The sequence below is a fragment of the Pinus tabuliformis genome, chromosome 3_1 (assembly GCF_031772625.1).
Source record: "Pinus tabuliformis cultivar Carrire ecotype Pingquan chromosome 3_1, CPIR1, whole genome shotgun sequence".
In the NCBI taxonomy this organism is placed as follows: Eukaryota; Viridiplantae; Streptophyta; class Pinopsida; order Pinales; family Pinaceae; genus Pinus; species Pinus tabuliformis.
In genome coordinates, this window is record NC_142301.1 from 807,729,045 (window position 1) to 807,801,133 (window position 72,089).

Consider the following 72,089-nt stretch of genomic DNA (forward strand, 5'->3'; position numbering starts at 1 on the left):
CACCATGTGCCACAAAACCGCTATTAGCAAAAATTGTGTGCTGAAAACTATAAAAAATGATGGAAAGAACACGTTTTTTGGTGGGTACTACCCCCAAACCCTTGCTGCACCTGGTGCAATGTATAACACATAAAGATAGTCGTGCACAAAATATAAAATTGTACACAACATGCAAGAACTTCTTCATTTGATACCCACACTTCCTCTTTAGCCTTCTCTATCTCATGATGGATTGCAAGGGGAGTTGGCTATGGTGGATATGTGCAAAGGTATTGATAGTCCTTTGTGCTTTGGACGTGGAGGGCCCTGACCCCTTCTTCTTTGTAGTTCTACGATAATGTCCTCCTCTTCCCGTCATCATTGTGATGGAGAAATGATAAGGGAGGGTCACAGATATCAAGTGATTGTCATAAGCAGTAAAAATTGCAAGAATTTTGCTATTGCTAATGAAATTGAACTGAAATCAAGAGACATCAACTTCTTCTACTATTTTACAGAAAGGAAAAAATGCGATAGAAGCATATGCAACCATCAAAACACAAGGAACACAATGATCTTACAAGGGAACCCAACTGGGAAAAACCCCTTTGTGTCTTTTCATTATTTAGATGAGAATGAGAAACTATATAATGTCTTGCTTCAACTCTGAAGCACACCGTACACTGTAAACTTGTTCTCTTGTTGACTGTCCTGCTCTGGCCAACATTTAGCCAATTCAAGCCTCCAACTTCCTCCTATTTCCTTATGCGATTAAGGAGAAATTGAGCTCCTAAATAATAGGGGAATTCCCTATTTTGTTGCGCAATTCCCAAGGAATTGATCACTTGCTTAGTGCAAAAGAATTATACACTCAACAATATATAATTATAAATACAAATGTGCCTTTTCCATCCAGTCAACTAGGTAATTTGAATTCCATGGATGACCATATTTATTTTTAGTTGATTGACTAGTTAACTAAGAGATCAGTGAGTTAACAACAGTCATAACTACTCAACTGGCCTTCAACTAACTCAACTAATGACTAGAGCTTAGTTAACTGAGTTCAACTAACAATAACTCAACTAGATTGCTAGATATTAGCAATCAACTCATGCACAACTCTACTTCTAGCCTAAAAACTCAAATTTACTGACTTAACTAGTAGACAAGGCCATGCCACTCTAGCTAATTGCAATCCAAGTCATCCTGCTAATGTGGAAAATTAAATTTCTCCATTTGGCTAAGGCACTAGTCAAATGAAGCCTTTTCTTGCTACAATTTCAACACCCCCTTTTAGCAAGAAAATGGTTCTGCATAACCCTAATCTTGCTCCCATCGGTATGTACTATAATAAGACTCCCTCTCACTATTGTTGTTGCTACTGCAATAACTGCAATTGAGAAGCATCTGAAATACTAAATCAACTGTCTCTGAGCTATAACTGTCTCATGAGTCTCTGACTGCTACTAGCCTGCAACTGTCGCCCAAGATATGACTGCATCAAATGACATTGGTCCTTCTTCTACTGAATATTGTGGGTCCCTATAACAAGGGTAATGATCCATGAGAAGAGTATACTACAACTATTACTCCTCTCCTATGGACCCAAGCCAAATCGTTGCAACTTCGGGACTAAGGCTCTACATCGCCCGACCTCACTCCTAGAGGTATAGTTGCATGCATGGCAAAATCTACCTCTAGCTTGTAGAGATTTTTCACTCTAACTCCAATCTATTTCACTTGTCTAGTAGCAACATGCTTCAGAAAAGCTTTTCCCTTATTGAACACCACATCATAACCTATGTCCTCCAATACAACTACAAAAATCAAATTTTTCTTCATCCTAGGCACATACATTACATTTTTCAAGTGAAGATGGGAGCCTGACTCCCTCTTAAAGGTGATAGTACCAATTCCTTTGGTACTATACCTCCCATCATCTCCAAATTCTATGTGCAATTTGAGATCCTTCTCCTCTTGGATACTGAATAATTCCTTGTTTCCTATCATAAGATATGAGGCACCAAAATCTAGGTACCACTCACTCCCTCTTATTGTAATTTCCATGCAAGTAAAGAGGGTGAAATATAACTCGAATTGAGATGCCAAAGCATCTCCTCCTGCTCCTGTTGTAGGCTCCTTATTGGATTTCTTATGTGGACACTTGGTTGCATAATGTCCATATTCATGGCAGTGAAAACATTTTATTTTGTTGAGGTCCTTCTTCTTGCCATTGTTCTGGCTAGACTTTGCCTCACCTTGGGCCTTCTTTCCCTTGGCATTCTTTTATTTACCAACTAGAGCACAATCTTCTTCCTCGTCTGCAATGGATGTGACACCATCTATAGTGTTTCTTTTGATCTCCTCTGCACCAAATCAAACCAAAGTCTCTCGCAATCTGGTAGCTTGTCTCTTCTATTAACTAAATCCTGATAGTTGCGCCAGGATTCAAAATGCCAAGGAGTGCTAAAGTAACAAGTTCAGATGATGACACATTTTCTCCTACTCCTTCAAGTTCATCTCAAACTTGAGTGAATCTGGAGAGGTATTGTGGAATGGTTTCATTTTTCTGCATTCGAATACTCTTGAGTTTATCTCTCAATGCCAATTTCCTGGCATCACTGCTACTCTAGAAGGGATCTGTGACAATTTTCCACATTTCAAAAGGAGTCTCCTTTCCATGCAAGTTCGAAACCACATGATCTCTGACACCCTTGAGAATAATCCTCCTAGCTCTTGTTGTGTCTTTCTTCCATTGAGCAAGTGCTTGTGCATTTGATGTTATTGGTTTTGGAATATCAATTTGTGTATATTCCCATACTCCATTATCATCGAGTACACATTCCATCGTATCCTTCCAAGCTATGAAATTTGAGGTTCCCTCCAGGGCATACTCCAATCTCAATCCGTTGAAAGAAATTTCCCCGCAAGGAAGAAAATTGCTTCACTGAATTTGCAAATCAAAAATTCTGAGGGAGAAGATCTATTGATTGGTTTCTATTGTGCTTTCAAGCTCTAATACCATGTAAAAATTGCAAGAAATTTACTACTGTTAATGAAATCAAACTGAAATCAAGAGACAAAAATTTCTTCTACTATTCTGCAGAAATGAAAACACACGATAAAAACACATGCAACTATCAAAACACAAGGAACACTATGATTTTACAGGGGAACCCAATTGGGAAAAACCCCTCTACTGATTTTCATTAATTAGATGAGAATGAGAAACTATTACAATGTCTTGCTTCAACTTTGAAGCACACCTTGCACTGTAAACCTGTTCTCCTGTTGATTGTCCTTCTTTAGCCAACACTTAGCCAATTCAAGCCTCCAACTTCCTCCTATTTCCTTGCACAATTCATGAGAAATTTAGCTCCTAAATAATAGGGGAATTCCTTATTTCCTTATGCAATTCCCAAGGAATTGAGCACATGCTTAGTGCAAAAGCACTGTACACTCAACAATATACAATTATAAATACAAATGTGCCTTTTCCATCCACTCAACAAGGCAATTCAAATTTCATGCATGACTGGGTCTATTTTTAGTTGATTGACTAATTAACTGAGAGATCAATGGGTTAACAACAATCATAACTACTCAACTGACCTTCAACTGACTCAACTAATGACTAGAGCTCATTTAACCAAATTCAACTAATAATAACTCAACTAGATTGCTAGATCTCATTAATCAACCCATGTACAACTCTACTTCTAGCCTACAAACTTGAATTTACTAACTTAACTAGGAGAAAAGATCATGTCACTCTAGCTAACTGCAATCCAAGTCATCACGTTGATATGGAAAATAGAATTTCTCCATTTGACTAAGATACTAGTCAAATGAAGCCTTTCTTACTACAATTTCAACAGAAGAAATGTACAATGTTGAGGATAAATCATAGCCTACAAGTATGCCAAGGGGAAAGAGTGGTTGGAAACTAATAGAGCCCCCTTTTTCAACAATGTCAGTTGAATATTGAAAGCCCTCAATGAAATAGAATCATTTTTAATAGGCTTGAGAGCCCCTTTCCGAGAAAATGTGTCTTAGACTAAAACCAAGTGTTAGGCTTTAAAGTATTTTTCCCATAATCGTAAAACTGTAAACCCTTTTTCCACCGCATCTTGAGAGCGCCAATGCGGACCCTGATAGTGTAGCTAATAAAGGTGATCCCAAGCCAAGAATCTAGCCAACAACATGAACTTGAAAGACTGGCCATACAAAAGGAATCATTTGTCCAAAAGACAAGACTAAGGTTCCAAACAAAGACACCATACTTCCCCTCCAACGACCCTCAACATTCAGGGAGTGAGGGTACAAGAGTATGTTCAGGCGAAGCAAAAAATTGGTAGTAGTGAAATATCTAAAATAGGAAACACACGTACAAAGTGGAAACAACCGAAGAGACAAGGATATAACCTATATTACGAGCCTAATACCTGACTGAGCTCCTACCTTCTGGAAGATTGTGTGCTACTAATGACTTGGCATGAACACTAAGTTGCTCGTCCTTGCATTTAGGTTTCTAACCTTTATTCTTTCATCCCCATTTGTCGCCATGATTATCCAGTCTTTCTCCACTGCAATTAAAATTTCAATTTGCACCCAATTTGACATTATCGAACGATCCTTGCAATTGATATGAAGTTCTAGGGTGGTGGAGTTAATGGAGTCCTTATTGCCTTGAATGTCCAACATTTCTAGTTTATGACAGGTGGAAGGCGCCATTCCTTCCCACCTCCTTCCCAATTTTCAAGGACTTTCCATCATCATGCTAGTGATGAGACACTTGTCGTGGGTGTTTTTAAATATAAATTTGTTTTTTTAATATTTTAGTTAAAAACTTGTATTTATACAAGAGTATTATTAAATTTTTGAATTTTATGTTCATAAGGTTTATCTCAAGTGGTTGGGAGGAATCATAGTTTTTAAAGTGATTTACATCTTCCTCCCATTCACAAGAATCAAGGAAAAGTTACATAGTCAACATAGTGAAGATAAACATTCCATAGACGTCTCCGAGTGGAGCATTACAAAGGCAGCTCCCAAAAGATCATCATGTCAATGATGACTTGAACCTGGTTAGAGGTTATCATTAAACCCTCCCAATCACCCAAGATACACTCAATTGATTATGAAGAAAAATCATTATTATTCTCCCCACCAAAATTTTATTATGTCAAATGATATAATACATTTTATTATAATGCCTTTAAACCTTATCATTATATTTAAACATTCATTCTAAACGCATATAATTTCATTTAAAATATAAAATTATTTCTATATATATATATATATATATATATATATATATATATATATATATTTAAAAATAAAATAATAATTATACAATAAACCATTTATATATATATATATAAACTTTTTACATCTGAAATTACATATATATAGTTAGCCTTTCCTTTTATTATAATCAAACTGTGAAAGTTTTTATAAACCAATTTTTCAAGTGGAAGTCCTTATAAATGAAGAAGTGTAAATCTTCCATTTTGATCCGTTTTTGTCTTTATATTGCTTTTCTAAGTTATAAGTTAAATCAAACTTTGAAGTGGAAGTTTTTATATCTTTGTGACTTAAAACCAAACTTTGAAGTGGAAGTCATTATAGGGAGGAGTATACATCTCCCATTTTTTCCGTTTTTGTGTATATGATTTTGCTAAGCTATAAATTGATGGAAAATGAAGTGGCATATATTTATTTTTAAAAATAAATATAATTTTATTAAATATTTTTTATATGCATTTATGAGTTTTAAATTGTAATTTTGAAAAAAAATATGATATAAATTAATATTGATAATAATTTCAATATTATGTTTTGAAAATTTGTTGATATAATTAATAATTTTTAGCATGTAGATTTTTATAGTTAGGAATATGATGATAATTTTTTTTGGAACATTATGTGATTTTGATGGGGTGTTCGACATTTTGGATTAACAATTTACCTATTTTCAATGACAAAAAGCTCACATGATGAAAAAAAAGAGTGCCAAACAAAGTATAAAGGAGGAATGAATGATTGTTGGAGGAGTAAAATGATTATGAACGTTAATGAAACTTTTTTTTTAACAAGAGTGAGTAAGATTTGTATTAAATATGTGCCGAGTCACAACGATTACACGAGAAAGTTTGCAATATAAGCATTCTCCTGCTAGTCCAAAGGGCTATTGATTGTTGGTAACATACTGACGAGACTACAGACTATATTAAAATACAAAGCATTCATAAAGCCATATATACAACAAAAACTTTCTAACATAAGATAAAATTTACATGGAAACATTCATAAGGTTCATTTATATCCCTCCCCTATTGTTGGCTTGTTGGTCCAGAAGTTGCTCATTTGGGTTCTTGGATGCATCATCACTTTCAGAAGGTTGTTTTGATCCTGGAGATCTAAGAGGTGGCTACGCAAGGCCTCCATTTCATCATCTTGCCTAGCCAACTGTTCTTTGAGGGATTGGTTTTCGTCCAACACTTGCACTGTGGACAATTTATAATCTTTTACCTTCAGATTTAGGACAAGCAAGTCAACTTGCAGGACATCTATTTTTTGCTTCGACTTGTAACTATGTATGGACTTCCACAATTAAACCCCTCATCTCGGTTACTTTTTTCCATACTTGCATGGCTCCTCCACATTCTGACTATGACTCTGTGTTAATGAAACTTAACATTTTTAAATATTAATTAATTAATTAATTTGGGGAATATGAAAGGTCAAAGTGAAATAAATTTATAAATTGCTTTGAGAATAAATTAACTTGATTGAGATGAAAGGATGGATTAAAAATAAAACTATTCGTATTAAGTTATACATGTTAAGGTATATTAAATTAGTAAAATTGAATCTAATATTAAAGAAATTATGGGATAGCTTTTACAAGAAAGATAAAAAAATGGAATTACTATTAATTAAAGAATCGAAATAAAGAATGGAGTTAAATATTTCTATTAGATATTAAATTGGTATTAAAATAGAATTAAAGGCTCCAATAAGATATGGTATTGAAAAGAATGAGAGGATGGGGATAATATGGATAAGGAGAGAAAAAATATGGGTATATTATCTAATAAGATTAAATTAGATAAGATTATGAATAGATTATATTATAGAGAAAATGTGGGGTTGATAAAACCAAAATCTTGGCCTCTGCCCACTTCCATTCTAATTGTGTCATAAGAGAAGTGTTGGAAATTGAAAAGCACCTAACAACTTTAATCGCGAAGATGGATATAAGTTAAGTCATTCTTGGAAATCCACTATCCATACCCCCCCGCTTGCCTTCTTCCCCTTCATCGTTTCCTTGATCTTCTTTATTCCTTGATCCCTTGTCTTCCCCCACATCCCCCCTCTTTTTCCTTTATTGCCCTCGAAACCTTTTTATCCTTTACTTTCCCTTATTTCCCCCTTCTCCCTTCTATCCTTTCCTCCCCTTCTTTGTTTCTTTACCACCCCCTCCCACCCCTCCTTTTTTTTAGTTTGTTTCATCCTTAATCCCTTATATTCCCCTATGCTTTTCTCTAATATTACTTACTTTATTCATAATCTTATCTAATCTAACCTTATAAGATAATACACCCATATTTTTTGCTCCTTATCCCTATTACCCTTGTCCCTCTCATTCTTTTTAATTAATAATAATTATATTTTCTCACTTTCTTATAAAATCTATTCCATAATTTCTTTAATGTTTTTTTTGGTGAACTGCAACATTTTGTATTACTTAAAAGAGGGAATACATGGCGATTATGTCCATAGCTAGAGCTTTTCGAAATCTGAAATCAAGGACAAAGAAACATAGATCACCTCCAAATAAAAGGAGATTTGGGCTCCTACTAACATGCATAATTTAGAAACTATACTCTAGAGGTCGAGACAAGTGAAGATACATCATCAAAACCCGAACATTAGGCATCCCATAAACAAAGAAAATTGTAAGACTATAGTGACAAAAGGATCATTAGGAATCCCCTAAGCAAAGAGAACTATAGGACTATAGTTGCAATAATGGTTCATCTAACAACCTAACAACCAATCACCAAAGGAAACGACAACAACAACAATAAAACTCCACAAATTTAAAACACGGTAGAAATCTTACAAGTTGCACCGACCACAGAAGAGTTCTTCTTATAAGTTTCATAGACCGTAAAAATCTTGTCCATCAAAGCATAAGGCCCGCCACTACGCCCAATTTATGAGGTTGAAACAATGGAAAAATCCATCTATGAGAAGGAACGGGGAGCTGATATGCCAAACCAATTGTTGGGAACTGTGAGCAACGAAAATAGTTGGGAGAAAGCACTTCAAAACCTTGTTCACACCAAAACAAGTGTGAAACCAAAAGAACCACTAAATTGACCCAATAACTCCACATATCCCTGTCGATGAGAGCAATAAAGAAGTTAGCAAAATTAAAACAATCTTAAGAAAAGAAGGCCAAAACTATCCTAAGTATTGTCAACTAATGGATCTATAGGATCTACAGGAGGGTCAATGAGATCCCCTGAGGTTAAATCTGTCACCAAATAGCTCTCTACATGACTTATGCGAGAGTCAATGTCATTAAGGCAATATCTGATATTCCATAAAATGCGCTTAACATCCTCCAAACCAGAAAATACATTATAATTGTCAACTTGCTTGTCCTTGAATACTAGGCGTAACAAAGTGTACATTTGTTGGTGCAAGGATAGAGAATGCATGAAATGTAATCTCCTCTTCCGAACTCTTCCCAGGTCATGGAACCATTTCAGACCATCTCCAACAATTTTAGAGTTAGAATGGTAAGGGCAATCCCCATACTCTTTTGACTCCAATAGTAAAATTTCCCTATGCACTTCAAGGGGGGCGAAATCAAAGAACGTTTCCACTGAGTCAAAGGCAAAATGTCAACCAAGTTTAACTCCAACATTACCAACACCACCTCTTCTACTCATCATTCTCTGACGAGGAGGCATAGTGGTTGATACAAGAGAACAATGCAAATAACCAGTGAGAGTACCACGACCAATAAAACAAGCAAAAGGATGAACCATCGCCCCTTCAATACTTGACCGAAATACAACCATGTCGTTATCCAAATCCACACCAGAGGCCCGAATTTGAGGAAGGATTGAAATTCACCACACTCTAAAGGCATAAAGCATAAATAACCCCACGACCATACCACCACTCGAAAACTGAGATTACCCAAATAGGCCACAAGACCAATTCCAACCCTAAGGAAAAATGACAACAAAAACAAGGTGATTCCAAACATAAATAAACAATTGAGGTCCATAATTGAGTGGGCAGTGCCCCAATTTCTAGATCAGGGAGCATCAAAGTCTTAAACCAAATAAATCTTAGCAAAACCCAAATTACATATCAAGCCTCAACTAATACAGTTAGAAAACCCCCCACTTTAAAACCACATAGAGAAATGACCTAGATACCAACAACCACAAACCAAAACAAGACAAGGATAAGAGAGACCTGTGAATGTGCATGCATTATAAGTTAAAATTAATATATATGAGTTAAGATTAATATATATATGTTTTTGTTCAATTATAAATTAATATAAATAAATAACTATTTTAAGTTATTACATTTGTTTATGTCGTTAATATTCCAAACTTATTATTATTCAATATATATATATATATATATATATATTTTAATATTCCAAACTTATTATTATTCAATATATATATATATATATATACATTATTATTATTTTTAGCAAACGGATATAAGTTGAGCCCATAAACCTTTAATATAAAGCTAACATCATATGTGACAATAATCAAAGTGTTTTTGGTGTATCAAACCAACCAATACTTTATATGATCTTAGGAATATGAATACTCCACTATTCATATGATCTTAATATATATTATTATTAGTAATTATTAGTATTTATAGCAAAGGGATATACACTGAGCCTAGAAACCTTTAATATAAAGCTAACATCATATCTGAATAGTGTTATACAATAATCAAAGTGTTTTTGGTGTATCAAACCAACGAATACTCTATATAATCTTAGGAATATGAATACTCTACTATTCGTATGATCTTAGGAATAACCCACGAGTCAATATCAATGAAGCATATTTTAATAATTAGTTTAATTTCAAAAGTTTTAGTGGTTTAGGATGTAAATGTTTTGTTTTGCAGTCATTAATAACTATTTATTTTTAGTATATTCAGTTTTATAAATTTTCCACAAATTTAAATTTCATTTAATAAATTGATGTTAACACAGTTTTAATAATAATATCATATTTTCATATATATATAATTTAAAACATTTTATTTTTTCAATTCTTAATAGATACCATATTTAAATAAATTTATGTTTAATAAAATCTGAATTACTATAATTATTGAATAATATCTATACTTCCATGATATAGTACATTACTTGTCATGATATAGAGAATTGAGACTTATTTCTATGTAAGATTATCGCTGATAACTTTGTGAAGATAGATTAATAAATAATTACCCTATTCTGAAGAGAAATTTTTTGATGGATTGGGCCATGCTTGTAGTTCTTTACATTTAATTTTTATTAAACAAGTCAACTAGTAGAACGACCCTTTTGATGGATTCGACAATGCTCATAGACTATCCAAATATTATTAAAGAATTCAACAACAAGAAAAGCAACTGACCAATAAAAACATTGAACACAAAAAACACATAACAATTTCAATAAATTTAATGGTACAATGGACTTAATCTTAAATTTTCTAGGTAGAAAATACTAATTTTACACACAATACTCAAGTGCTTTGCCTCATTATGCCTTTATTGTTTTTTGCTTTATTTTCTATATATTTAAATTAAGCGGGAAGGATTCGCTACTTATTTGACCTTGTTTCATCTAATGTTGATTTTAATGTATTATTTAAGTGTGACAAAAATATTAATTTATTTAATTTTAGATATTTTTATTTAATTATAAATTTTTATTTGATTAATTTTTGTTTTTTCAAATTCTTAATTAACAATTATGAATTACATTCATTATTAATAAATAGTAATATGTACTGAAAACTCAGTGTTAGATTCTAATGTTAATAAATAGTAATATGTAGTGAAAACTCACTGTTAGATTTTAATCTTACAAAATTATTCATTATATTAAAATATTCTTTATTAATAAATAATAATATCTAGTTAGACTTAATTACATTCATTATTAATAAATAGTAATATGTAGTGAAAACTCAGTGTTAGATTCTAATGTTAATAAATAGTATTATGTAGTGAAAACTCACTGTTAGATTTTAATCTTAAAAAATTATTCATTATATTAAAATATTCTTTATTAATAAATAATAATATCTAGTTATAACTAATTGTTATATTAATTAAAAATGTAATCAAAATTGTGTAATTCATAATAATGAAAAATATCTTTGAGAATAATCACATATAATTTAGTCAGTGTTAATGTTTCGAATCCTCTACCAAAGTTCATCATCAAAACAAATATAAAAAATATGATCTAATAATAAAAATAAATAATTTCGAAATGATATGGATTTTTTTTTTCAAAATTAAATATATCAAAATCCTTTTAATCAACTTAAAACTTTATAAGTCTAATTTATTTAACTTAATTTAATTAAACATCTTCCTTTTAAGTATATACAAAAACTCTACACTAATTATCCTAGTTTTGATGATCAGCTTAGGTTTGGATTCAAAACGCATGGACCCCAGTGATCAAATTTGAAGGGCAGGTCTTAATTTCATTTAGAAGGGCACATATTCAGGTCGCACTTCTATAATGAAAAGCATAAAAAAAAAGAGCAATTCAATTGACAACAGTAAATTATTTTCAAATTTCTTTTTATTTTTTCACAGGAAAATGGTGGAACAACAACCCCATGGATGTTGTATATAGGGCAGGTCTGATATGAGCCACAGGAAAATGGTGGAACAACAACCCCATGGATGTTGTATATAAGGCAGGTCTGATATGAGCCACAACTAATATATCGAATGCATTTACCATTAATGGATAAAAAGGAGACCTATATTCCTGCTCCAGTTTAGATAAGGATTAATTTTGTAGGAAATTTTTGTGACCAAAACGTTCAAGCCAATATACAAGTAGCTCAATCAAATTTAAGTTTATTGCATGAACAAAAAAATTTAGTAAAATTCTAAACAGGTTTAGGATTCAACAAACAAATGTACAAATGTGTATATGTTTTTGGTATCTCCTTTTTTAATATGAAAACATACCAGGAATTGGGAATCCGCAAACAAATCAAATCCAGTATGTTAGGAAGCTTGTTGAATGCGCTCCTCTCCAAGCATAAATCGTGCTTAAACCTTGCTTGAAAGTCGTTTGCTGAATGATGAATCTATGCTTCTCTCCAACTTAAATCGTCATCAAACCTTGCTTTAGGCAACCTTCAAGCACAACCCAGTGAAATTACAGACCTAATACATGGCCCATATTGACATCTAGTCGCTCTCAATTGAAACTACCAAATGTAATGGTATCAAGGGGTAGTTGTGACATAATAATTAATAAGAACTTCTATCATATGCACAATTAAAAAAAACAACTCGAAAAGAAACTGTTGTTTTTGAAATGGGAACAACTGCCAAATGTAATGGTATCAAAAGGTAATTGTGACATAATAATTAACTAGCATTTGCATCAGATGTTGCAAAGGAAACGCCGTAAGGCATAAATTGAAGAACACAAATACAACACAAGATTACTTTGATAAATAATAAAAATATATTGACCACTCAAATCAATGCCCCATTAACTGGAACCACTTAGTAGAAATATCTATCAACATTAGGATTATACACAATGATCAAGAAATTTCCCATATACAAACAACACCTTCCACAACAACCTTTTGTCACGTCCACATTTTAAAAAATGCCTTGGAACATGATTGGAATCTCCCATATTGTCTTTTTCATTATGCAGATAAATCTTCCCTATTGCTATTTTCATCATGAATATTGTTAGTTCATTGTTGTAAAGTGTTAGTGTGTTAAAATATACAAACAGCACGTTCCACAACAACCTTTTGTCACATCCACATTTTAAAAAATGCCTTGGAACGTGATTGGAATCTCCCATATTGCCTTTTTCATTACGCAGAAAATCCTTCGATCAAGTCTGGTATAATGTGCAAGACTAATCTTTGTGGGGAAGTCACAGTTGTACACTATGATCCTTTAGAGCCTTTCAGGATTTTAGACTCTCTTTCAAAATGTTGGTATTTATATCGGGGCCTACCTTCTAAAGAGTGGTTGTTACCGACGGAGTCACAGATGAGGCTTTATTTAATGAGCAAGGAATATTTTCCCTCGTACTCCAACTTTAGAGTACAAGACACTAAAAAAATTATGCAACTGAAAGTGATCCATCTTCAAGATATTTTTCCTGTCAGTTACGAACAAAATGTTTAAAACCTCAGTTCTGCGAAGAACTCTGTTAAGCTGGAATGTAAGAGTTTGCCTTGTATTTGACAAGAGCTTGAGAAAAACTTCGCAGAGGAAATCGTTCAATAGGAGGGTTTCCTTTTCCCTTTTTCAGTTATATCTGTGATCATGAGTTTCCATTAACCCACAAGTTTCTTCGGATCAAGGTCTGATCCGTGAATATTGAAAACTGTTTTCAGCACAAATTCACCTTAACATAAGCAGGTTTCAGTGTTTTAACATACATCTCATAAGTCCTGACTAATGAGACAACCGACTAGGCTAAACTGCTGAAACCTATGTGATTCCATTCTAACTAACTTGAATGCATGCTGAGACGAATTGATTCAAGGTAAAATATTTGCAAAAACAATAGTTCCCAGAAGAAAAGGTTTCAAACATGTTGAAGAAAATAAATATGAAGAGATCGAAAAAACATAACTAATTCATATTGAAACGCCTGTTTGCTTAAAGTATTGCTTGCAAAGAAAAACCGAAGATGATTCGTCCTTTTAACTAAAAAGGAAAAATTCCTCCATTTGCTCATACAATGCAAATGTACCTATATTGTTTGTTGAGAAATTGCTGCCATCCATGCTCTAAATGCCTTTAAAGAAGATAATCTTGGGGAGAAAATAAACAATAGCAGGGATATATGCCTTCAAGATTAAAATTGATGAACAGGAAGATTGCACCGAGAGTCTTATTCTTTCTGGTGAAACACATCAGAGTGAATCTATTCCATTCACTCAAGTCGACTGGAGGAGGCCATGCCCTTGGTTCGATTCTCACAACAGAGGAATCCACTTTAGGGCATGGCGTAAAATGCCTCTTGCTCACATCCATAAGGAGCTTGGTACTGGCCAGAAGATCCACATTGACAGCCAAGCGATTGAAAAGGGAATCACCAGGCTTTGCCACGAGGCGGTGGCCAAATTCCTTCTGAAGCATGAGGGTGGCACTTCGAAACTTGGGCATGGTGGACAAAAGCTTGAAGATGAGCGGAGATGATATCTGGTAAGGTATATTGGCTACACATATGTCAAAAGTTGGCAAGTTTGTTCGTAGTATGTCCCCTCGCACCAACTGTCCATAACAGAAAAGAAAAAGGAGATAGTCATATTAGAGAAGAGCAACTTTGATTTATCGTAATCCCAAAAATTAATAAGGTATCACCAAAGACAGCAATCACAAGGAACAAAAAAGGAATTGCAAGAGACAATTACGAAGACATCACAAGGGAACCTGCAAAGCACATAGCTTAGGCTAACCTTGCAGTAAACAGAATCTCTTTCCAGTGCATTTTCCTTGTAAATCTGGCAGAAATTTTGCCAGAATCTTGGAATTACAGGTTTGAATTGCATAAATTTAATACTGAGGTGCCCAATTGGACATAAGGGGGTAGGGAATCCATCTGCAACATCAAATTTGCAAAAAGAAGAAGTGTTTTATTGCCAAAATTGGCATTTTTCATTGCGAGACAGAAAGTGCAGTACGTTACAAGATTATGGCTTCCCAAAGCACACAGGTACTTCTAAGCATCATTAGATTGGAGAAAGGTAGTAACTGAAGAAAAGAAGGCTGCTATCACATAAGCATGAGGACTTCACCCCATAGCTAGTTTTCATCGCATAGGCATGAGAAATTCACCCTAAACCCAGTTTTCAGATTGGCAAAGATTTGAAAAAGTTTTAATGTATGTGGTATTTCACAAATAAACCTTCTTCAGTAGTGTTGTCAATGTAGGATTTTTTTTTGGTTGATGTTTCCAGTTTACAAATGTAGCAAGCGCACCCTTCTCCATTATGGGATTATCACGATGAACTGAAGTCAGGTCATGCAGAAAGCATGCCCATTTCCATTATGTGAATATCACAATGAACTATAGCAGGCTGACAACAGATATTCGAAAACATATGTCTCAGTGATTGTGGCAGAAGACCTACACCTTGCCCCATCCACATGGAGCCGGAGCCTGAGCCGCTGCTTACACAGGTGCATAGAAGCAACAACTCATGAAGGGAAAACATGTCTCTGAGGATTTGAAACTTGGGGTGGGCATGAAGAGTCACAATCCATGTGGAATTGACATATTGTTAATGAGGTAAATAAGGTGAATGAATGTAAAAACAAGATGCAAAGGAAATTGGAACTCACCTCTAATCTCTGAGCCATTTCGGTCCCCTTTATGCGTTTGTGAACTACTTCGATCATCCGGGGATCGATCTCGACTGCGATGACTCTGTGGGCGGCCTGCAGCAACTCTAGGGTTAGATTTCCAGTACCCGGGCCGATTTCCAGGACGGTATCGCTTTCTCTCATGTCCGCTTTCTCAACGATGGATTTGAGAACACCGGGATTTGTGAGAATGTGGGATTTGTGAGAATGTGCTGCCTGCTCAGTACAGCCTTGGGATCAATCAACTCCACCCACAGACAGTACAAGAAAAGCCCGCCAACAGGGTTAGTGGGACGCATGTAGCACTAGAGAGCCCGGTTCAGCTGCCCTGATGAAACTATTCGATCCGCCAAATGAAACGCCCAAACCGTTTGGGCAACCCTTTTGAATCAACGATCAACGACTGAAATTGTTGCAATCGTCTAACATATAATCGTGTGGCTTACACGATGACAGGTAAGCAGAGAGGGGAGTTGATTTCAGAGGGAAACGCCTTACGGCGTAATAATAAGAACTTGCATCATATGCACAATTAGAAAAAACAACTCAAAAGGAAACTGTTGTTTTTCAAATGGGAGTTTCTAAAATGGGACTTAAGTTTTTTGTTTTGTTTTTGTAAGCAAAGGCAAGATTCATCATTTCTATTACTGTAAAATAAGGATCATACATCGAAAACATACCACATATGGGCCGGTCTCAACCCGCCCCGAAGGGAAACCAGATATCTTGACCACCTGAGGTTCTTAATTCCCATCCAAAAATAGAATATCTTCAGTCTTTCTACCCATGCTATATAACCGATTATCCAAAAGTATAGACCCAACAGTCTTTTCTCCCATACTACATATCCTTCTACTTTACTTACTATAAAACAGGTTATGACTTTAAACATACAAAACAAGTATCTGTAAAGAAAAACTAAAATCCAAAAAACCTCTTTTTAGCTGCTCCATCTGTTGTTAATTATGGGCCTCCAGATTGGCCTCCTTCTCCGTTTTGACCCCCGGTCCCCTGGCTTGAAGATACTTCAGGATCACATCCATCTTCCTGTCTTGCATCATTAAGGTGACTTGGAGATTCTGCATCTCTTTCTTCATTGCTACCTGGGCCAATTCAACCATGTCCATGGCTACCTGTTCAAGTGCTTTAGCTAAGAGCCTTTTCATGCCCCAATAGACATGCAAAGATTGTTTATATAAGGTCAGCCTGCCTCTTGTATGTACTGGGTCAGGCAGATAGACCTCCCAATCCTCCATTTCTGACCCTGACTGTTCCTGCAATGCCTCCTCTTCGAAATGTTCAATGATCCTCCGAATATTAGGGTAAGTACGCTGATGATAAGCCTCTTCAGCCTCCTGTAATTTCTGTTTCATATCTCTCTTACCTCTTTTTTTCTCTCTGGCCTCACTACACATTTCCTCCTCATACTCAACATTTGCTGCTGTCCTACCTCCTCTGCCTCCTCTCCCTCTGCTGCACCCTCTGCCCCGCTGGCTGGTCCCTTCCTTCTTCAGCACACACCCTCCCCTACTTCGTCCTCGTCTGCCACCCCCATATCTGCCCGCCTCTTCCTCAAACTCCTGTTCGCCCATCCGAGCTTCGACCTCCTGCCTTTGAGCTTTGCCATGCTTATCCCCGCCTTCCTGTCTACGCCGGGGTTCATCATCCACCAAGTAGTCTCGAATGTCAAACTCCTCTTCAGAGTCATCTGAAATATTCAACATGATTTTCCGGAGGGCCTCCTCAACCTGGCCCTTACCCTTCGTATCCCGTTTGCTTTCCATGCTCCGCAACCAGCGACCTCCATCCCTGTCCTGACCCTCCGCCATATCCTCTATACCCTTTCTCACAAAAACCCTCTGTCTACTCCTCCCCGCTTGAGAATTCACAAATGATCCCGACCACCTATTCTGTCGCATGCATGCAAGCTTTAAAGCTTGTTCGGACCGCCACCTTAGGTTCCTTTGGCTGCAATGCCAGTTAAGACACTCATTAATCCTCACTCCAAATGTATTACCGTAAGTGGATTCACTTACCATCAGCCTGACGCTGCATCCTCTCATCCTCGGAAACCAGTCCCATCCGCTTCTTGAAATGATCAATTGGTTTATATGGTTATGACTCCAAGCGAGTTGAATATACATTCCATCCGCGCGATCCTGCCTGCTCTCCTCACCATCATACACCATAGTACATGTGTCCCGTCTTACCATAAGTGGAAAGTAATTATGAATTCCCCACTGATGCCGTCGCCTCATATAAATCATGGTTTAGAATGTCTGTTAGCATTGTCCACCGGGGATCATCCTTAACGGATCTCCAACTACCGTCTATCCGCCTATCCCCTCCGCCGCTGCCCCAATTTGCCATAAGGTCAGCCGCCCGATTGCCCTCACGTAAAACATGGGAGATAGTCGTATATTCGATCCTCCGTAACACCTCTTCTATGTCTTTAACTATGGTTGCAGTCCGCCAACTTTTTGCAACATGGTCCCAACACTGACCATCCCTTAACTTTCTCAGCATATCAATCACCAATCTCGAGTCACCCACAATCTCCAAATTCGAATAACCATTCCTAATTGCAATACATAATCCCTGGTAAACGGCCCACAACTCCGCCTCATTATTCGTCATATCCCCTCCAAAATCCGCATATATCCATCTTGTAGACCCACTGCTATCCCGAAAAATTCCACCAAAGCCTGCTTGGCCAGGGTTGCCTTTCAAGGCGCCATCAAAATTTAGTTTGATCCTTCCCTCTCCAGGCAAACTAAAATGCTTAGGACTCGGCACTCCACCTGGGGGTCGCTTCCTTGTATTCGGGTAGATCATTGAGATATCCAGGTTAAGTTTCGAGATTATCCGCTGCTCTGCTGGATTCAATTGCCAATCCTGATCATCCCAAACCTCTGATAAGACTGTTTCTTTAATTGACCTGCAAACTACCTCCCAAATACTCGTTTCATCCCTTCGTCTGTCTTGGAAGATTCGTCTATTACGCTCTTTCCAGGTTTCCCATACTATAAAACCCACAGCCAACGTCCATATCCTTCGAACCACCTTACTTTGAAAATTGCCCGTGCCCCACTGGAGCACTGTATTCCTATGATTCTCAGGATCCCTATTTGTCTGCCCAAATAATACCCTGATCTCCTCCCATAACCCTCGGATGAAAATACATTTGTTCATAATATGCTCCTGAGTCTCAACCTCCTTATTGCAAAGGTAGCATTTTGATGGCCCATTCATATCTCTCTTCTGAATATTATCCCATGTCAATACTCGTCCTCTACACAACAGCCAAACAAAATACGTTACTTTAGGCCACCAATTGTTTCGCCAAATCTTTTTCCACTCCACGAGATCCGCCACTCTTTCCTCCCTTGTCACCCAGTAATACGCTTCTTTAACTGTAAACATACCCTTCGTTTCCTTCCCCCATCTAAGAATATCGTGACCATCTCTTATTTTAACTTTTCTAGAGTCTAACTCCTTAATGAATAGCTGGCCAACCTCTTGAGGAATAGTGTTATCAAAATCTTCAGGTTTCTTCCAGACTCTCCATAAGTCATTTTCTGCTCCGAGAGTCCAATAATCTCTTACATACCTCAGGCCTGCTCTTTGTGCTCCTTGTTGAACTATATGCAACTGAGGGAGATCCTGCATGTGGTCCCGCTGTTGCCATCTTTCCTCCCAGAACCAGGCCAAACTGCCGTCCCGGATCTCCCAGAAAGCGAGACTCCTTACTAGCTCCCGGTTAGTACTGGCCAAATCCCACATTGCTGACCCTCTTGGAACTTCTTCAGTTCGTAGGCGTCCTTCAAAAGAAATTTTAACATGAAAAGAAATTTACAAATTCAACATTCCCAAAATTCTAATTTTTTCATTCCTAAAATTCTAATTTCAGGAAAAATGAAATTTAAAAAAAAATTGACAATTTGACAGCACTTCTTAAAAAATTTTAAGATATTATTCCAATTTTTTTTTTTAAATGACAAAAATCAATTTTAAAATTTTTTTTGACTGGTAAAATTTTCTTCTTACTTCTCTGACTTGCCAGAGACCCTTTAAAGGGCTCTGACGTGTTCAATTTTGATCCCTGATGAACCCTCTATATTAACAATATATCATAAATCACACAAACATAAAATCTGAGATATCTATAATATCTATCTATCTGTCCATTAATTAAAAAAATAATTTAAAAAAATTAAACCTATTCTTTAACATACATGCAATAATCCTAAATTAACGGTACTCTGAACAAATTCTATAAATGATGTTTGAAAATCGATTTTAATAAAAATTAAACACCTTCCAATATGATCTTATCCTTAACCCAAAATATAGCCTCTTCAAATCATCTATAATATTATTAAAAACAAAAGTTAACACTCAAACGAACCCACGTTCCTATATCCTCCACCAAAAACACCCTAAAATTTAGTTGCTTCAGACACATAGACGCTGCTAACTAAATTAAACCCACTTCCAAACCTGGAGGAATAAATTAATTGCTTGGTCGCTTAGCTTTCCCCTGTGCATAATCACCCGCCATTCTTTTCCGCATAAAGCAGGGCCTCGTCAATTCCCGGAAGTTCCACAAGCCCAAGCAACCTCGCCATTGCTACTTGGCTTCCTCGGGTGAAATACCATACAAACCCCCTTTCACACGGGACAACAAATACTGTAAGCAGCCCTACACGCCATAGAAATTCTAAGAAATCCCAATTGATCAAAACATGCCGTGTGGGAATTCATGGGGTTTTCTGTTAACTTTCGGCAGATTTCTTCCGGCCCATGTCAATGGATTGCTTATATAAATTCATTCGTTGAAACCCTTTTCTTCATTCTTCAGGAGGCGTTAAGGTACGAGAGTAAATCCTCGCAGTTTTGGATGACTAAGTGGTGCCATTAATGTGGTTTAATGATCTATGAGACTAAAGGGTTTTAACAGTTGTTGGATAGTGAATTCTGGATGGTTATATAGTTTTTTAACCGATCTTATGGGCTATTTGGGGTAATTTCAGGGTCCTGGGGTTCATCGCTTTCGAGGTTCTTTCTATGAATGGAGTGGCTTTATTTGCATGTGAATACCGTTTTGGGCAGTGGGATTTATGTTGTTATCATGGGTTTTTGGTTTTCTTGTTTTGTAATTGAATTCTGTTTTGTGCTTGGCAGATTGATTGGGGTTATCATATATTGTGAATTCTGGTAGAGGAGAATTGTCTGGCTAACATTAAGTACCGAGAGAAAATTGTTGGGAAAGCAGCATCTCAAATGGGGAGGTTATATTTGGTTCAGTTAAGCGGGCGGATTTACTGCTGCCGATCATGCCATAGCCATCTTGCAAATATTGATCAGATCCTGTCCAAGGTAGGTGCCGTGATCGTTTTTGTTGCAGTGTGACTGGGATGCTTTTTAGCTTGGTTTTCAGTTTTTGCCAGAGTTTTATGGTAGGGCAATGCCGGGCCTATCTGAAGTGCATGCTTGTGCTTTTGCTCCAGATTTTTATTGCTTTACAGTGTGCTGTGAGGAAGTAGTCCCATACATTATTCGGATTACCTATTTTGTGGTTTGTTGAAAAAGGACAGTAAAGAATGTTTGATACACAACACAATTTCACAATCAAATTTATGTCAAAACAGGGCATTATTGGTTCACTGATGATGTTGAGTTGTTGTGCCATCCACAAAAGGTCCATTATCACCGTGGTAGATGGCATGCGTTTGAAAACGATGAGGTTGGTTGCAAGTCATGGGTGATTATAGCGGAATATATCTCTGGTGATTATGGGTGATTGATCACAAGGAAGTGCACTCCTTTTTGTGCAGTTCCTGAAGCATGTTTCTTGAATCAGTTCCAAAAAGAGTGCAACATTATGTTAATATTCAATGCTCAGCTGAGTTGAAATTGGAGACTTGAGCTTTTGATGTTCCACATTATTCTGTCAAATGGCTATTTTCATCTACTTCCACCACAACTGAGTGATGACGAAACCAACATGTAAATGCAAGGCTGGCATGGATTCGGAGGCAAGACAAGTTAGACTATAGTCCACGGGACTATCGATAAACTGCTCTTGGTGAACAAGTCAAAATTTGACCAGCTTTCAAACTATTTATTTATTTATTTTCAATTTTCTGGATGAGTATGGTATGGCTGGAAAATTTACACTTTTTTCTCTGGACAAATCACTGCTCTTTGTGACTATGACACATGGACAATATTTGCTACAATCCCAATTTAGGGTTATGTGCATGATGATCTAGTGTCTTAATACCCTTGATTGTGCTTGCAATAACAGTGGAAACTTTAGGGTAAGTCTTTCATAAAATGTAGTGACTAGCAAGGGAATGCCGTTCTTGAAAGTCTTCACTTGTATGGGATGATGGTTTTGGGAGGGGTGTGGGTTGTAAGCATATTTAGAAATAATAGGGCCCAGATGGGAGGATGCGGTTGATGGTTTTTTGAGGGGGTGGGTTATAAGCATATTTGACATAAGAGAGTCCGGATTATCTTTAGGATGACAAAATAAGTTTCCCTTTTGATGCCATTTTTCTCAATGTTAATGGCAGTTGAAGGGTTGGTTGGGCAACCATTTGGGAATTAGGGGATGCCCCCATATCTCAGATTTCGGAGGATGCCCAGGACAATGACTTTCTTTCCAACTTGTTATATTAATATGGAAAGAATTACCAAAGATTACTTATTCCAGCTTAAGAACTATCATTCCATTCTTATTTCTTGCGGTGAAGGAGGATGAAATGAATTAATATGGTAACCAATTCCTTCAAGCCCTTTTCCCGGTAAAAAATAATTATATGATATGTTTTTGAAATAACACACAATGGAAACTGCTCTCCCAAGAGCATAAAAGTATAGATGAATGGCAAGTGGTCATGGAGTTCTTTGATATACATTGCTGATTTTCTACTCTCAGCTTGAAATCTGTCCCCCATTTTGGATGTAAGACCCAAAAAGAAACAGGTTTTCTTTGGGGTGCTTACATCTTTCATCTGTTGATCCTCTTCTTGTGAAGGAGTTGAAAGATCTTGTTATACTTCGGTAGCTTTTTGAGAAAGATTGACTTGGAATGTGTTGGCATGTGGCATCTAGCATTGCTATGTGCAGCTGCAAACTTTGACCCTTTGGTTTGAACTGCACCGGTGGTTGACCTGTGAGTCTCTTTCCCCCCTTCCAAGTTGCTTCCATGCAACTGAGCCTTTTGAGGTCTCTTTGGTTTCAGAACAGTTTGGGCTGTGTGGCCCACCAAGAGCTTTGTTTGCAGTAGTCTTTTTTGCTGGCTCCCTTAGAGCTTTTGAAGACTTATTCCTTCGTTCCTACCAATCTGAGGAAGCTGCTGCTTGTTTTTTAAGTTATGGATGATAATTTTTTTTTTCCATAAGTTTTGAGAATGCTGCCCAACAATTTATATTGATTTGGGCACATATGTGCCAAATGGTTTCCTACCTGTGAAAAAGTGTTGAAGCTCATGGTCCGCCATCCAGCAACCCCCTTTCAAACACTCTATCTCATTCTTTATCTCTAGGGTTCAGAGGAAAAACCAATATTAAGTGCCCTCTCAAGATAGTTGAATAAGCCATTTTGCACTTTCTAGTTTTGTTTATTCCATTTGCACATAGTCCCAAGTTTCAACCAATGGCTAAATGCCCATGAATAAATAGATTAAATCTGGACTTCGAAGATTGTTAGTAGGATATGTAAGACTGTAAGTGGCTATGGCTTTAATACAATCACCGGGGCTTTGTGCACATGAAGGCCCAATGCTTTTAGGTGCCGAGATAGCTTCCTTTTTTCTTCAGAGGCCACCAGGTATTCTATTTGAGAGGCCCCTGTGTTGGTTGTGGCCCTTTTAGCAACCATTTCAATCAACTGTTATTTCTCACTAAAAATGTAAATATGAAAAACTGAAAATGTTGCTGGAAACTGCTAAATATTATTGCTTTCTAAAGCCATACCTCCAAGATAACACTGCATATGAAACCTGAAATGTAAAATTCTTAATGTTGTATTATTGTACCCAAGCATGGGTTTGAGAGTGCAGGGAGATATTGAAAAGTGGCTAAACAAAGAATCCATGAATGTTCATGATTGAGACAGGGCATTGGTAATCCCAGCATTGTCCAATTTTACCATCTCAGCTATGAATTTCTTCAAGCCCTTACTTCGCACAATTACAACACATTATCTATTTTGATAGATTTCCCAAAAAAACATGGACTGACAATAAGTAGTTCAGTTGTTTTCATTTATTTCATGCAATTGGCCTTGAATTCAGATTTATTTAAGTCTTCAATGTTTTCATCATTCAATATGCTATTGTTGCCCAGTCACATGAATGAGATTGTTCCTTCTTTCAGTGATCACCCAAATCTGTAACTGCAGTAGTGCCATATTTTGGGAGAGGGTTCAGACACTTTAATATCAGACATGATAAATAAGCCAGTGGGATTGTTTATTCAAAGAGTAATAGAGTACAAGGATTGCTGGGCTTCCCCAACTTGATAGTCTGCATTCTCATGCATTGTCTCCTAAGGTTGCTTGACCTTTTTATCTCATGTATAAAAATATAGATTCTTTCCTGGAAGTACAGGTACTTTGCCTATCATTTTTTTTCCGAGGAAAGGAATCAGCTTCCCTCTTAGTCCAAGGGCTAGAGTGAGCTTGCTGGTACCTCTGGTACCAGGCCAGGCCATAGGTATACTCACTTAAGAGTTCACAAGGTTCGAAGCCAGTACAACAATATTCATAGGCACAAGTCCATTAGAACAACATTTATCAATCCATTATAGCTCATCATGTCACTAAGGGGGGAGATAATAGCCATTTCGCCCAACCACCCTAGATAACACAATTGACAGCTACTTTGCCTACCTATTACCAATATAATTACTAATAACGTATCACAAATTCACAACTTATTATCAATATTTGACCACTTAGAGTTTTTATGCCTACTATTCCCTCTGAAAGCTGCCATAGAAAGTCCTAATGTTCAAGTTGAATTTCTGAAAGCAGCAGGAAACCCTAGAAAGATCCTTGTATTAATTACTAGTTTAAATTGTTGATAGATTGTTTTTAACATTTTCGATGTCTTCCGTGCTTTTCTAGGCAAGGATGGAACGAGCCTTAGCAAGTGATCTGGCATTTTGTGAAGAAATAATTGTAACTAACATCAACGTATTGCTAAATCAACCTAAGATGCAGCGTTGCATATGCATTAAGATTTCAGCTAATACACATTGTTGTTTTATGTGGGTGTGATAATAAACATTTCAAGCTTGCGGATTACAATTTTGCCATACGTGAATTTTTTCCTGTTTTTGTCTGTAGTTTAAGACAAACTCACTATTTATTGTTTTTTATTTTGCCAGACATTTCACTGTAGGCATGGGAAGGCATATCTCTTTAATACTGTGTAAGTTCTCTTCTTTGGATAAGCTAGCCCTGTTTTTCTCTGCAACTGGTTATCAGTTTGTTCTACTAATTATTGAAACTGGTCGATGGGAAATTACTTACATCTATATCAGGTTAAGATGTATACAACTTCATATCAAAATTTATTGCTGACATCCCCATGAATAATGTTTTGAGTTGTTATTCAGAATTTCATGCTTATTACTCATGAGCTATGCCTAAAAATGTATCAGTTTACTAAGTACTGCAATAAAATAAAACAAAATCATTTAATGATTTTCTGGGGTGCTTATTAGTAGCCTTCATTACTTTACTAGAGTTCATTATTTTTTCAGTTAAGTGCTTTGAAAATCGACCAGATTGGCTCAAAAATAAGTGTCTACCTGTTAAGTTAAACTGTTTTGGAAGTAGAAACACACGTATGTGCATTTGTATTTCAAAAACAATGGGAATTAGGTGTAGAAAATCTATTCAAGTTGAATTTACATGACATCAATGTTTGATTTAGTTTTACTTAAATTGATCTCAAACACTGGTTATGTAGTATCTCCTTGACTACCAAACTAACAGAAAATATTAGATAGAATAGAATCTTAAGCAACCATCTCATTAGTAAGCTTCTCCCTTTTTTAAAGCAATTTTAGAGACGATGCTTTACTGTCGCTTGCATGTACTTGGTGGGTCTTGTTCTCTAATATAATATATGTCTAGCTCCTTTAAGTGATGAAAAGATCAGCAAGTTTTGTTTTCGAAGGTAGAGTGGTATCATGGGATGTTTGCCAGTGTTGGAGATATGGTGAAAGTTTGCAGACATTTGATGAGAACTTCTTGTAGCTCTTATTAGGCCCTTTTATACCAATGTCAAGCCATATTGTCATTTATGGGAGTGTGAACAGGGATGAGAGCAAAAATAACTAGTGCAATATTTTTCTGTAATCCATTTGATTAAGTAGGGTAGGTGAATTTGGTGGAGTAGGTATAAATATTTAATGTAAGGTCTTTTAAAAGCCTATAGACTTACATTTGATGCACATATATATTTAAGCATCAGATAGAATGGCAAGTTTCTGATATCTCTATCTAAATCACTGTCTCTGCTTCCTGATTATGCAATTCTATTGGTGGCATTTTCCGCCTACTTCTCTTCGTTTGTGGGGTATTTGCCATATAATACCCTTATCAACATTGTGTGGGTACTTTCCTCGTAACACCCTTATCAACATTGCAGTTATAACGAGATATGTTATGGCTTGGCTTGCTGAACAATTCTACTCTTCAATGCATTATGAAAATTGTCTTGAGAAGCATTACTTCTAACATCCATTGCACTGCCTTCAGTAACTATTTTGATCTATTTCTACAGATGTGTATCGTGGAGAACAATTTGGCAAGATTTTTAGTACCAATGATTTCATTTGGAACAGTGTCTGAGCAACACAGATTTGCCAGTTGCTTTATTCTTAGACGAAAATTTGAATTGTTGACATAATATATTATCATAAATGAATGGTCTCACAAGCAACACAGATTTGTCATTTGATTTATTTTGGAATGAAAATCTGAATTGTCGGTTTAGCATTTTTTTTTTCTCCCAAACAAACTGTCTTGTAAACATATATCAAAATCATGGTGTGGAAGTGATGCTAAAAGCTCAATGACATTACTGTATGACTGAATCTGAAGTCATCCAAATAAAATGTCATTTCGTGGAGTGAAGTGAGGTGCTCTACTGCTTGCGTGAGGGAAGATGCATCTTCGTGTGTGTAATCCTAAATTAAAACAATAAAAAACCAACGTCATATCTCTCTTAACACATTTAAACAATGACTATAAAACTAATGTAGATCCAGCTTAATCCCGAATTTATTCCTGAAAGGATCAAAAGAGACATACCTTGTGTTTTTAATCCTCCTTGGCAATTTATAGATCCGTGTTTAAGATGGATCATGCTTGCTTAAAATGTTTCTGGTTGGTATTGCTTCTAAAAGATCAAACAGAGGGTAAGTTGGGGTAACTCTGCAAACAATTTATTTGCTGTTCAATTTAAAGCATAAACTTTGTATTTTCATGCAACTATAATCTATGTCTGCAATAAATTTGCAATCATCATTCATAAAGGCTTTAGGTGTGTTTTGTCTTATGCTCTTTGCCTAGACAATGGAATGCCTAAGATAAAGCTCCAAGTTACCTACAAGGTGAAGAGGCTACTCTAGGACGACAAAGAGATGGCTTCCCAAAACTACTTACTTTGCATAGGTGCACTTAGTGTCAGGTTGTATTCAGTGGTTGCATTCATTAGGTCTTATAAAGCAATATTATTATCTTTTGACAGGTACTTTGAGTTTCTGGTGGGAGCAAACCACCAGTACCCACACACTAATGAGAACTGGAGGATTTTATTGATTTTCTTGTGGATTTTTTTGTTTATATTGTTGAGAAAGTGTGAGGTTCTTGCATAGGTGAGGTTTGAGATTGATGAATCATATTTCAGTGGTTATGGTTCTTTGATTGTTTGTGCCAGTAAAATATCCTTGGATAAAACTTTTGCAGGGTGAACGTGTCTGCTGGGCTGTTAGAGGACAGGATGATGACTACTGGATTGCACACTGTTTCCGACATCCACTGTAACTACTGCTATGCAAACGTTGGATGGAAATATGTAAGTTCTTTTTGGTTGCATTTTGTGTGTGAGTCATAAATCTAATACTTATATTAAGCTGAATTATGAACAATTAGTTTCTAGTCCTTCACCTTAATCTACGAGGGGACTAGGGGATAGGCACGCTCTCCTAAATGTTAGGAAACATAAAAAATATTAGTATGGGATTGGAGTCTGATGTTGACACATCCATTATTATTATACTATCCTAAGCTCTTAATGAGCACCAAGCAGTATTGAATAGGAAAACCAGCCATCTTGGCATCGCCAAAAGGTCAAAAGTTTTTCAGATTGGGCCATTTGGCATCCCTCTTATCCATAGTTCTGCTCTAATGACTCACAACAATTCATATGTTAGCCTTGCTAATCTCCCAGATGGGTACCAAGCTACTACCAACCTGGAGGATGTGGGTCAATCATCTATCTGTATTTTGGACCTCTGGTCTCCTAGTTGCTGATTGCCCACAAGCAGTTCGTGTCCTTTTTCTGTGCAAGGGGGACCTCGTTATTAGAATGTTTGCTCATGACCTAAGTTACATGACTTGAGGACATGGGACATGGAGGACACATAAATACGAGTATTCGGCACGAGACACGACGACCTTGGAAATAGGACACAAGGAACACGTTATATATATATATATATATATATATATATATATATATAATACTGAAATATAGTGCTTGATCCATATTTTTTAGAAATTAAAACATCTACAAATATGAATCAGGATGTTATCTATTTAGTAATTACTAATTTAGTATTTACAATTTTAGAACTAGTTAGTTTATTAATTTACTAGATCAATGATATAATGTTATATACCAACCAACCAATACAAAGTTGTTGAAAATGATAGCAAGAAAGGGTTCCTTGATTTGTTCTTAATCAAAGTGACCTCAATGAGTTCTTCCTTAGCATGCTCAAATTCTTGTAAGTTAGGAATCAATTCCTACAAGTTAGGAGCTAATTCCTATAAGTTAGGATGAATTCCTATGATTTAGGATGAGTCCCCACAAATTAGGTCAAGTTATGAAGTAGTTAACTAATGTGCAAAATTGGAAGGCTGAGTTCATTCTCTTCTAGTACAAGTTAATTTAGGAAAAGGACAAGATTGATTCTCAAGTTCTAGAGTTGAGATGAGATGAGTTGCATGAGTTAGTTAACTCAGTTAACTCATCAATCATAAAATCAATTCCTAAAATATAATTTGCTAGAGTTAGCCATTCGAATTGCTTATAAGGAAAATTGCTTATAAGGAAGAGCGAACGCACAACTGTAATCATAATTTGAGCACGAGTTTATGAGCTTGTGAGCTTGTGAGCTTGTGAAGGAAAGAATGTGCAAGAGGAGCTTGTGCGAGTATTGAAGAAGGAATAATTGCCTTGGGAATGTGTTAAAAAATAGGGGCTAATTCCTAAGAAATAGGAGCAACCCATGTGTTAGGAAATAGGGGCTTATTTCCTAGGATCTGCGCAAGGATTTTGGAGCTCATCCAGGGAAAGGCAAGAAGGCATAAGGATTAGGGGTCTTACAGGGGTTTCATGCTTAGTTCAACCAGGGAGATCATTGTATTCTTTATTCAAGCAATATTGTATTGTAAGAGATCTATTGCTCATTCTTCTTCAATAAGAGTCTCAATCAAGAAGAAGGTTTTCCCCGTTGGGTTCCCTAGAAAATTTGTGTTGTTGAATTGTGTGATTGTGTATTTATTTTTGTTTTTGTTCTATTGCAAAATTAGTAGAGAAATTATGTGTCTATATGAAAATAAATTAGTTTCAGATTGTTCATATTAGTAGTTGTAGAATTTTGTGGATTTTCTACAAAAGTTATATAACAACCAATGCTCAGAAAACCCTTCTTTATCATTCTGGTTAAGGTTCATGACTTCCCACATCAAATCTCATAAAAAACCCTTTCTTATTAAATTATTAATGTATAGTTAGATTCATAAACAAACAATGCTGACTCAGGTGCATAACTTCCCACATAATAAAAATTCAAATCTTATACAACCCCTTTCTTGTTGGGCTTAGTAATGCAGAGTCAAATCTCAGAGAACCCCTTCCTTATCATGTTGGTTCAGGTTCATAACTTCTCACATAGTACAAACTCTATATTTTTGGTTTCAATTCTTATTTTTTGTGCTTACACTCAAATGAGAAAGGAACAAGATCAGGGCATGCACGGATGGAAACTCAGGAGGTATTGTGCTCTTTGGTCTTGACTAGATGCATTCATACCAAGATTCATTTAACTTATAAATAAAATTATTACCTTTCCTGTTTGATTCGTGTTAGTCTGAGGTTGATTCGCACGAGTATGTGTGTATAAATTCCTTGTAGATTCAAACTGCAGATTGTAATATGCTAAAACAATTGACTTGAATCTACTCTACTCATTAGCGGAAACAATAAATGATCGATAAAATCACAAAGCATATAAGAGAGAGAATTTAATCACACATAACACAATGATTTTATGGGGAAAGCGACAACTAAAACCCTTGCTATATGTATATTGCATTAATCAGAAAATATGAGAAGATTACAATGCTTTGCTCAAGCCTGAGCAACCTCTGCACTATCTCTATCTATCTCACTGCTTCCTAGACAAGCTCAAGTCAATACTTAGCCAAATTCTTGCTTGCCCAAGTCCCTATTTCCTTGCATTGTTCCCTTGGGAATTAACCCCTATTTAATTGGGAAATTTCACAATTATGAATTGCGCAATCCTCATAGGTCTTCCTCTGATTACATGCACCATCATTAATTTAGATGATTTAACAACTGATACACTGTCCCTGAACTTCAATCTCAACTGGGTCTTTCTCTAATTTGACATGCATGAGTTAATTATGAGTGAATCTTTAGTGTAATGGTTGATCACTGCACAGGCAACACCACACTGCACTTCAGGCAACACCCACTGTTCGACAGGCAACACCACATTGTACATCAAGCAACACCACACTCGATAGCAGACAACACCCCACAACTATAAGCTGCACCCCACTACTGCACCTCCCACTAATTCCTTCATTAGTTGGAACTAGTTTAACTGACTTTAACTCAGTTAGATTGAATTAAATAATTACAACTGAAAATAAACTCAACAAGTGCTCCTAATTGTAGGAGACACTCTACATGACTCTAGTTAAACCCTCAACTCAAAATAACTGAGTTAAGTCAAATTAACTTAGTTAACTATTACATGTTGTCATGAGCTGTGGAATTACAATTTTATTCCCAATTTAATTAGGATTTTTCTTGATGCTATTTTTAACATTTCTTGTTGCTATTTTCAACAATGTGGCCTTCAGAAAAGACATAGCGAGTTTGATTAGCCACACGAGCAAAAGGTGAATAACGTTGTCTCAACTCCAACAAGATGTGAAAATGCAAACAACGAAATGGACTCCGGAATACCTCATGAACATAGACAAAAAACCAAGACGCGACATTTTAAACTAGGGATTTTGTTGGAGATGTGTCCTAAAATTGAAATATGCTAGGGCACGTTTTCGGCATGGTCCAAAAACGTGTCATGATTTTATGACAATGAAAATCGTGTTCGACACGTTTTATGGCTCGTGTCATGTTTGACATGAGAAATATGGGACACGAGATCCTAAGGGATGTGTCTTGTGACTTAGCTCACGACATTATTCCATTCTTTAATATGCAATAAAATATTTCCACCATTGGTAGTTTCTAGTTAGTATGGTAGGTGACTGGCCTGGGCCTTGTATTTGGTAATAATCTTGCCTACTTGTTTAATTGAGCATATTGAAGGGGCTTGACTAGAGGTAGAGTCCCGGGACAAGGTAGACTTGGCAAGGGGTTAGAACTTAACAAACTGTAGGTTTGTTTTGTTCTTTCAACAAATAGAGCAATGGAATACATCCATCCGTCTTGTTGAATTTGTCTCTAGTTGCAAGACCTTGATAATTCAAACACCACTGAAAGTTATTCTAGGTTCTGAAGGAGTTTTCCATACACCTTCAAGATCTTGTAGGCCATCGAGGAAGTGTCCATTTTATATTTTCGATAGGTCATAAACTAGATGGGCTCTCGAAATAAATGTAAATATGATTTGTTGAATGTGATCAAAAGGGTTTGAAAATTTTTCGCAGTCTAGTCTCTCGAATAGGTGTCACAATTTTTTTATTGCTAGTTGGGGAAATGTTTCCTTAGGTGAGAGCTCACAAGTCCTCTGGAAAATAACCGGACATCAGGTTTCATTTCTTTATAAGATCTTCCCATGGCATAAAGTCATTTATCTCAGCTCTGGTACATGTTTTCATTTGCTAGAGTGCAAAGGCCCTTGTTGCTAGAGTCTTTTATCTATGAGCAAAATTGAGTTGTGAAATATCTTAGCGTGGGTGCAAAACTTCTCTGAACAATAAAGGGTTCACATTCTTTCCCATTTTGTTAACATGCTGTCAAAAATTGAGGCTCCTCCAACATTGATATGAGATGTGGATGTGATTGCATTCATAAGGAAAGCTTCAGAGAGTCTTAGTGGTGATGTTATATTTTTACCTGCTGGCGTTGGATAGGTTTTTCGACATTAATGGTGCTACGACTCAATTGTCCTTGGTTATTGTGCATGGCACAAAGAGAGAGAGAGAGGAGGGCACATCTCTAATGGAATGGAGGCATACAATGGTTATATGTAGGGGAGAGATAGAGAGGGCACATGCATGTTGGACCTTTTACAGACTTAGAACCTATGTTCCAGCAAGACTCTGGGACGGGGGGATGCTGGCGTGGGGAGACACACATGGGGGATGTGTGGGAGTACCCTCAAATTTTAGGGAAATTTAGGGGGGATGTCAGGGTATACAATTTTTTTCAAATACATTGATCCATACATGATTGAATTAAATAGTGAAATACACTGATCCATGTTCATCAATAATATTGATACATACATCATTCATACTGATCATTCATCCAAACACCACAAGATTCAATAATGAAATACATTGATCCATATTCATCATTTATCATTCTAGAATCTACATTGATTTAAAAATTAAATTCATCACTCATCATTCTAGATTCTAAATTGATTTCAAATTTAAATTCATCATTCTAGAATCTAATTAGTACTAACCAAAATAGACTATAGTAGATACTAAAATATGAAGAATGGAATAGTAAATTGCTATATCTCAAACTCAAAAACAGTAAGGAGTGACCAATCAAAGAATCGATATGAGGTCATCAATATCTAGAGTAAAAATTGAAAAGTTGGAGTGCTGTGGGGGAGGAGAGGCAACAATTCACTGGTAAGTTAGATAGCACTGTGGGATAAGTCGATTAGAGCTAAGTTTGGTAAGTCGAATGAGTGAGTCAGGCATTGGAAATTAGTTTAGGTTTTGATATTTGTTATGTATTTTTCTTTCTAGCTTAAATTTTATTTTTTATGTTTTTGTTTTTGTTATTTTATTTTAAATTTACATTAACTCTTACAATTTTAAGGGTTATTAGACAAAATTAAGTGGGATGCACCCCCCTCAAAATGCCCCTTTTGAGGGGGGACGCCTAGAAGCATAGAGCATTTAGACATTTGAACTTCAACAAGAAGGTCTTTAGTTGACTTTAGGGCCTATAGGTGGAGCTTGGTGATGATGCCATATATCTAGTAGTAGGAGTGTGGTCCATATCATTTTGGATGCCCTTAATGTACTTGGATTGATTATATTTAATTCTTAGGATGTATTGCTAAGTTTGATGATCAACAAGTCATCATCCAAATGAGATGCCTAGATTTTGGTGGAGTTTTGGGTGGAGGTATTCAAGAGGGTACTCTGTATAGGTCTTGGAGGATCTAATGAGAGCCCTAGGGCACTATAGTGACAACTTGTATGAGTTTTGGCATAAGAAGTTGGGTTTATTTGCACTCATAGTCTCTTAGTGCATGTTCATATTTGAATTCAGCTGCAATGAAATTCGACAAACATTCATGACAAAGAAATCAATTTCGATGATGTTCGACAAAATATACTCTATGGATTATTAAAATGAAGTAGAATACTTCGGTAATAAACAGAAATAAGTAGATAATATTATTAATAGTTGAATGATGATTATTTACAGTGAGAGTCCCTGGCTTATATACCTCCATGGGCACCCTTTGGGGAAAGGGCATGATCTTATGATCGTGCCCTTTCGTCTAATTAACCTAAAATTAAATAAATTTTACATAACATTGCCTTCCTCTTGAAAGAATGCTTTGTTCTCAAAGCATATGTAACAACGGATGTTGTTGGAAAAATGATTCATTCTCCCAAGAAGCTTCTTCTTCGGGTAAGTCCTTCCACTTGATCAAATATTCCTTGATTGTACGATGTCGAAGCTTTCTTTCTCTAGTAGATAAAATACCTTCTGGTTCTAGAATGACCTTTCCCTCATCTTCCAGGGATGCAAGTGTTGTTTGTGCTGATTGATTGTCGCCTAGTGCCCTTTTAAGGCAGGAGACATGGAAGACGTTGTGAACACGACTTTTGTCTAGAAGGCTTAAACCATACGCAACTTGGCTGATCTTTTTGTTGATCTGATAAGGTCCGTAGAACTTTGCTGCCAATTTGTTTTTTCCTTTTTGTTTTAAGGACAATGGTTTGTATGGTTGGAGCTTGACAAACACCCATTCTCCGACTTCAAACTCTCTTTCGGTTTTATTTCGGTCTGCTTGTTGCTTCATACTATTCCTCGCATTATTCAAGTTTTCTTTCAGTGTTTGGATGATTTTTTTGGGTTTCTTTGAGTTGATTTTTAACATTAGGGAGATTTGTCTGGACAATAGCTAGATCCTTCCATTTTGGGGGTTCATATCCATACAAAGCTTGAAATGGAGTCATTTTTGTTGACGTATGATAAGTAGAATTATACCACCACTCAGCGAGATGTAACCATTGTGCCCACTTATTTTGTTTTTTTGTAGTGTAGCAACGTAGGCAGGCTTCCAAACATTTATTGACAACCTCTGTTTGTCCATTTGTTTGAGGATGATAAGCATAACTCATATTTAGGTAGGTTCCTATGTGGTGAACAACTACTTCCAGAAATTACCCTTGAATTTGGCATCTCTATCACTCACAATGAATTTCGGAAAACTGTGTAACTTATATATATTTTTGCAAAATATTTCAGTGATTTCCTTCGCTGAGTATGATTTCTTTATTGCCATAAAGTGAGCATATTTGGTGAGTCTGTCGGCCACTACGAAAATCTTGTCCTTGCCTTCAGATACTGGTAATCCTTCGATAAAGTCCATCGAAATTTCTTCCCATTTCTGATTTGGAATGTTTAAAGGGTGAAGTAATCCTGGTGGCGTAATATTTTCACTTTTTTTTCCTTTGACATGTGTCACACTCTGCTACATACTTCTGAATATCGCGACTCATTCCTTTCCAAAAGAAAGATTGACGTGCATTGTAGTAAGTCTTAAAGAATCCTACATGACCGGCTGACGGTGAATCATGTGACTCCTTAAGTATCTTAAATTTAAACTTGGAATTTGCATTTAGATAGATTCTTCCCTTGTACCATAGAATATCATTCTTCCACTCAAATTTTGAGTTGTTGGGAAGATTATTGATTATCGCTGTCATTTCTGGATCTTTGGCATACTCACTTCGAATCTCGTTAAGCCATTCAGGAACAACAACTGAGATTGCAAGTAGTGTTGGTTCTTCGTCTTTCCTGGATAGGGCATCTGCTACTACATTATCTTTTCCTTTTTTATGTAGTATTTCCATGTCAAAGGCGTCGATTTTTTCAATCCATTTTTGTTGTTCTTCGGAAAGTGTTTTTTGTTGAAGGAGGTGCTGGAGACTGTTATGGTCTGTTCGAATGGAGAACTTACTTCCCAAAAGATATTGCCTCCACTTAGCTAGTGCGTGCATGATAGTGAGCATTTCTTTGTTATATGTGGACTTGAGGCATTCTCTTTTATTGAGCTTCCTGCTTTCAAAAGCTATTGGATGCCCTTCTTGCATTAATACTGCACCTATACTGAATCCGGAAGCATCACATTCGATGATAAATGGTTTAGAAAAATCTGGTGTTGCCAAAACTGGGGAATTAGACATAACCTCTCTTAATTTTTCAAAACACCTCCCTGCTTCCTCATCCCATAGAAATGAATTTTTCTTTAAAAGGTTTGTTAGAGGTGCAATTATATGTGTGTAGTTTTTAATAAACCTTCGGTAGTACCTAGTCAAACCTAAGAACCCTCTTAACTTGGATACATTCGCTGGTTTGGTCCATTCCTTTATAGCTTTGATTTTATTAGGGTCCACTTTCACGCCTTCATGGGATATAATGTGTCCAAGGTATTCTACTTCTTCCTTTCCGAAGGTACATTTGGATTTTTTTGCATAGAATTGATGCTCTTTTAGTAGTGTAAGAACTTTATCCAAATGTTGTAAGTGTTCCTTCCAAGTTTTACTGAAAATTAAAATATCGTCAAAGAATACTAATACAAACTTCCTGAGATACGGACGGAATAATTCGTTCATAGTGGCTTGAAACGTTGCTGGTGCATTGGTTAACCCAAACGACATTACTTTAAATTCATAGTAACCTTCGTGTGTTCGGAATGTCGTTTTTGGTATGTCTTCCAACCTGATTCTGATTTGATAGTAGCCTGACCTTAGGTCCAGTTTTGAGAAGTATTTTGCGCCATGTAGCTTATCCAACATTTCGTCAATAAAGGGAATTGGGAATTTGTTTTTAATTGTTATCTTGTTTAATCCTCTATAATCAATGCATAGCCTGAATGAGCCATCCTTCTGCCTTACCAATACCACTGGAGCAGCATATGGACTTTTACTTTTCGAGATGATCCCACACTTTAAAAGGTCTTGGATTAATCTCTCAATTTCCGTCTTTTGGTGATGTGGATATCGGTGTGGCTTGATGTTGACAGGGTCTGACCTTGCTTTGACTTCTATTGTATGCTCAATTTCCCTGTTAGGAGGCATTTTCATAGGTAGGTCTTGAAATGCTTTTTCATGCTTCTGAATTAGATCTTGTATCTTTGGTAACTCTTCGCTGGTCATATTTGCAGCTAACATTTCCAATTGGTGACATTGTACTACAAAAGTGGGTGCTTCTTTTCGAATCATCATCATCTGAGATGATGATACAATTTGATTCTCTGGTGCTTGGAATCCATGTGATTTGTACTTCTGACCTCTCCATTTGAATTTTATGAATTGTACTTGATGGTTGGCGGCATAAGTACCTAAAGTTCATAGCCATTGGATACCTAAGACCACATCTACTCCTCCTAATGGTACAGTGAAGAATGAAGATTCTAAATTAAAGTCTTGAATCTGCAATTTGACCTTATGGCATTTCCCTACCTTTTCAATCTTCTTACCATCAACTACCATCACCTTCATGTTTGGTAAGGGAAATGAAAAGATGTTGAGTCTCTTTGCCATGGTCGCATCTAGAAAATTATGTGTGCTACCAGAATCAATGAGAACCACTACGTTGTTCTTCTTTATATGTCCTTTCAACTTTAAACTCTGAGGTTGTGATATCCCTGTCATAGCTGATAGTGACACTTGTGGAATACTTCCGTCATCTAATTCTGAGGAGAATTCCGGGGCATCTTCTGTTTCTTCTATGTTAGAATCTTCACTATTTGAGTCATTCGTTGCTTCACAATTATATAGGTTTTTTAGTTCTTTTCCTTTAGCACACCTATGTTTGGGGTCCCACTTCTCACCACAACGTTTACATTTGCCTTCTTTTATCCTTTGTATTTCCACATTAGATTTTTCACCTTCACGACGATGTGGTGGAACATATCTTGTATTGTTTGAGTCCACAGACTGGGGTACTCTTCGTCTTGAATATGCTTTTTCCGATTTTGACCAAAATATTTGTTCAAATTTCTTTTCAGTAGTTTTTTCTTTTCATCTTGCTACTTCTATTGATGTAATGTCATGCATCTCAAGTTCTACTTGTAAATGGGTTTTAAGTCCGGAGACGTATGATTGAATTAGACGAGACTCTGATAACCCAGGTACTTGTGTTACTAAGGTCTCCCATTCTTGAGTGTATTCGTCCACACTTCCTTTTTGTCGTAATTTGATGAGTGTTGAAAAGAACTCTTCTTCCTTTACACCTTGGAATCTTTTAAAGAATGCATCCTTAAATTTCCTCCAACTAATGGCGTGTCATCTTTTTCCACCACATATACCAATTATATGCTTCCCCTTCCATTTTCATGGATGCATGCCTAAGCCTTTCGTCATTATCGTTGATGTCATAAATCTCGAAGTATTCTTCTGCTTTATTTATCCATGCAACACTGTATTTTTCGTTTCCATCGAATTTAGGCATCTCGACTTTTGCCCTTTTCGTTTATATATATATATATATATATATGTATGTATGTAAAATATATATATTACATTATATATGTTTCTTAACCATATTTTATAAACATAGTAATCCCCTAAAATTTAAAACACAGAATAGTTAGAACATCAGAACATTAATCATATCCCTATCTTTATTGTATGTATAAGGTGAAGTACTAGAAAGGATAAGGCTCATCCCATGTTGTGTTAATGCCCTATAGGCCATTTCTAAAGAGTTTTGATGGAATTTATCAAGAGTTAGATTTGAAAGTGCCTTGCAGGTGTCCACTTCATGTCATTTCATGTGTTTTGATTGTTGTGATTTGAATGTAATGTGGCATCCCAAAAGTAGGTCAATTTCAATGAAACAGAGTCACCTATTGAAAGAGAGGTTTGCTTTACACATGGTTTGTGAGTTGTTTTGATTGTTAGTATTTTACACCCAAATATATTAATCCCTTAACCATGTCAAATCCTTATCGACTCGTTATCTTATTCAATGCTTAATTCATGTTTGCTAACTTAGCAATTCACTCGTAGGCTCTCTTCATCATTCACCCTTGACCTGTATACTGATTGGTGTCAATTCTCTTCACAAATCACCCTTGACTTGTACATTCATAAGTCAACTAACTCATTGAAGATAGTGTCAAATTGGTTTAAATGTTTGTTGAATTTTTTGGATGGCTTTTAGATTCACCATAATTCAAACTTCAAGCTTTGACTCAGGTGATCTTGTCGACTTAGCTTGTACTATGGAGTATTGTTGGTCTTGAAGGACACAGTGCAACGATTGTGGGATTTCAAGATTGAAAAGACGGGGATGTGTAAGGGTTGTGTAGTGGGAAAGCATGTTGAGACTTCTTCCCTAAGTAGTGAGCATACCTCTTGACCTAGTACATTTAGACTTATGTAGACCCACGACTTCAACTTCACTATTAGGTAACTTTTATCATGTTACATTTATTGAAGCGTCCACTAGGAAGATTTAGATAGTTTCCAAGGATGAGGTATTTGGGAAGTTTTAAGAGTTTAAAGCTCATGTAAAAAATTAGATAGGTAGGAAGATTAAAGTGTTGAGATGAGATAGTGGCAGAGAGTATGATCTCCAAGTAGTTTGATACTTTTTGCAAGGAAGCATGGATCAAGATAGATCTAATAATGCATTATAGCCTATTTTAGCCTAGAATGGGGTTGTAGAAAGGAAGAATAGCTCTCATCATAGACATTAGCTAGGAAATGAACCATGTCCTAGACCTATCACTATATCTTTGTAGAAGCATGTTGCACAATGGTGTACATTTTGTATAGGTGTCTTCATACAATATTGAAGGACAAGACATAGTGTTTTATTGGTAAGAAACCACAAGCATCACATTCATGTGTTCTTGGCTTGCTTTACAATTCATATTTCCAAGGAGAAAACAATTATATTTGAATCCTCTTGTTTGAAGGGTATTTTTGTGTCCTACAATGAGACTTTTAAGGCTAACAAAGTCTACATTTCATCTTAGTGGAAGATAGTTGTAAGCCAAGATGTCAAGTTTGATGAGGCACAAGGTCCTCTAGGTCTCAAGAGCCTCGAATAGAGATTGAGGAGGTCAAGAATCTTGCTATCCCAAAAGATGATCCACAGATTCTAAGTAAAGTAGAGTTGGACGGGTTAGGTTCTCATATAAGTACATAGATAGGTTCTAGTACAAGTACATAGACAACTTTACCATTTAGTACCACCAAGAGGTTGAGGTGGCTTACATAGAGATTGCAGGAGGCAGAAGAGTAAATTGGTGCTCCAAAGACTTCTAGGTTTTAGCATAGGTACAAAGACAACTTTACCATCTAGTACAACCAAGAGGTTGAGGTGGCTAACATAAAAATTGTAGGAGGTATAGGAGAAAATTGTTGGTCCCAATACTTCTTTTCGATTAAGCTATCTTTCGAAGAAGTTTTCCTAGTTACTTGTATTGATGTCTTTCATTATTGTTGTAGAGCCTTTTAGTTGCGAGGAGGTAGCAAATGAGTAAGTACGATAGTATGACATGGTGGAGCAGTGCAATTCCCATCATGAGGAACGATACACAAGAGATTGTGCCTAGAGGGGAAACCAATGGTTGATTCCAAGTAGAGGTATAAAGTAAAGCATGTAGTTGATGGCTTCATACCGAAGTACAAGGCTTGGTTTGTAGCTAGAGGATTCTCCTAGAGAGTGGTAGCTAACTAAAGAGACCTCTGTTGTAGCTACCAAGTATACTTTTGTTAGGATTATCATGTGTTTAGCACAAATTTTTGTTTGGCAGTTATGTTAGATGGATGTAAAGACAACCTTTCTCAATTGTGTGATTGAGGAAGAAGTGTACATTAATAAGTTGAGATGATTTGAGGAGCATGGGCAAAGATATTTATGCCCTTTATGGTCTAAAGCAAGCATTGTGTGCTTGGGACTTGGTGATGGATGAGTACTTGTTAGGTTTGGGCTTGCCAAAACTTTTGCGAATCCTAGTCTTTGTTATTTATTTAGTGGATTTAATCTCATTATTTTGGTCTTGCATGTATATGAGTCAATACTTAAAGGGAGTTTTGAGAAGCTCAATGGAGGGTGTGAGGCAAAATAGGCTTGAAAAGTCAATATGGACTTTGCATCGATGCATTATTTCTTATTTCTAGATGTGTGACAAAGTTCAAGCGAAGTGGTCATTAGACAAGTTAAGCATGTAGTTGAGATTTTAGATGATGGACAATAAGCCCTTAGCTACTCCCATGGCACCAAATTCGAAGTTGCATTTTGATTTGGTAGATCCTGTGGTGTAGAGATAGTTGATGTGGTCTTTCTCTTACTAGAGTTGATATATGATTTGCAATAAAAACTTTGAGCTAGCATATGGTTGAACCAAGGCAAATTCATTGGGTAGCTACAAAATATATGCTTTGTTAGTTGAAGGTCATAATACAATATGGTTTGAGATATGCATGAGATGGTGAGTCGAGGTTGTATGGCTTTGCCGATTTTGATTGTGGGGTATGTTGGTTGTAGAAAGAGTACTTTAGGTTGTTGCTTTAGTTGGGGTTCATGAGTAATATCTTGGTTCAGTAGGGAGCAGAACCAACACTACTAGTTGTGAAGCCATCTAGTTTCATAAGTTGGATAATAGAGTTGGCATTAGAGACGTTGAAGCTTATTGTGACAATCATAGTTTTATTAGACTCCGAGAATCTAATTTTCCATTACCCCTCCAAGCAGATTGATATCTTGTACCACTTTCTTTGGGATAGAGTCCAAAAAGGAACAATAACTTTTGAGTATGTTGAGATAGATTAGTGGAAGTTTGACATGTTTAGGCAGAGAATGGGTTTTGGTGGAGCACACTTTCCTTGGTAAGAGGTGCTAAGAGGGAGTGCTAGATTTTTATCTATTTAACTTGGATAGGTGCTTCAACATTAATGGCTCTCTAGCTCAATTGTCCTTGGTTCCTATATGCAATAGAAAAGAGAGATTGATAGATAAGAGGGTGCAACTCTATTGGAATAAAGGAGGTTTACAACAATTATGTAGGAGAGAGATATAGATTGTTTGGAGAATTAGGATCGTTGTCCAAATTTAGCCTTTAATACTATTTGCAGAATCAGAATTGTTGTTTTGGATTTAGTAAATTTCTAGTTTTAGTTAAGTTTCTATTTAGTGAGTGTTCTAATTCTAGTTGATTTTCCAAGTTTAGACAATTTAAAATTATGCACCATATAGAATATTTAGACCTCTAAATATATTTTGCTTCAAATTGCTTTCACAAACTTAGAAATACGAATTGTTATGAAAGTTCTGATTTATGCAATGAAAGGGTTTAGGGGGCTATTTATAGGCAAAAAGTTAAGGTTTTAGGGCCTCTAGTGGATATGAATATGGACTTGGATATGTATCCATGGAAATGTGGATCTTGGGTTCTCAGTAGGTGGATATAACAATGGAATAGTGCATAAAATTGTTTTGCACATTATTTCTTCCAATTAGTGCCAAGGTAGCAACTAAGTCACAAGGTTTGTCGGATTTGAATCACAGGGTTCGAATTTAGGCAAGCCTAAAAACTCTAGCTTAGGTTTGTCGAACTTTAATATAGTTTCGACACATTTGGTGGATATTTATGGCATCAATTTCAAGTACTAAACTGTCAATTAAGGAGGGTAATCACATCAATTTAGAAATCTATCAACTACAACAGTTCAATCAAGGGATTCAAACTATAAGCATGTTGTATTGCTTGAAAGAGCCTTTCCATTTACAAAAACAATGAAGCCATATGATGATGCGTGCAAGTGACCAATCCATGGAGAGTTGACACAACTTAAGTGGGGCAAGTTACAACAGTCAACGTGAATTCCACGAGTTCCCTGAATATTTAGGGTTACTATTCAAATAATAAATAGATAAATAAATTAATGGATGAGATTTTATTATAATTTTTATTAAAATAATATATACTATATATTATAAATTAATATAACCGATATTTATAAAAAAGATATAAAATTATTAATATAATATATAGTTATAACTATAACAAACTAAAAATTAATAAAAAATATGTATAATTATAAATGTTATTTTATGTATTTTTAAAAAATATGTATATAGTTGAATTTAATGATGAACTTTATTCGAACTTTATAGTTAAATTAAAGTTCTAATCGAACTTCATCATTGTCGATACTGAACTCAAATCCGAAGCATGTGACATTGGTTAGTAGGTCTTTTAGGGTGTGTTTGGGCATAGCAATAGGTTTTTCTCCATTGGATTTTGGTTCCTCACGTGTTAAAAAACACTTGAATGGTCACTAAAGTGTTTTTTTGTCAACATTTGTTCTAGCTAGATAGTGAGGAATGAGTCATTAACGAAATATAATTGTTCTTATTCAAGGTAAAGCTAGTTGAGAACAAACAAGTTATGGGCCAAATTTGACAACTTAAGCATGGCTGAGATGAAAAACAAGTGCACCCTGTTATAGCCCTTTTTAGTAAACAACATTTTTTCCATTAAGTTTCTAACACAATCTATCCATTCTCACACGTTTAAAAAATTATTCTTGGAATGAGATTTTGGTACATCCGTCTCCCTTAGATCTAGTAGACTGTGGCTTTGAGTTTAGCCAGCTTGGCCCTTCTATTTTTCCAAAATCCTCATGACATCCCTAACTTGTGTTGCTAAAATTCTATGTTTAGTGCGTTAGTCTCTAGAATGAATTCCATGGTAACAAGTTTTCACCATGTTTGTCTTTAAATCTTCTAATTTTAGCAACTGAATTTTTCTATAGCCCATATGAACTCAGTGGCCTCCCCCCCATAAAATAATATTATTGTGGTCACCTAAATTTGTGGAAATTTAATGGTAGATAGCTTTGATATTTTTAATGAAGAATTAGATTTTAATATGGGGAGAAATTAAGCCCTAATTTAGATATTGTTTAAGTAGTCGATTCCCACCCAATTAACAACAAATCCAACAGGGTTGTGATCTGACTAGGTATCGTTGCCAGGGAATTTAGGTCGATTGCTAGTGAAATGAAATCTGATCTCTCTCGTGATAACGAATCTCTATCCAACCTTTCTAGGATCATATTATTTTTTAGTCTAAAGTAGGACCAAGTGTTTTGTCATTTGGATTTTCTTCCTTTGTGAGGGGTCACAAAGGGCATACTTGAGATTGAGCTTGAACCAAGCCACTTGTACTACTTGAAGGAAGGCCTCCACAATTATCTTCTTGGTTATTTATCATGTTCAACTCCCCATTAAACAACTAGGTGTGAGGGAACATGTTAGCAAATATGTTTCAAAGGTGCACTCTTGAGGACGATGAAAGGCACAAATAATTTGCAACTCTTTTACTTTTTCTTTTTAATACAACGAGCCATCCAAATAATCCTAGACTCTAGATCACTACTCCACTGTGGGACAAAATTTCAAAGGGCTAAGGTGGTTATGGAAATAGATGGCTAAACTTTTGGTTGGAGGGTATAAAATACAATGTTGGGAATGATGCATTATAGGGCTAATTGCATTGAAAACTTGACACTTTGGAAATCGGAAAGACACGTCTTAAATTGAATTTCTCCACCCCTTGCCATCCTCAGGTTTCAAAGATCACATTCCATCTTAGAATCTGGGATAACTATCCTTGATACTAACTATTCTAGCATCCTCTACTATGCAATTACTTAGAGCACACTATACTTTTGTAGGATTTTTCTACTCATTATCAAAAAACTATTGATCGTTTTGTCAACCCTTTTTCTTCCTTAATTGCATTGGAGTAATGATCCCAATTATTTTTTGGATCTCAACAATCCCCACATTACTATTGCTCTTGATATGTGAAATACAAATCCAACCTCATTAAATGGTTTATGACAATGAGTGGAAATCCCATCACAGAGAACTTTGTGACAACCTTTGCCATAATCTCACCTCCTACGCGATCCTCAACAGTTCCTGCCGCAATTTTTTGCATTGCAATAAACTTCCATTCATCTCTTGGAGGAGATGTGAACTATATCCCTCGGTTGCTAGCCCAAAACCTTTTTGGTGCAACATCTTTCATTGCCACTCCAATATTCCCTCGTATCTTGATCCCCAATTCATGTTCACCCGTATAATTGTCCATTAAAGTGTTCCAGTCTCTTGTCCTAGTCATGCCCTTCCCCTTAACCTTGTTTCATGTTCTTTTATAGGGATATTTAGCAAGCTATCTAGAAGATGAACACTAGTTGAGTGACATATGAGGGGTTCCAAGCTGCTCTTTTCAAACATGGTAGATTGCCATCCCTTGATTATATCTTTGATATGTTTAACCATGTTGTTTGCTTGGAGTTCCCTTAGTCTTGGTCCCACCATACTATTCACCCAATACACAAATCGAGCACTGGTTTTGATCACGATAAGGCACATATTCTCTAACCTCTACGTAAGGACTATTTACGTACAATTATCTACAAGGCATGAGAGGAAGCATCTTTGAGCTGGAGGATAGACAAGTTCTAGTTTAGAACACCATGCCATTGATCATCGATGAGGTGAGTAAGTACTCTTCTATGGTCTTTCAAAGCTTTGTTGGCTTTTGAAAGGTGTTTGACTTGGTTGATAGGGAGGCCATGTTCCAAAGCCTTCAAGACATAGGTAGCTTGGATGTTCTTATTATGACTACCATGCACCTCTATGAGTCCTTCCTTGGTAGACTCACTAGAGTGTATGGAGCGTCAAACTTCATGAAGAGTATTGTTGGGGTGAAGTACGGTTGCTCTCTTTCACCTACATTGTTTGGACATGTGCCTTCTTCACTTGGTTTTGATCTATGTCACATGGTTCGGGTTCGAATTCGAGTTTGACAATGATTAAGTTCGATTTGAATTTGAATTTTTAATGAGGTTGGACATTACGTTTGACTATACATTTTTTTCAATATATATATATATATATATATATATATATATTTTTTTTTAAATTTAATTTAATTTTTAATATATTTTTTTTGTTTATTCGGAGGAAAAATCAAACTTTTTATTAAGTCAATAAAAAGTTACATTTGTAGATGCAATTAAGCTTCTTGTAAACTGTGAGTCCACAATGAAGCAGAAATAAACACAGCGATACTGAGTAGAAAACAAGTAAGCTACTCAGATCCACACGCAAAAAAAATCGTAAGTCCATATTTGGGCCTCCCCATTATTGGAGAAAATGACCCTTACAAAAAAACCTGTTGTTTAAAAACAACTGTATCCAGTAAAACCATACATAAGAAAAATGTCTGTGGTGTCACAAAACTGTAAAAAAACCAGCCGATCTGATAAATACATAAAGAAAGATAGTGTAAAAGTAACTCTCAGACAAAAGAGATCATCTGTTGTAGGGCTGCTGATCCAACACACGGATCCTCCCCTCTTCTATTTCTGTTATGCGCCAGTTGCCCAAAACTTGTTGCAAACCCTCCTTAGAAAGGAGGTCTGCCTCTGCGTTCCGCTCCCTGTATATGTGGCAAACAGATATAGAATCAAAACCCATTTTTAGTTGAAAAATTTCTTCTATGAGTGGAATCAAAATGTGATTTTGACATCTCTTCACTTCATTAAACCAGTTTATAACATTTAAAGAGTCACCAAATATTTGAACTGATTCAATCCCCAATTGTTGAAGCCAGCACAATAAGTATTTCAAAGATTGGAGTTCTGCAAAATTGTTTGTTCCCGAGCCAAGGCCAACTGAAGCTTTGAAAAGTTTGTGTTCATTTATGTGAATAACCAGCCCCGCCCCACATCTGTTCTGTGCATCAGAGGCGCCATCGAAATATGCCCATGGTATTTGTGGTCTGATCTGTTCTTCTCTAAAGGTCCTAGGGGTCTGATTTGGAGAAGACATGGGTATTAAAGCAAAAATAGAGGCACACACTGCAGGTTGTCCCAAGTGGGCACTTTGTTCTTAAGGATGCACCAGAAGAACAGTCTTGACTTCCCTGGACATTTCAATTTCCACAGCAGTTTGCACCACTAAGACTGCACCCCGCAAGCTCTATATCCATACTTTGGGGAGTATTGATCTGTAGGAGCATGTACCCAACGAAGCTCATCTAGACGATCCCTTATTCTGACATTTGTGTGCTGCAATTCTCTAATATAGTTTTGCCAATCAATTCCCCATTGGGGCTCTAAATGGAGATCCTCAGCAGTTTTTCATCCCTTATGCCAATTCGTTGATAGTTCAGCTTTCACAATCTGATTCAGGAAAAAGATACCTTGGTTGTTGAGAAAATCCGTTATCTCCCTAGGAAGGACATATCCATCACTGCATCCCACCCATGGATCAATTCCTACTCTGAGCTTTTCTCTGTTCCCAACATGCCAAGCAAGTCCATCTTCAATAATACTGAAAGAGTGTAAAGTAGCCTTCCAGATTACTGATGCGTTTAAGGTTTTCTTATCTATCCTACACATCCATTCATCGATAGGGACCGGGTCAATATATATATATATATATATGACATAAAATAATAAAAAATCAAAATCAATCAATAAACACGAGTAAGAATTATTATTAGTAAACATACATGAATAACTTAATCATAGTAACATCTAATTATCAATGACATTAGTTAAATATACACATACACCATAGTAGTTTGCAAATGCAAAAAGAAATGGCATAATTTTTAATCTTCAAAATTTAAAAGAATGTCTATAATGTCAAATACTTGTAATCTCTGAAAAAATCACAAAATTAAAACATAATCAAAATTTAAACATACAAATTACAATACAACTATATTGCAAAATCATGGAGAACATATTCAAATTTCAAAATTTAAAAAGGGAAGTCAATAATGTCAAGTAGTTATAATCCATAAGCCCAAACCTCAATTATTTTTTATCAAATTTGGCTTTAGGTTCGACTTGAGGTTCGAATTCAATTAGGTTCGACTTGAGGTTCGAATTCAATTAGGTTTGAATTCCATCAGTTTCGGGTTTCAGGTTCGGCAAACCTAAACGAATTTGAATTTTTTTTGGGGTTCACTGAATTTCGAACCTCAAGGTTCAAATTTGGCAAATCCTGTGACAATGGTTTTGATAGCCATCCTCCCCTTACATGTGGTCCTCTTGTTCTCCACCCTAGAGTATTGAAATCTGTCCTCTCAGAGTATCATTTTTATTTCTCACTTACCTGGATGTTCATTTTCTAGGGCCTAGATTTGGTTAGAGGAAATCCTTCTAGCCCTGTATCACAAGAGTTATGCATTGCTCGCTATTCTCAAGTGTCAATGTTTTCAGAGCCATTTTTAGGACATCCAGTGCAAGGACTTCATCGATAGTCTCATTGGAGCCATAGTTCCCTATGGTTTGGAGGTTTGGGGACCTAGCTTATTGGTGTTGACTTGGGCCATGACAGATAAAAGTCAGGTTCTCATGCTTTGTTGCATCATCATATGCGAGAGGATAGTTCCACAGGCCATTATTCAGGTAGAGTTTGCAGCAATGCCCTTCAGGATTTAAATAATTTAACCATCTTCAGATTGATTTCTCTTTTGCACTGGGTTTGGTTCTTTTCATAGACTCCTTAATGGGCATAGATCACTAAGCTTATCTTGCCTGTTGTTTCTCGGAGGTCATAGCCACTAATAGTACACCTCTGAGCAAGTTTATGATTGATTTGTGGAGGCTACCTATCTACTTAGATTGCCCCCCTAATGTAGATACCCTCTTGATGGCTCAGGTTGACTTCTGTCAAATAGGCAGGAATTCAATAGGATCATTAGAGAGGACAGCATCATATAGTATATTTAGGTTTCTCGGGTTCACCCATCAGGCGGACTTAAGCCCCAAGATGGTCTTTTATGCAGAGCACTTCTTGGATTGAGTGACAACCTTATTGTTTGCGCCACCTACACACTTTGGCATTGGATGCATGCTCTTTGGATCCTCGCTTGGGTAGTTTTGAGTTGGTTCTCATCATATTTGCATTGAGACCAACCACCATAATTCCCCGATGTATAGGATCTGTCAGCTATGACATCTTCACGAGATTAGAGGATGGTTTTTCAGTCTTTTTAGGGGGGTCTCAAAACTCTATATCCACCTTCCTCACTTCCTAGACTAGAGATGCTTTGCGCTTTACATGAGGGACCCCTTTTGACATAGATCTCACTCTCACTCACTCTGCCCTGGCTAACTCAGACCAAACCCTGCCCAGCCAATTACATTTTGTTTCTAGTGTTTCCAGCAGACAGATACCAAGAGAAAGGCAGACAACAGAACTACATCAGCCATCAGAGCTGTGAGACCCTAGGATGTCTTTCATGCTTGACCAGCAAGACCCTTATGGATGTGTTGCCTCATGTCCCGGATATCTTACGCTGCACTGACTGTCACGATACCTCATCTAGTTCTCTATTGTGGATTGCAGAAACCTGGAAGCTAGACATATCTCAGACCAGATATTCCCGCTCTTCTAGTTCCTCTCACTTGTCATCTATCTGAGGTTTCTTCCTTATGGCCTCAGATGCTAGGAGAGAGCATCAAGGGAGGTTGATTGCCCCCCTAGGCAAGTCATCTCTCTTGATAGTTTGTTGGTATTTCCCCTGCACATACCTGCGCTTCTGCTTTGTTTCCGTGCTCCACTCTTAGGATTCAGACCTTCGATCTTCTACAAAGAAAATTATCTTATCTATTCTTATCTTATTACTTGGCGAGGTTGCAGCAGGGGCATCCCTCACAGACAGTTTGATTCTCTTTGGGTTTTGGCTCTAAAGTTGAAGCATGCCTAGGATTATTCTTTTATTCTTCTTCCTCTGAACCTGTTTATTTCTCATTATCAGCCACTGGCTTTGAGTGAAGGGTGGTGGTGTAGTCTCTTGTTCTTGGTTCACAGTCTTTAACAGTGGATAGTCTTTATTTCTGTGAAACCTATCATGATAATCGAAGTAGGCATTGAAAACGTTGAGGGAATGGGATCAAAATCTTGTTTCTGAGGCCTTTTGGCAAATTGAAGTCAATGCAGGCCCTAGCCCACTTTGGGGAGCAGTGTGCCCAAACACCCATATAGAGCATCAATGGTTGTTGCAATTTGACATTGAACTGTACAAGGAAGTTAATTGGAATCTTCAGAAATTCTACCCAGGTCAGATATTATCATATTTCAGCAAAATAATGCAGTTGACAAAAACGTTGGCCTCATTGATCTGGCTCAGTACCATGCTGTTCCTACAGAACCAGGGTAAACTGGTTAGAAACTCCATGCATAAACCTCCCTGGTACCTATGTCACAAGTTTCGTCGAACTTTAACCTTGAGGTTTGAATTTTGGGGAACCTTAATTTTTTTTTGAGGTTCGGCGAACCTCGTTGAACTTCACAGTCATTAACCAAGTGTATAGATCAAAACTCATAACCTCATGTCACAACTCAAACTTGTAATTTATCCTTGCAATTTCAATGTCTGTGACAACATTTTTGATGTTTACTGATGTTGATTTCTTACTATTTTATCCTATATATATAGACAAACCTCATTTGAACCTCATAAAAATTCCAAACTCAAACTGAACCAATTTTTGCCCAACCTGAACTCGAACCCGAACCATGTGACATTGCCTGGTACCATGAACTTACTGCATAAACACAGCCTCTGGTGGAATTTTACCCACAAAATAAGCAATTAAGGCAATATTCTAACTTTTCTGATCTCAAACATAACTTGTGCTACAGCAAAGCAATCATGGATGACATTAGGTTTGGGAGAATGACCTTGTAATCTGTTGGTGCAAGTTTCTGGGGTCTTTGGAGGTGCCGTCTTGGAAAACAAATGTTAAACATGCCAGGTAATTAAATGGAAAACCCTATATAACCCTACAACAATTTCCATCTCTTGTCACCTTCTCCTAATTCCACTCAATTGTCAATACTAATACGTTCCTATGTACCTTTTTCGTTCTGATTCATCTTTAAGCTTCAATTTTTCGTAACATTTAAACCCACCGATTTACCATCAACGTGCAAAGAGTGTGCTCCATACAGTCATTTACATTAAAGTCTCTGTTTCTAAAGTGTTCTGCGCTGATTGCAGGAAGTTGCACATGAGAAGACGCAGAAGTACAAAGAAGGGAAGTTCATATTAGAGCGGTGGGTTGCAACCCTACTTGCTATCTTGTCTGTTGGGATAATTTATGATCAACCAATCTTCAAATTATAGTGTTTGAATTGGTTCCTTTTATTGCCAAATCACTTCTGAATGTTTCAAAGTCATTCCTTGTGCTTTGTACAGAGCTAAATTGATAGATGCCGATGGATCAGACATGATTATGGGTGGGAATGGTACTGCGAGCGATGGTGACGAGCCATGATGCCTAATTTGTGGAAAATTGTCAAGCCATATTCAGATGCACCATATCTTAATTGAAAATATGTTGACAATGTGGACCAAAACCACACTATGTAAAGTCCATTGTTTATGTACAGATTTGTTTTTTTGCGAATCAGATATCAAAGATTCTGGTTCTGCATGATGAGTTAAAAACAGTGAACTCTTTTTGGGTTTTAAAGAATGGTGTATTTGAGAAATGAAATCTCATTGGGATATAAGATTGGAGTGTTCGTAGTTCAGTATGAATGGTGTAATTGAGAAACGATGGATGTGAATATAGGAAAAACCTGCTATTTTGAACTACTACTGGCTTTAACCATAGAAAGTTTAGAGATCTAGATGTATTCATTTGTTGTTTGGGATCAGCGGGTGTGATTACAAGAGGAATAACCAACCAACACAAGTGTGGTTACAAGGATAAATACCAAAAGTGCAAGCAAATAATAGACAAGAATGTCGAGCTGAGCTTTAGATGTCACGGCAATGTGTATGCTTGAACAGTCTATCTTGAATTTTTGATTAGCCGTTTCTAATGTAAAACTTCCAACTTATAGGGGTCATCACTATGTTGTTTAGTGATTTTTTTTTTTGGCTTTTCTAGCATTGGACCTAGGAAACGCTATTAATTTAGGAAAGAAACGCTATTAATTTATGAAAGATGGACCCTTCAGTGAAGATTTTGAGGACACTAATAATTCATGCAATGATGTTTATTATGGAACGGTGTTTAAATTAATGATAACTTTTAGGGGGTAATGTTCTTAGTGATTATTAGGGTTTCTCGTCTTTTTGTGAGATGGTCAAGTGGTTGGTATAATGTGATGTTATTTTCTCCATCTGGTTTTAAATCTAATGGGTTTATTTTTGACCTGTTTTAATAAGGCCCAAGGAGTAGGCTCTTCCATCTTTGTGGAGCCTCTCTCACCATTGCTAAGTCATAAATTTTTGGTATATCTGGTTTACGGGTTGTTGGAATTCTTGGTGTTATAGTGGAAGCTACTAGGTTTGATCTTTAAGCCTTGTCCAAACTACTCCCCACCCAATTACTAATTCACTATAATAAAAAAATAAAATAAAAATAAATAAATATTAGAAACTTCATGATTTACTCCTTTTCACACCCTAAACCATGAATCCTCTTCACACCCATTACATCAATGGAGGTTTTGAGAAAACCTGAAAATTCTTACTAATTTATGAAAGGTGGGCCCCAAAAGGTTTTGGCATAACACTAATAATTATTGAGGGCTCGGGTGTTTTAGTTAATTACTTTGGTGGCCTTTTACAAGCCACTCCACCCTCTTCTCCCTCCTCCATCAGATCCGTTTATTATATTGTAATATGACAGACAAGGATGGGTAGCAGCTAATTCACGGTGAGTATTTATTTTCTCCGAAGCTGGTAGGCGCACCCCACACCACCAAATTCAACATTCTTGCACTGTTCGGAGCTAGTGCCCCCTCTCCGAACAAGATGGCGGGTGTCTTCTTTATTCACAAATTGGGGGAGAGAGTGAGATTAAAAGTGACAATCCGTTGGAGGTTTCCGATGTGGGCCTCCCCATTACCCATTTTCCACCTAAGAGGAGCGAAGCGTATAGATATATTCTGTATTGAGGTTCTTTGCTAAGTGTAGCGAAGGCCACAAAATGTCAGATGTTGTCACACTGGGAAGGACTCAGAGCCAATGACATACTGAAGTTCTATAAAAATGGGAATATGCTCCTCATTTTTAACAAAATTGGGATTCCCTATTATTATGGTAATATCATTTGACTGGTATATAAATTATTGTAAGCATAAGTATACTATGAAGTGCTTCAAAATTATATAAAGAATTTTAATTAAGAAAGCTAGAATTCTAACTAGGTGTGATTTATTGTGAATATGTAAGCTTCTAGTTTGCAATTTCATGGGTTTAACCAATTTGGACTCTTTGATATCGATTTTGAAGTCCTAAAAATTGGATATGTTTTCTTTCTAAGTGAATTTGTAATTTTTCATTAGCATTATAGTAATATGATTTAAGTGATTTATTGTGAATATATAAGCTTTTTGTTTGCAATCATAAGTTTAACAAATTTGGACTCTTTGATATTGATTTTGAAGTCCTAAAAATTGGATATGTTTTCTTTCTAAGAGAAATTGTAATTTTTCATTAACATTATAGTAATATGATTTAGCATATATCATTTTCATTAACATTATAGTAATATGATTTAGCATATATCATTTTCATTAATATTATAGTAATATGATTTAGCATATATCATTTTCATTAACATTATAGTAATATGGTTTAGCATATTATAATGATATATGTTAAATATGACTTTGACATTATGGTAATATGGTTTAGCATATTATAATGATATATGTTAAATATGACTTTGACATCATGGTAATGTCATTTAGCATATTATAATGTTATATGTTATATATTTAACTTTTTAAATATAAGCATATGTATTTTATGCAGTAATTTAAACGGATATCAATAATGTTGTTAAAGAGCAAGTTATAGTCAATAGTGAAAAATCAATATAAACTTTGTAGTTTGCAATGAAGGGTCTAATTGTGCATAACAATGTTAGGAGATTGTATCAAATTATTGGCGATGCATCTTATACCACAAATTGTCTTAAATATATTTTATTTGGTGATTTTGAGTTTGTTGTTCTTCCTTCAACTCAAAGATACATGGCATTACATTGAAATCTTTTTTTTGTATGTGTTGATATGAAGTAATTTTGAGGTTTCTATCTCAACAATTAGAGATTACCTTTCTGACAAGTGGTAAGGTTAAAAGCACAACCATTATCAAGAAGAAAGCGGCAACTTGTGATGATTTCAGGGCCCATTCTAACATAAAGTAATTGTTATTGACCTAAATAGATTTAAGCTCAACTTGTTTCTACTGTAGTATTGTATCGAGTGCTTTTACTTGTGTTCATCTATACCTTTCCACTCTCTTCCCTCAAAAAGAAAGATCAATTGTATGTTGTTCAAAAACTTTGTGCCATATGTTACTAATCGTTGCTGTAAGTGGAGACAATTAGCATATAGAAATGATATTTTGGTTGTGTTCTATTTAAGAAAATATTAAGATGTGCAAAATGTGAAAATTAGTTATTACCTTCTCATAAGGTAGTGTTTAAAAGATATTTTGTTTGTGTTTTGTTCAAGAAAAATGTTAAATTTGCAAGATGTGAAAATTAGGTCTTTACCATTACTTTAATTGAGGTATGATTTTCCAATTTTGATTTTGTAAAATCGAGTATGCTTTTGAAGATAAATTCAATAAAATAAAATAATATTTAAAATAATGTGATCATGATTTTTTCACAACTAAAAGAAGAAATAGTCCCATACAATATTGTATCATACTTTTGGCATTTGCTGTTTTGTATTTTTTAGAATAAATATGCATTTATGTAAATTTTAAATGGTTAATCTTTCACTACCCTTCATTCCTATTTATTCTAACTTTGTCCACATATTATTTTACATATGAGTAATTGTAAACCAATGACTAGATTGTATACTTCGATACTACTCTTTCAAGGATGCATGGACATGTTCATAGGTGTACACGAAAGTAGAGAATATAAACATTTAATTAGTGATGCAACAAAATATTTATGTACTACTCTTTTAACTATAGGATAATTTGGCTGCATCATATATTGTCACAGTTTAATCACATGATAATTAAATCAAGAAATTATTATGATCACATTTTTTGAAAGTATCGAGGTTTCTAATTAAGGTTATGCCTTGGTGGGTTAGCTTTCAGAAGGAATCTCCTCCCCACCAACAAGGATCCCATACCCATTGTTCTTCCTATTATAGGTCACAAACGTGACCGTTTACCAACTGTGAAAATTAATATTGTAGTTTGTTATTTGTTAGAAAAACCTCTCAAACTAGAGATCCAAAAGATTCCTAAAGCTATCAATATCTTGAACTTTTGATGATGAACAATTCACACTGGATGACAACTCTCACCATTTTGGAACTCTTTGGTTTGCAATTGCTCTTGCATGGAAGAATTTTCAACTTGATGTTGAACTCCCCTAGGTAGCCATTACCATTGGTCTCATTAGTTTGTCATTGCTTATGTTGAAAGTAAAACAATCATTGTGGCTAGGGCTGTTGATTTCCCTTGGTAATTGTCACTAATCACCACCAATAAATGTTGCTAGGAGTCTTGCATAAGACTTCCTCATTTCCTCCAGATTTGCTTTTAAGCTACTAGTCATTGAGCCCAAAATATCAATCAAATTTCTATAATTATATCCCAAACACATGGTGTGAGCACAAGGTTCAATGTACTTCGTCTAGAGATGCTTTTAAGAATTAAGCCCAAAATATCAATCAAATCTCTATTATCTATTCCCCAAACACATTATGTGAGCAAAACATTCAATTTTAGAAACTACAAACACAAATAGAACTTTCAAACTTGCTAAACAAGATTTGTGTTTTACACTTTGAAAAAACCACACATACCTACACATTTTAGTTAGTATTGTAACAATGTTATACACAATATTATTTTGGGTTTAGTTTCTTTCAATTCTCATCATGTTGCAACTAGTGTTTCATAGTCTTGTAATGAAACTCAAAAACAAAATATCTTTGTAGAAGAGTCATACCTATTAGATCTACACCTTTGGTTTTTCAAGGCATATCCCTTGATGTGATGATGTTTTCATAGGTCTTCCAAAACACTACATGGTAGTGAAAGAATCTATTAAATTTTGATTCCATTAATATTTAATGATTATCAAAAGGGTATTCTCTAATGGTGGAGTCCTTGTGAAGAAAGCAACCTTGGTCTCCTTCATTTTGGTGGAGTGCTAGATGATCATTAAAGAAGTAAGGCTAGTGGATTTCCCCATGTGACTAACACTCTCAGTTAACCTTACTCCTATTCCATTTTGGGTCTATAAGCCTAGGCATATTTAGTGCATTATGTTCCTAAGTTGCACAAACCTTTTGATGGATTCATCACCATCCTTACATTGGATTCTATAATGATTTTGGGTTTGAAAGTGCCAAGAGGATTTAGGATCTTATGCTACCATTATGCAAGAATAGGAATCACAACGAGCATTGTTAAGTGCCCAATTAGACCAATAACCATGTTAACCTTAGGGCATATTACAGTGCCAACAAGGAGTAAATACCATGTGACATATATCAATGTACTATGACAACATGATATCAACAATGCATAGTTGTAGGATGCATGGACTAATCATACATTGTCATGTATCATATTTACATTAATATCATATAGTGACCAAGGCCTAAGTAATGGGAACCATGCACATTGTTGCATCATTTTCTAGGGATATGGCTCCTTGCCTTCTCATCAAGTAAGTTTCTAAGTGTTCAACTCAAACTCAAACTCAAAGATGGAATCCCTTAGGTTTCATAAATATTTTAGGCCCCTATAGTTGGGGGGATTTCACGTTCCTTTATATTATTTCTCCACAGGGCCTTCCACAACCCCAACACAACACTTAATTATATTTCATAAACTTTTGGTCTTAGAAGGATAGGGTATTTTAGGCTATTTTTCTTAGGATGCATGGCTCCTTCCACAGACTCAAGTATAGGATAGACTTGGAATTTACATTCATTAGGGGAATATTAGGGTCTAAAATGAGTTTCCTAAGTTAAATATACATTAATAGGTAAAAGAATAAAATAAGAGAGTTTGTTTTAAAGAAAAGAAACAAAACTACTTTTTTATTTATTGTATTTTTAGCTTGTCTCATATATTTACTCAAATGTCAAGTGTAGGCACCCATTGGATGCGGAATTAAAATTCCTATCCAAGGGGTGCCTACACTTGACATTTGAGTTACTGGCCCTGGAGCCTTGGTTGGACAAATGATTTGGAAGCTCGACAACAGCTGTGGGTTGAGTTATTAGTCTGGGAAGCTGAGTTGGAACAAACACTCCGGACCTCGAACAATTTGGGTAGACACTGATTTGGTGATGGTTAGTGATGTTCGACCGTGAGGTGGAATCATTGGTTGAGGGTTGAGGTGGTTGGCCTCTGGAAGGCCTAGTTTGGTTGTGCTTGATGTGTTTAATGCGATCCCACATTCATGTTTGAAATATGGCACCGGGGTGACTGGATGAAAGAGACATTTGGTTCAGCCTAGTCTGGATCCATGTGACACAAAGAGGTCGTGTCATCAAATTGGGCAGCTAACTAAGGATCATATATTCAAGGTAGACAACAAGATGTTGACTTGGATATTAAAGGGAAGCACAAAGGAGAGACACAATGTTTGATATTTCCTAGATGCATAAGATCTTGCCATGTTAATGATTTGAGAACCAATGAAAACATGGCATGAGTAGAAAGTTTGACAAAGTCTTTGACATCAATAATGCTAACTCCATAGGTTTATAGACCAATTAGATGGTGCTATATGGTACGATAATTTAACTAGAATATGAGGTAGCATGAAATGTGGGCCATTGAGAGGACGACGGTAGTGGGGAGTAATGGGAACTTAAAATATTTGAATAACTCTTACAATTTCAAAACTTAGCTAATTATTGGGCTCCATATTTTAGGAAATTTGAATTGGGTTTTATTAAGGCTTCAACGTTGTAGGTCTAGGTAGATTTTTCCTTCCATGTTCATGTTACATAAGATCTACCTTGAACCCAATGCTTGATTAATGCACATCTTATAAAATTTCAATTTGACAAGTTAAGTATATTTGGTTTCTTATGTTTTGATGAGTGGACATAGTCTTTTGTGGACTTTATAATTAATGCACCACTTTCTATAATATTTTGGATCGATTTGGATGACCATGGAGATCAAAGAGCCCTTGTAAGGACTTGGAGGCCATTTTAACAATTACAACCAGTTATAAATCACCACATGGCAAGCCACATCAGAGCCTCTTATGTATATATGGACCAATAATTAAGGACCAGGTGGTAGTGGGGCTTGCTTTGGATGTTTTCTAAATTGTGGTGTATATTCCACTAGATAGTTCATCACAACAAAGCTTACTAGTTAAAGACGAAATATTGTGAGGTTATCCTCTCTTTTGTAGTGAGTTTAGATGATTAAAACATAGTAGTGTAGTGATGACACTTAAAACCTTGAAATAAACTCAAAAATATAAAAAAGGAAGCGACAACAATGAAATCATCACACCATTCACACAATGAACATAACATGTAGCTTGGGAAAGCCAACATGGGAAAATCAAATTGGAAGGTGAAGATTAAGTCTTACTTTTTTCTTCTTAGATATAAAAAGCAAATACAAAGAAATATGGACTCACAATGGAGTTGCAATAAGTATTTTGGTCTAAATCATTACTAGACAGTCTTCTACTAATGTTTTTCTCACAATATCCCACTCCTTTGCTTTAAACATCTATGAGACAATAAATCAATACAATAGGAACACAATTTTTTCTTTCCTCGTGATTCAATATTTAACTTGTCCCTTTGGCTATCTCCAATCAAGGTTAGGGTTTTTGCATGCTTGGACTCTTGATTAAGGTTAGGGTTTTGTACTCCCAAATATTCTTGAAAATCCATACACTATGAACTCTACATGAAGTGTGTTGGTCAAGGCATAAATTAATTTATAGGATGTATTGTTGGGTATGTGTTATTATTTTTGCACTACCTCCATGAGTGACTTGTAGCACCATACATAGCAGATGGGGTCACAAGTGAGGTGGAGTCCCTAAAATATTTTATTTTGGATGGTTTTTTACATTCGTTTTTGGCAGTTTTTAGCACACGATTTTTGCATTTAGCAATTTTTTTGTGGTTCATGGTCGTTCAATTCACGGTTTTGTATTTTCAGTTAGGAACTATGGTTGCATTGTAATCCATGATTAGTGGATTGGGGGTTTATAGATGTTGTAGGATATACTTATTGTATTGTAGCATTGTAAAATATTGAATATATTGAATTTTTTTTGGTCTTTTTGGTGTGGGTTTCCAGGGCTAAACCTCAGTGTTAAATCTGTGTGCGCCATTGCACCTTTTTTGTTTTTGTTAATAATATTTTTGCAATGATTAATTGTACATGGTTAAAGCCAACATTCAACAAAAAATCAATTTGGCTTCAAGGGATGTCTTTGTGGCTAAGGGCTTTGGCTTAGGCCTATGGAAAACTTTGTTATAGTGGGAGATCCGTGATATGGTCCTTGTGGTGAAAGGTAGTGAGAATTTCAAAGATAGAGATCAAGAAATTCAATTGGAAAAGCTTTGAGTTCTGGAATCTCAAAATGGAAGATATTTTGGTGGAAAAATATCAGTGGATTGTTGTGGATCTGAGTATTGCAACAATAGGGATGTGACAAAAAACTAGACCAAGTTGAATCATAAAACAAATAGAACAATACTATCGTGTCTCTCTGTGGATTTGAGTATTGCAACAATAGGGATGTGACAAAAAACTAGACCAAGTTGAATCATAAAACAAATCTAACAATACTATCGTGTCTCTCAGATTCAATATTATTAGATGTTTTAGGAGAAGTTACAGTGAAGGCATTGTCGAACAAGTTAGGACTTTGTATCATTATATATCCTTAGTGAACAAATTATTCCTGTAGAAAAAGATGTGTACCCCGAGGATGAAGAATGAAGAATTGTTGATAGGGCATTTTAATGCCTTCAATATCGTGGGAAGTTAACTATTATTTGTTAATATCAAGATTTCAGATGAAGATGAGTGTATCAACTTGTTGTGTTCTCTACTAGACTTGTGGGGTAGTCTGGTTGCTGACATAGATAGTAATGCAACTACTTAAAGTTTTGATAGAATAGTCTCGTCCTTATTATTGGAGGAGATGAGACAAAACATGGAAAGTCAGAGTGCAAATGCTTATATGTAAGAGAACACACTTAGGATAGAAAGAAATTAAAATAAGTTCTCAAGTGGGAGATCCAAATCTAGATGATGCTGTCAATTTGTAAGAAAAATCGTAAAGGTATATTGGAGATGTGAAAAAGAAGGGTATTCCAAGAAATAATGTAGACCCAAAAGTGTTGAGAGAGTGAAGGGACTTGATGGTACTCCTTACACAAAAGTAAAATCCTCCTTAGAAAAAGGAGGGGATGTGTACTTGGCTTCTTCAATCACACTTATAAATCATGAGGCATAGGTGGTTGACTAAGGTGCATCTTTTCATGTGACCTCACATGCAGTGGTTTTGAAAGTATAAAAGATATGATGATGGACCATGTTTAACTATATGACTTGAGAGCTAGAATCATAGGATGATGAAAATTCAAGTTGAAGCTCATGGATGGAACAATTAGAAGACTCCTTGATGTTCTGCACATAGTAGGGTTGGCTAGAAATTTGACTTCTTTAAGCAAGATGTGTAATGCAGGTGTAAAAATAGTGTTTGAAAAAGAATCATACATGATTTTTCAAGGATAAATGTTATTGTTAAGGTGAGTTTGGAGTGGAACTATGAATAAGTTGTTGGGAAACATTATTAGTGAAGAGTGCAATAATTCCATTACTCCTAAGAGTGGAGTTGAAGAAGAAAAATAGTTTTTGAAAAGAACACTGCTATGGCATTGAAGACTGGGACATATTTGAGAGAAGGGCCTTCGAGTACTACATGGTAAAGGTATGGTAGAAGGTATATCTAAGTGCTCTCTAGATTTTCTTTCTTGTGAATATTGCTTATATGGAAAGCAAAATCTGGGGATATTCTTGTCTAGTGCTATGAGGATAGAGAGAATATTACAATTAGTGCATAGTGTTGTGTTTGGATCTATGTTAGTTCTATCACTTGGTAAATTGTGTACTATTTTGTTTGTAGATGACTTCTTGATGAATACACATTTATTTCATTAGAAATAAATCTAAAGTCTTTGAGAGAAGAGCCTTTGAGTACTACATGGTAAAGGTATGGTAGAAGGTATATCTAAGTGCTCTCTAGATTTTGTTTTTTGTGAACATTGCATATATGGAAAGTAGAATCAGGTGACATTCTCTTCTAGTGCTACGAGGATAGAGAGAATATTACAGTTAGTGCATAGTGACGTGTTTGGACCTATGTCACTTCTATTACTGGGTAAATATTTGTACTATGTATCACATGTAAATGACTTCTTGATGAACACACATTTATTTCCTTAGGAAAAAATCTAAAGTCTTGGACAAATTCAAAGAGTTTAAGGCTCTTGTGGAAACTCAAATAGAGAATAGAATCAAGGTGTTGAGGACATATAATGGTGGAGAGTTCTGTAAGAAGTGCAGTATAGTAAATAAGAAGACTATTATGTACACACTTCAACAAAATGTAGTTGTAGAAAGTATGAATAAGACGCTGATGGAAAAAGCAAGGAGTATGCTCAGTGGTGCAGGGTTAGGACAAAAATATTGGGCAGTGGGACTGTATACTGTATGTTCCTTGGTGAATTGATCACTCTCATCAACGTTGGATGAGAAGACTCCACTCACGATATGGATAGATAAGAAACCATCCCTTAAGAATCTTAGGGAATCTTAGGATATTTGGCTATGATGTTGTTGACGGTGCTGGACTCGCCAACATTCACAGGATCTCTCCGGTATGAAGTCCCAACTAGACCTCACACCATTTGGTGTAGGAGCCCCATTAGGTATAAAGGCCCGATTTCCATATACTTAGAGATATGCCTTAGATCTAGATATCAACACATGAGAGCATTGCATTGGTATCTTCAAACATCAAGGTAAGTGTGTCTGGTGAGAACGTAATGTAACTTGTGTCTCGGTTCTCTTATTGCAAAGGGGGAGAGTAAAGTAAGTCTCTAAATGAGAGGTAATAGTACCACTTAGGAAGAGACACACGCGAACCAGAAAGGTATGTCCGACATCCAACGGAATAGTCCACAGCGGATGCGGCAGTCGTTAAAACCAAAGTGCAGGGGACAACACATACACCACCTAGCGGAGTAGTCCACATGGATGTGACGGTCGTTAAAACCGAAGTGAAGGGGACAACACGTACACCACCCAGCAGAGTAGTCCACATGGATGTGACAATCATTATAACCAGAAAACAAAGATGGTTTGTCGAGTATCCCACAGAGTAGTCCACAAGGATGTGACATCGGTGATAACTAATACACAAGGATGGTTTGTCTAATATCCCGCGGGGTAGTCCATAGGGATGAGACATCGGTGATAACTACTACAATACATTCGCAACAATGTAATTACTAAAACAACCGAAGTAGTTCAACCATCTTAGTATAGGTGAAATAAACATGCATTACAAATGTCGAAAGAATAGTCTTACAAACATCTTCAAAACATGCATGAAAATGTGTTGGCCTTAACATATTTTTGAATTAGGAAAAGTCCCAAGACACACCTGTACACCATACATCACTAGTCCCAATAGTGAGACATTGGAGCCACTCCTTGATCCTCAAAGAATTGACTGTCTACTCTCAAGGCTATGTGGGAGGAGCCAAGGTGAAAAGTCCTTCCTCATACAATGGGAGGGGTATATATAGCCAAGGGTGATGCTTGACCCTTGTAACTCTTGGACTACTCTCATGACCATTCAACTTCCTATGACTTTTCAACTGACATGACTCTTCATCTTCATGTGTGTGTCCATTGGACGCCCACTTTACATTACATTCAGTTACAATAGATATGGCCCATAATAGTGATGTGGCCTTGACAACTCATGACACAACTTGACACGCCATTGCTGATGTTATGAAACCAGCTCAATAAAAAGATAGCAAAATATAGATCAACGCCTTAGAATTCAACCTCTTCGAGGGGTCAACCTCCTTTACATTACACAAATGAATGATTCTTGGATGATTCAAATGACAAAACCTCCTTTCTATATATAGGAGTCTAAGGGGTCACAATATAACCGAGCCGGCCTAACAATAATAATATAAAGGCACAAAAATAACAATAAAGGGATTCTATGGGGCACAGTAATAACAATATGGGGACAATAGGGGCACAACAATATTAATAAGATATACAACTACAATAGTAATGGGGTAATCACTAGTATTATAGGGACCTAACATGCCCCTCCAAAAAAGTGTTGTCCTCAATGCTTGAGTAGTTCTGGATGTTTCTGTATAAAATTCTCATCCTCCCATGTGGAATCCGGATAAGTTCTTCCACTTGATGAGATACTCCAAAATTGATCGATTTCGTAGTTGTCGAGTTCTTGTTTCGGTGACTGCTTCTAGTTCCAATATAATTTTTCCTTCCTCGTCAAGTTCTGGCAATACTGTTTGAACTGGGAGCTTGTCGCCTATAACCTTCTTTAAACATGAAACATGGAAAACTGGGTGCACTCGAGAAGCTGCATGAAGCTCCAATTTGTATGCCATAGTGCCAATCTTTTGCAACACCTTGTACGGATCATAATGCTTTGGTCATAATTTATTATCCTTCTTAGCTTGCTTGAGGGACATTTGTTTATATGGTTGTAGCCGTATGAATACCCAGTCACCTACATCAAAACTTCTTTCACTGCGATGTTGATTTGCCTGTTGTTTCATTCTATTCTGCGCCAACACGAGGTTATCTTTTAAGAGTTGGAGGACATGTTGTTGATGCTCGATGTGATGTTCCACTGCTTGAACCTTAGAATTTTCTCTTAAATATGATGTGATGGATGGTGGCTGATGTCCATAAAGTGCCATAAATGGGGTCATTTTTGTTGCTGTATGGAAGGAAGTGTTATACCACCATTCAGAGAGAGGCAACCATTTGACCCATTGTGTCTGCTTATCAGATACAAAGCAACGAAGATATCCTTCCAAACATTTGTTTACTATCTCAGTTTGCCCATCAGATTGAGGATGATAAAATGAGCTATGAGATCACTGAGTACCAAGACAAGAAAATAATTCTGTCCAAAAATTTCCAGTGAAAATGGGATCTCTGTCACTTACAATAATAATTGGGTTTCCATGTAGCTTTTGAATTGTTTCCATAAATGTAGTAGAAACTGTACTGGATTTAAATGGATGTGATAATGCACAAAAGTGTGCATACTTCGTAAGTTTGTCAACTACCACCATGATGACACTCTTTCCCTCAGACTTGGGTAAACCTGTGATAAAATCCACTGAAACCTCCTCCCAATGTTGGCTTGGAATGGATAAAGGTTGTAATAGATCCGGGGTCTTAATTGTTTCAACTTTATTTTGTTGGCAAACCAAACATTCCGCCACAAACTTTTAAATATCCGATTTAAGGCCATCCCAAAAAAATTCATTCTTAACCCAGTGGTAAGTTTTTAAAAATCTTGAGTGCTCCTGAGTGCCCTCCTAAGGGAGAAGTGTGCAATTGCATAAGAATATTTTGTTTGAGTTGGGAATTCTTACAGAGGTATAAGCGATCTTTGTACCATAACGAATCGTTTTTCCAGCTAAATGTATCAGATGTACTGGAATCTTAATGTAACTTTCGAATAAGTTCCCACACTTCTTCGTCATTCTTCCATTCCTCCCTTGCTTTGTTTATCCAATCTGGTTGGATAATAGAAATGACGCACAACAATGCTTCCACATCCTCATCCTTTCTTGAGAGTGCATCTGCCACCACATTTTGCTTCCCTTTTTTGTAGATGATTTCAAAGTCATAACCCAACATATTTGTGACCCACTTTTGTTGCTCTCCAGAGGACTAAAAAGTATTTAAGGATATCATGACCCGTTTTTACCTTGAAGTGTCTTCCCATTAGGTGGGGTCGCCATTTCTTAAGTGCATGTAGTATTGCCAAAATTTCCTTCTCATAAATAGCTTTGTGTAAAAACTTTCCCTTGATTGTACGACTTTCAAAAGCAATGGGTCTTTTATCTTGCATTAAAACAACACCAATTCCATTTCCTGAAGCATCACATTCCACAATAAAGGTTTTTGTGAAGTCCGGTGTAGCTAAGACTGGTGCTTGGCACATTGCCTCTTTAAGATGTTCGAAGGCCTTTGTTGCTTCTAGAGTCCATGAAAATGCATCTTTCTTTAATAATGTTGTTAGAGGTGCTGCTATTCTCCCATAATTCTTAACAAACTTGCGATAATACCTTGTCAACCCGATAAATCCTCGCAGATGATTTATCGATGTGGGGATTTTCCATTCCTTAATGGCTTTAATTTTGCTAGGGTCTACCTTAACTCCTTCATGAGATACAATATGACCCAGATATTCCACCTCTTGTACTCCAAAGAAACATTTGGATCTTTTTGCATATAATTGTTTCTCCTCCAATAGTTGTAGTAGCCTGTCAACATGTTCAACATGATCCTTCCAAGAGTTGCTGTAGATTAGTACATCATCAAAAAATACTAACACAAATTTTCTAAGGAAGGGTTTGAAAATGGAATTCTATCAAACCTTGAAATGTAGAAGGTGCATTGGTAAGGCCAAAAGGCATGACCAAAAATTCATAATGACCCTCATGAGTTCTAAATGCTGTTTTTGGAATGTCTTCAGTCTTCATTCTGATTTGATGATATCCTGAACGAAGATCCAACTTGGTGAAGTAAATTGATCCGTGCAATTCATCCAGTAATTCATCAATGATAGGAATGGGAAACTTATTTTTAATAGTGAGCTTGTTGAGCTCCCTATAATCCGGACACATGCGCCATGATCCATCCTCTAGCATTTCTGCAACTATACGTTCAATTTCACTCTTTTGGGCATAGGGATATCTGTATGGCATGATGTTTGGAGGAACACTTCTTAGAATCAAATGAATAGCATGATCATGATCATGAATAGGTGGGATATCTTTGGGAGTCTCAAATACCTTGGAATGATTGTCCAAGACTTTTTGGAGATCTAGAGAAATAGATGATTTTGATGTGGAAACATCTAGCGAACATAATTGTGCAACTACACCTCATTGTTCTTTCTTTAGAAGCTTTGTCATACCGTTAGCGCTGATTATCTTTCTCGGTTTCCCTGCAATAGTCCTTAATTCAACTTCCTTTCCTTCCGCAGAAAAATTCATGAAAAGTTCTTGAAAATTAAAAGCTATTGTACCCAAGGATTGTAGCCATTGGACTCCTAGTACAACATCAACACCTCTTATTGGAATGGAAAGCATTGGGCTATTCAATACATATTCTCCCATGGATAGCTTGATATTATGGCACTTTCCAGAGCAATTTATCGTTCCTCCACTTGCAACCATCACTTGACACTCTGGTGCTAGATATAGGAAGCAATTTAATTCTTTTTCTATCTTACAATGAATAAAATTGTGGGTACTTCCTGAATCAATCAACACTATTACCTTTTTCTTCTTGATATGTCCTTCTATCTTGATAGTTTGAGGAGTGGTAAATCCAGCCAATGCATTACAAGATATGGTTGGAGTCATTACTTGTTTATCTAGGGTTTGTTTTTGGAGGATATCCTCTTCTTTTGACATTTCTTGTTCCTTTTCTTCTTCCTCTTCACAATCTATGTAGAATAATTTCTTCTCATCACACTTATGACCTTTAGTGTATTTGCTATCACAATTGTAACAAAGCCCTTTTTCTCTTTTTTCTTCCAATTGTTGTGGTGTCAACCTTATAGGTTGTGGAAGGCTAGGGGCAACAACACTTCCATCTTTATAGTTGTGAGTGGTAGGCTTCTTGGTTTCCATAATTTTTCTTTCCATTTTTCTTGCTAACCTGAATACCTTCTCCAATGAATCAGGTTCCCAAAGGCGAATCTCATGTTGGATATTATCCTTTAAAGTCCCTATGAACACATCAATCCTATGCTCCTCTGTAATATCTTTTACCCTTATGTTAAGTTTTTGGAAGTCCTCAATGTGATCCATCATTGAACCCTTTTGTTTGAGACTTATCAATTGGCTAAAAAAATGCTGCTTTTTGTATCCTCATAATGTGCTGTCATTTCTTCCGTAAAAATTTCCCAAGTGACAATTTGTTTACGAGAGCAAAGTCATTGATACCATACAAATTGATTTGGTTCCAAATATAAAGTGGCAATACGTACCTTTTGTGTGTTTTGCACATTATTGAGATCGAAAAATTGCTCCATCTGTAGTATTCATGTTGCGGGATCCTTGCCAACAAACTTCCTCATATCGATTTTTGGAATATGGTGGTTCTTAGATCCAACGCTAGAGTCTGTGAAATCATGATTAACATTTATTTTTTTCTCATCATGAATTTCCTTTACTACCCTTTCACCATTAGTAAGTATTTCTTGTAGAAACTTTGTCAAATCTGTCTTCAAATTTTCCATGCTTGTCTTCAAATCGTCCATCTTAGCTTCCATGTCATTCATCTTAACTTCCACGCCATATATCTTATCTTCTACATCTTTCTTTAAACCATCCATCTTAGATTTTGTTACTTTTTGTGCAAGTGACATTTGTTGCACTTGGTCTCGTAATTTTGATATATCATGTTGCATTTCTTCATCTTCTTCATGAGTCATGCTAGAGCTTTCAGGTTGCTTATTAGGTGTTTGCATTTTCTTTTCTCGGGGCATCAGTTACCGATAATAATGCTTTACTATGCCCTTTGAATTCCTTCAAAACAATTTTTCAAACCAAGCTTAAGCAAAAATTTAAAAAAATCTACACACCTTTTTTCACTTTGTAGGAGCTTGATATTGCATTTGATGTATCTCTATAATTTCGGATCTTCTAGTTCTGAAATTGCGACCTGCAGTAGCCCTCTGCGTCCTCTTTCCAATGCCACCAGTTTGATCGAATTTAGATTCTCTAAGAAAGAGTTATGCACAATCTCCCAAGATGACCTGATTATATACCTTTTCAGAAGAGCGAACTTGTATGAAGTGCCACGTGTCATTGTTTTGACCTTAGGATCTGAAAAATATACACATGAAACTACAGTCCGTCCTCTTTCTGTAACTTCTTACGAAATTTCAATTTGATGCTCAAAACAAAAGTTATGACTGTTTTCCCCATATCCCCTGTTTGGAATGTAATTCGAGAGTTTGCGAAAATGCCAACTTTCTCAAATCATATTTCTGCAAATATAGTGTGAAAAGCTTTGAAATTCGGATCTGCGTTTCAGAACGATTTCAGCCGAAATGGGTTTTTTTTTTAGCATCTGAAACATTGCAGAAAAAAGTTATAGCGCAAATGCCACGATGACCTGTTTGGAGCAACGAAACTCTAGAATTCAAAGCTCTAATACCAAATGTTATGAAACCAACGCAATAAAAAGATAGCAAAGATAGATCAACGCCTTAGAATTTAGTGTCTTCGAGGGAGCAACCTCCTTTACATTACACAAATGAACGATTCTTGGATGATTCAAATGACAAAACCTCCTTTCTATATATAGGAGTCTAAGGGGTCACAATATAACCAAGCCGACCTAACAATAATAATATAAAGGCACAAAAATGGGGCATAGTAATAACAATATGGGGACAATAGGGGCACAACAATATTAATAAGAGATACAAATACAATAGTAATGGGGTAATCAATAGTATTATAAGGACCTAACAACTGACATGTACTGGCTGGCTGTGGTGGCAATGTCAAGCACACTTCTAAGTGATGGATGTACTCTCGGGTGTGCTTTGTCTTCTCCTCCACATGGCTTGATGCTGTGGGGTCTTCAATGGTCTTGGTCTTGCAAGATGGTTGTGTGCATGTGTTCCTTTCGCTCGAGCTTCTCTCGTCCATCCAATTGCAAGTAAGTCTTCTAGCATGTTCGCTCCTTCTTCATCTCGTTTGTCGTCTCGCCATGATCCATTAGTGTACCTGTTCCTGCAATTCACTCATGACAAGACGACATCAAATCCAAAACCTCCTAGTCTAAGATGCGTGCATTGTTTTCCATGATCCGGGCCCGAGAGAAATGACAAGTTGGGAAGAGGGCCCAATAATTGTGCAATGTGCAGTTCCAGGTGATAGGGAGGTGGACTAGCCACTGAGACTGCATAGAGCGCAATTTAGGCTTGGTTGAGGAACTCCGGGGCACAGTCTGCATTGTCGGGAAAAATTGCGCAGTGGTCATTGGGAGACAGGATTGCGCAGATGAGGTCACCAATGAAAACTGCAAGGTGGGACCCTGAGGGACACTTCTGCGCAGCTTCCAGAGGGAAGACAAGGCAGGACAACAGAGAGACCAGAGGACAGTGCTGCGTAGTTTTTGAGAGCAACGAGTCCCATTTGAGGGAGGTCACTAGGAGGAAACCTCTGCGCATTTTTTGGGAGCAGTGCAAGCTTAGGTATCTGCGCAATGCGAGGTTCCAACAAACGGGGAAAGGATTGATGATTGATCTTACGAAGTGCGTAGTTCAGGTCAGGTCTCCAGGGAGTTTCTGTGCAGTTCTGGGAAGGAAGACAGGCTGCTCACCTCTGGGATTGTGCAGTGAATCTGACTCGGAGGACAACCTCAAGCAATGCATAGTTCCAAGCAGTAGAGAAACACCATTGAGGGCTGAGACTGCAGTGCAGCTCATTCGGGGTTCGGTGAAGTGGGGTTGTTCAGTTGGAGAGATTTTTAGGAAAATAGCTAAGTGTGAGAGGCAAGTGAACTTGTGAGAACTTCGACATTGTGATCACACACTTAGCATACTTCAACAACATGACAACACTGACCACTGGGACAATAGAGCAAAGCATGACCCTCTGTGGGACTGTCTAGAGTTGAAAGCGACAAGTGCGACACTTGGGATAAACCTTTGGACGACCGTGACGACACTTGCACGACAATGCTTACAACTTTGTGTATGAGTGCGATAGGTGTTCACATGGCTAGGACAACTTGTATACACAAAGACCAACCTTCATGGTCACCAGAACGGTTCAAAAACATGACATAACAACCAAACATGTTAAAAGACGACAATTGATCCAACAAGTGAAAGGGAGCAAGACATGAGAGGAAACACATGGAATGACTTTCAGTGCTTGCAACCATGCATGTCATTGAAGACAAAATGATATGAAAATGATAAGTAGTCCTTCAAGCTACACTAAGAGGTGTATTTCAAAATATGTGCTTCGTTTTCCATACCTACCCTCCAAAGGGTTATGCATCAGATGGAGTCTTCATGCAATCTCGATCTTCTATCATACGTTAGGTTCCTTGGTCTGCTTCTCTTCCTCCTTAGCTCCTTGATAGTCCTCTAACATGTCATCCTTCTTGTGATCACTGAGAGACACATTTGCGCAGTTTCAGTGGGCAGTGACTGCTGCGGGATGAGGCCTTGGGAGGACACATCTGCACAGTTTCAGGATGCAAGGCAGACTGAGCAGCTGGGGAACAAAATGCGTAGTTTTAGGATGCAAGGCACTGCTGTGGGATGAGGTCCTGGGAGGACACCTTTGTGCAGTTTCAAGATGCACGACAGACAAGACAACTAAGGGACAAAACTATGCAGTTTTAGGATGCAAGACACTGCTGCGGGATGAGGCCCTGGGAGGACAGATCTGTGCAGTTTTACGATGCAAGGCAGACTGGGCAGCTGAGGGACAAAACTACGCAGTTTCTAGAGATAGTGGGTTCTAGATGAGGGAAGGACACTGGAGGAAACCACTGCGCCATTTCGAATGCTAAGGGAGGCTGGGTAGATTTCTTCTTGAAGCAAAACAAACTTCTTTTTACATAAGAAGAGATAATCCCCATCCCCAAAGATGACACATATTGTAGAAAGATAAAAGCGTGAATGACTCTTAAGATTAGAAAGGGGAGCTTGAGGTCATCAGATTACCAATAAGTGACTAAGGAACGATTGATCACAGGATCCATAGTAGGCTCCGAAATTTGAGTACAAGCCAAAATTTTGGAGGGTGTTGCAGCGCTACAAAACTTGGCGACACACTAGTTGAATTCCAGCTTCTCTGTCTTGGTTCATTTTAGTACGAGGGTTTGGTCCCTTCAAGAAGTATTGATTCATTGTGCAGATTAATTTGACTTCCCCACTTAACCCATGGGAAGACATGGTCCCCTTTGTACCTACTCAGTTGAACACAACACAAGATTAAGCTAGATCAAAGTGTTTCGAATTGGGAAGGGTAGTTTAGCTCACGAGCTTAAGATTTTCAGAGTATAGTTTTTCATCTTTGGTGTTGCTCCGTTGCCAGCAGGCCTGGACAGTACCCCGACGGAGTCACGCAGGAACATAAGCATTGCTCCACTGCCAACGAGCCTGGACAGTACCCCGATGGAGTTGTCTGCTTCACCTCTCTGCGCAAGAAGCCTTTCTCTTCTTTCGCCTTTGTTATTTTTGAAAGAGAACTGTGCATTGACACTTATTTATTTTTGGGGCAGAAGAGGGATCCTGACTTATTGAGAGCTAGAGAGGCTGTTCCTTCAGAGAAGAATGTAAAGACCTTTGATTCAGGTTTGCTTGTTTATATTTTCCGCTTCTCCGTTTATACTAGTTGGATAAGCTTGAACACACTAAAGTAGAAAATTGAGTGTAGGCGTGAGGCTCCCAAACTGGACACAAGTTCATGGTTGGACCAAAGATCTCCTTACAGATGGATCGTATTTTTTGTTAAGATTTCATCGACCAACAGTTACAACCAAATACAAGGAAGATAGACACAGGACTAGCCAAGGGCTGCAGTGTCACAAGACTCTTTGAACTTTAGCCACATACACTTTCAGAAGCTAGGACGTAGGTCCAGGCACAACACTTATTTGTGTAGTGAAAACAAATGGAAAACTAAACAAGGAAGGAAACAAACAAACATAAAGAAGACACAGAACCATGAAACCAAAATCGAAAGACAATACAACAAAATGACTAAAGCGAACATGCTGTAAAACCAGAATGATACAAACATGATGAACTATGGGAAACGAGTGTAAGGAAAGGAAAACTAAGACACAACTAATCCTACTCCTATCCTAATAGCTAGACGACTGGGGTTACGTGTAATGAAATTTCCAGTGAAGCCACCGTAGTCGTTCTCGACTTGCATCCACAAAGATACGAATGATTAAAACATATTAAAAGTGATGTGCAACAGAAAATATAGAAACTTGAAATTTTTGCACATGGGAAGGAAGGTCTTCCCTGTGGGCAGA

At 36.6% G+C, this 72,089-nt stretch overlaps 1 protein-coding gene across 3 annotated transcripts; it reads left to right on the forward strand.

Annotated features, from left to right (window-relative positions):
• The first annotated feature begins 20,185 nt into the window (after positions 1-20,185).
• LOC149189915 (protein yippee-like) lies at positions 20,186-51,332 on the forward strand. Of its 3 annotated transcripts, XM_089411978.1 has the most exons (8): positions 20,186-20,343; positions 20,441-20,523; positions 20,685-20,709; positions 20,836-21,030; positions 25,053-25,096; positions 27,646-27,754; positions 50,733-50,788; positions 50,931-51,332. In XM_089411978.1, exons 4-8 carry the CDS (start codon positions 20,935-20,937, stop codon positions 51,007-51,009), a joined length of 384 nt encoding a protein of 127 aa, XP_089268104.1. In that variant the 5' UTR covers positions 20,186-20,343; positions 20,441-20,523; positions 20,685-20,709; positions 20,836-20,934; the 3' UTR covers positions 51,010-51,332. The 3 variants fall into 3 exon arrangements, with proteins under 3 accessions (XP_089268104.1, XP_089268103.1, XP_089268105.1); XM_089411977.1 differs by lacking the exon at positions 20,685-20,709; XM_089411979.1 differs by lacking the exons at positions 20,441-20,523; positions 20,685-20,709 and having other exon boundaries at positions 20,187-20,343.
• The last annotated feature ends 20,757 nt before the right edge of the window (positions 51,333-72,089 follow it).

Bases quoted from the DNA above. Each gene is read 5' to 3' on its own strand.
- LOC149189915 (XM_089411978.1), top strand. From the start codon at position 20,935: ATGGGGAGGTTATATTTGGTTCAGTTAAGCGGGCGGATTTACTGCTGC. The intron at 21,031-25,052 runs GTAGGTGCCGTG...TTATTTTGCCAG, and splicing joins TTGATCAGATCCTGTCCAAG to ACATTTCACTGTAGGCATGG. The intron at 25,097-27,645 runs GTAAGTTCTCTT...AAACTTTTGCAG, and splicing joins GCATATCTCTTTAATACTGT to GGTGAACGTGTCTGCTGGGC.